Below are 69,100 nucleotides of genomic sequence, written 5' to 3'. Positions count from 1 at the left end.
TTCCAACCAGTCCGTTTCCCAGCCAGTCGACTCAACTTCCACTACCTCCCGTTTTTCTTTCGTTTCTCTGTGCTTCATTTCCCAATCTCCTCGTCGCCCCTAGTCGTCTTCTGTCCGTCCGTCCATCCGTCCCAGTCGTACCCTGTCCTCCGTCTCAGTCAGTCCGTCCGTCTCCATCTTCCTGTCCTCTCCTCCTTCTTCCTGAAACCCCCACCGCTAAATACAATCCTAGTCCAATCAGCTTAAAGGTCACCGATGCACGCGGCAGGCACGCCAATCATAGCTCTGATCACGCGTAGCACACGTGCCAAGCATGCAGCTACGGGCCAATCAGAAGACACTTCCTGAAACCTGTGTACCGCCAAGCTCCGGGGGGAGGAGAGGTCTCAGCGCCATCTTAGGGCACACGTGCAGTGCTCCCGACAAGTAACAGATTCCTACTACAATCCTCATTCTACAACTTAGTCTTGAATCAGTTAAGAGAGGAAAGACATCACAGGAGGAAGGACCTAAACATCAAAGAAGGAGGGAAAGAATAGATGCCCTCTACACCTGGAGACAGAACACCCTTGATTGGCATATGGTCAATGGGGGCAGCAATAAAAGGCCCTTTTACTAAAACGGTATCAGCAACATCAACTTCCAAGCTCATATTGGTAGTAAACATTAACTCCACAGAGTCAGACAATGCCTAACTAAATTACAGAGATCTCAGTGGGGTTGTCTGGTGTCCATGCAAAGGGAGGCAGAGCTGCATTCAGGTGGTCATAGAGATACCCACCACGGCCCTGCCAAACAGCGGGAAGTTCCTTGTGGCCTTGCCTGCAATGGAACAATACTCTTTACACCTTCCTCTGTCTTCCACACCCATCACACGGACCCCAGCAGGGCCTCCCACATGCATAGCAGGGGTCTGAACATGCTGGCAAGCTTCTGCTGCCTTCCAAGCCCCATTAGCAGGGAGCTGCATCGGAGGTGGAGCAGCCAGAATTTGAACCAGTGTTCATATGAGATGTCGGTGTCACGGGCTGCAGCTTACCTTGCTATGCCATAACATGAACCAGCCCCCAAGACTAGATACGGATGTGCCTGGGTTCAGCACCTGGTTCTGGCTCCTGATTCCATTTCTTGCTAAAGCAGACCCGTGATGGCTCCAGGATTTGGGCCCCTGGCATGCACCTGAGAGACCTGGAGTAAACTCCCACTCCTGGCTTCCTTGGACCGCCTGGGGAGTAAGCCAGTGACTGGAAGCCTCTTTGCTTTTCTGCCTTTCAAATACATAATTAATTTAAAAACATGTAGCAGAAAATTATAACTTAAGGAAAACTGGAGAAAAACTGTTACAAACATGTGAGTTTAACAATGCTCTTAAAATGTACCAAGTAACAGCTATTTGAACAGCAAGAAGTAAGTGTAATAACAATTACAGTCAGAAATTTTTTTTTAAAGATTTATTTATTTTTACTGCAAAGTCAGATACACAGAGAGGAGGAGAGACGGAGAGGAAGATCTTCCGTCTGATGATTCACTCTCCAAGTGGGCCGCAACGGGCCGGTGCGTGCCAATCCGATGCCGGGAAACAGGAACCTCTTCCAGGTCTCCCACGTGGGTGCAGGGTCCCAAGGCTTTGGGCCGTCCTCCACTGCTTTCCCAGGCCACAAGCAGGGAGCTGGATGGGAAGTGGAGCTGCCGGGATTAGAACCGACGCCCATATGGGATCCCGGGGCTTTCAAGGCGAGGACTTTAGCCGCTAGGCCACGCCGCCGGGCCCAACAGTCAGAAATTTTTAAACATTTATTTGAAAGACAGAATTTACAGCCAGAGAGAGAGAGAGAGAGAAAGAAGGAGAGAGATATCTTCCATCCACTAGTTCACTTCCCAAATGTCAACAGCCACTGTCAGGCACTAAGCCAGTGTGAAGCCAGGAGTCAGGTGTTTCTTCTGAGTCTCCCACACAGATACATGGGCACAAGCACCTAGGTTATTTTCTATTGCTTTCCCAGGCTTACTAACAGGGAACTGGATTGGAAATGGAGCAGCTGGGACTCAAGCTGCCCACCACATGGATTGCCAGCATTGCAGCCTGCAGCTTTCCGTGCTATGCCACAGTGCCAGCCTACAGTTAGAGATTTTAACATTCTATTTGTAAACTGAAAGATGGAAAAATACATACATAAGGAAAATAGAAGACCTAAAATACACGCTAAGAATAGATGCATTTTCTCATTTACATTCACAAAGATCTCTTTGCCAGGACATTTCTAAGCGCTTCACAAATATTAGCTTTTCCATCTCTGTGTAACTCCGAGGGTAGCTACTGTTGCTAGTTTCCCATCCATACTCTGAGAGGTAAGGATGTGCAGCACATGAAGCTGCTGCTAACGCTGGCCTTCCCTCTCAGAACACTGTCTTGAGTCCTGGCAGCTCTCCTTCTGATCCAGCTCCCTGCTCTCACTCCTAGGAAAGCAGCTGAGGAGGTGCAAGTGTTCAGGCCCTGCCACCCATGTGGGAGACCAGGATGGAGCTCCTGGCTCCTGGGTTTTACCTAAATTTATGTGATCATTTGGGGAGTGAGCTAGTGGATGGAAGATTTCTTTTTCCCTCTCCTCTCCTCCCTTCCTTTTCCCTGTTGTTCAACCTTTCAAAAAATCAATCTTAAAGAAAAAGAAAAGGAAAAGGGGAATTTGAGGCAAGGAAGCTAAGTTTGTCTGAAGTCCTGCTGTTAACAACCTTAGAACAGGATTTGAAACCAGACAGGCTGACAGCAAAACCTGTACCCCAGACCCCCAGCTGCACTGCATTCTGTCTGCAGGGAGCCTATTATGATAGATGCTCAAAAGCATCCAGTCACTCGGAAGGCCCAAAGCGCGTTCCAGTGGATCACCCGATGTAGACCAAGTAGACCACACTCCCTAGGTACATTCCCATTAACAGAACGTTACTCACAAAGAGAAAACGTTTTTTTTTTTTTTAAAGATTTATTTATTTGTATTAAAAAAGCAGATTTACAGAGAGGAAAGACAGAAAAAGATCTTCCAATCATTGGTTTACTCCTGAAGTGGCCACAGTAGCCAGAGCTGAGCTGATCTGAAGCCAGGAGCTTCTTCCAGGTCTTTCATGTGGGTGCAAGATCCCAAGGCTTTGGGCCATCCACCATTGCTTTCCCAGGCCACAGGGAGGGAGTTGGAAGGGAAGTGGAGAAGCCAGGACATGAACTGGTGCCCCATATAGAATCCTGCCACTTGCAAGGAGAGGCTTAGCCAACTGAGCAATTGTATCAGGACCACAGACAGAAAACTTATTTTTAAAATTTTGTTAAAGATTTATTTAATTTTTATTGGAAAGTCAGATATACAGAAAGAAGAGAGACAGACAAGAAGATTTTCCATCCATTGATTCACTCCCCAAACTGCTGCAACAGCCATAGCTGCACTCGATCCAATGCCAGGAGCCAGGAGCCTCAACTCCCTTCTTTGTCTCCTACATGGATGTAGGGTCCCAAAGCCCTGGGTCGTCCTTGACTGCCTGTCTAGGCCACAAGCAGCGAGCTGGATGGGAAGCGAGGCTGCCTGGTTTAGAACCAGTGCCCATATGGGATTCCAGCATGTGCAAGGCGAGGACTTTAGCAACTAGGCCCAGAAAACTTATTTAAAATGCCATAAATAGAGATTTTCTCTCATGTAGCATTCCTTCCTAATGTCATGACATCTATCTTTAATAAATTTTATTTGGCTCACTGGAAAAAAAGAATGCCATAAAAACCACCACACACACACACAAACACCACACACTTAAAAAAAAAGGCTTATTTGTATTTTTTAGTTTAAGCAGCAGAGCAATAAAAACAACAGAGAGAAAGGAGAAATGGAGAGAAAGAGATATTGCATCTGCTGGTTCATTTCCAAAATGGCCAGGGCTGAGCCAGGCCTGAGCCAGGAGCTGGGAGCTTCATCTGGGTCTTCCCACAGCTGCAGGGATCCAGGCACTTGGGTTAACTTCCACTGCATTAGCAGAGAGCTGCATGGGAAGCAAAGCAATCAGAGCTTAAACCAGCATTCAGACATGGGTACTGAGATTGCAAGTGGCAGCTTAATCCACTGCACCACAGTGTCTCTTAGAAAGGTTAAAACCCAGGGGCACACAGCAGTTCAAGTCCCTCCTGTTCCATGTCTTATCCAGCTAATATGCCTGGGAAAGCAGAGGAAGGTGGCGCAAGTGCTTGGTCCTCTGTCCCTCTTTAGGGAAACCTGAATGGCATTCCACATCTCTTGCTTTGGCATGGCTCAGCCATGGTTATTGTGGTCTTCTGGGGAGTGAATCAGAGCACAAAATATTTTTTCTCTCTCACTCACTCTTTTTCTTCTCTCTGTAACTGCTTTTCAAATAACTCAATCTTTAAAAAAAAAACACTGGCCCCAAAATTAATTAATTAAAAAATCATTCAGCAGATTTAGAAAATGCTTAATAGAATCAAGACTCTGAATAAAGAGTCTCGACATTTTGTAAATGCATGAAGCAGCCTCACTGAGGAGGAGATGGGTGCTGACCCAAGTTCCTCTGGAGATGTGTGGCGTCCCTAAGGAACTGTGCCAAAGTACTGCACTGCAGCTGAGAAAACTGCCATGGGGAAGTGGGTTAACAACTTACAAAGTGATTTTTGCAATCCTGAAAATCAATGATTTGGTCAATGAATGGCAGCACCAGGTTTCTCACTGTTGGAATGGGGGATGTTAGGAAAAGAAGAAAAGGTTGGAATGATCACATGGGTGGGAGATGGAGCCATCAGTATAATCTCAGGCGCAGCATGCCGCAGTTGCACATGGCTACATACAGAAATAAGTATGGACTGTGTGTGTGTATACATAAGTGATACAAGAATCTATCTCAAAGCAGCAATAGACTCACATGCTAAAAAATGGATGAACTTTGAGAATATTATGATAATGGAAAAAGTCCATCACGAAAGAGGGGAAGAGATAAAAATGAGCTATAATTCCACTGCTTAGAAGTAGCCTCGTTGTGTATTTAGTTTCATCTTCTTATGGCTTTAATTATGTGATAAGTTATCTTTATACAAACATTTCCTTGTTACTTCTTATAACAAATTTTGTTCTTTGTTTGTTGTTTCTGCCCACAGCCAAATGTCCACTTTAGTTACACATTCAGATGTCGCCTGGGGTCTTGCTTATACTGGCATAAAAAATCAGTTACTGTCTTGTTCAGCAGATGGCACTGTTAGATTAAAAAAAAAAAAAAGCCTTGTATTTGCACTTACGATGGAGACCAGCAGCATGGAATCCCTACTTCTGTTCACTGTTCACTGTTATAGGCTGTGGTCCAGCTCATATGGTGACCTCTTTCAACACTGGTAGTGCAGTAATTTGTGATTGAGTCACAATCACAGTCACTGGTGATGCTTTCATCACAAGTAGATTCTGGTTTACAATCTACTAATCACATTAAGCCATCCCATACTTCCTGTAACAATACCTGCTCATGAGGACAGACACATCAAATTTTTTGACAATAAAACAGGTAAAATGATCCATTCTGTGGTAGCTCATTTGGATGCTGTTACAAATCTAGCAGTAGACCCTAATGGAATCTATCTGATGTCTGGAAGTCATGACTGTTCTGTTAGATTGAGGAACTTAGACAGCAACATTTGTGTGCAAGAAATAACAGCTCATTGGAAGAAATTAGATGAATCAACTTATGATGTTGCTTTTCATCTCTCAAAAGCATATATTGACAGTGCAGGAGCTGATGCCCTTGCCAATGTATTTGTGTGAATCAGCGAAAACTGACTTCATAGCAAAAGATTTGCTTGGACAGAAAAAGGGTCTGCATCACTGCCATCAAAAAAGGTTATTGATTCGGCACTACATGCAATCCACCTGCTGAAGGCTATCTGGGGCAGGTGTCAGTTGGTGGGAATCACAGCTTACTGTCTGACTCATTAATTTAACTGTAATTACTATATTTCATGGGAGAAAAGGAAAAAAGAACTCCAGTATTTGTGGCCCGTATTGGATATGAACTGAGCATATGTTTTCATTGTGTGTGTGTGTGTGTTAGTTTAGTTTTGTTTTGTTTTTGAAGGTGTCTTTAAACCAATGTGGAGTCTGATCTTACAAAAAGACTTTATTATTATTATTATTATTATTATTGTGTGTTGCCTTAGGGTTACAAAGGTGGTGCTCTAGTAGGGGGAAGTGAGCTTTAAGAGTAGCTGAGTAGCTGTTTCTTTTTCCTTTTTTTTTTTTTTAATATTTCTTTATTTTTATTGGAAAGTCAGATATACAGAGAGGAGGACAGACAGAGTGGAAGATCTTCTGGCCAATGGTTCACTCTCCAAGTGGCCACAACAGCTGTAGCTGAGCCAATCCAAAGCCAGGAGCCAGGAGCCTCTTCCGGGCCTCCCACGCGGGTTCAGGGTCCCGAGGCTTTGGGCTGATTTTGGCTGCTTTCCCAGGTCACAAGCAGGGAGCTGGATGGGAAGTGGGGCTGCCAATATTAGAACTGGCGCCCACATGGGATGTTGGAGCATTCAAGGCGAGGACTTCAGTCGCTGGGCTATGGCGCTGGGCCCAAGTAGCTGTCACAGTCCCTTTTAAACTTATTTTGCTTCTTTTTAAAAAATCTTTCATGTATTTATTATTATTATCATTTTATGATACAGTTCCATAGGACTTGGGATTTCCCTTATCTCCTCCTCAATTCCCCCCCCCCCCAGTTCCCTTGTATTATTACTAAAGTATAATTCTTCATACACAGTCATATGTCCATTTTTGTGGGCATGGACAATGGCAGAGAGTCCATCATCCCATTGTCATATCGTTATCAGTAATCAGTAATCTGGAATTAGAGATGCATACTGCATTGTATCCTCACATCTGGATATGCTAGTCTCCATTTCACAGTTACTGTACATATTCTTAAATGAAAAGCCACAATACAAAATCAACAATAGGAAGAAAAACAGAAATTTACAATGCCATGAAGTTAAATAACATGTTACTAGATATGACAGTCTCCATTACACAGCTACTATAAATTCCCTTAAATGAAAAACCACAAAACCAAGTCAACAACAGGAAGAAAAAAATTAACAATACCATGAAGTTAAATAACATGCTACCGAATGACTGATGTGTCGCTGAAGAAATGAAAAAGAAAATCAAGAACCTTCTTGAAGAAAATGATGCTAGGGGCTGGTGCAATAGCGTTCAGTTAAAGTCCTTGCCCTGAACACGCCAGGATCCCATATGGGTGCCACTTCGTCTCTCGGCAGCTCTGCTGCCCATCCAGCTCCCTGCCTGTGGCCTGAGAATGCAGTCGAGGACCGCCTAAAGCCTTGGGACCCTGCACCTATGTGGGAGACCCAGAAGAGCTCCTGGCTCCTGGCTTCAGATTGGCTCAGCTCCAGCTGTTGCGGCCGCTTGGGTAGTGAACCATTGGCTGGAAGATCTTTCTCTCTGTCTCTCCTCTTCTCTGTATATCCACCTATCCAATAAAAATAAATAAATCTTTTTCAAAAAATTTGAAAATTTGAAAATTTGTATGATCATTGAGTCATTGAAGAATTCAATCAGAAAAAATGTTTTAAAGAGATGAACTAACAACAAAAGTCAAAATCCATGTTATTTTGCTTTGAAAAATAAAAAAGAAAGTTTAACTTAAAATATTTTAGTATTAGTTGCACAAAATGTTTGGATAAAATTCTTTTTATAAAGATTTATTTATTTTTATTGCAAAGTCTGATATACAGAGAGGAGGAGAGATAGAGAGGAAGATCTTCCGTCCGATGATTCACTCCCCAAGTGAATGCAACGGCCAGAGCTGTGCCGATCCGAAGCCGGGAAACAGGGACCTCTTCCGGGTCTCCCACGTGGGTGCAAGGTCCCAAATCCTTGGTCCATCCTCCACTGCTTTCCCAGGCCACAAGCAGGGAGCTGGATGGGAAGTGGAGCTGCCGGGATCAGAACCGGCGCCCATATGGGATCCCGGGGCGTTCAAGGCGAGGACTTTAGCTGCTAGGCCACGCCGCCGGGCCCGAAAATAAATCTTTTAAAAAAAATAAGTCTTTCTGTATATTTAGCTGTCACTAAGTGCTCGAGATCGTATTGACGCTTTCTGCATTCTACCCCTCAGAACAGAGAACTCGCTGACCACTGCCCTGTCACCACTCACTTTCCTCCGTTTGCCTGATACAGCTCAGCTAAGTCCTTCCATGAAGATGCTGAATCACCTTCAACCTCATATAAAGATCTTCATAAACCAAGGACTATTGAGTGCATTCATATGAAACAGTAGAGTTTCATACTCCAAAGGAACTCTTTAAAAGAAAAAAAACCCTAATCTTGGCATCCTATCATTATGTGACATTTTGTACATCTTATTGTATTTACAAATTTATTTATCAAGGATTATTTATCTTGCTAATGGCCTATTATTTATTTCACTTTCTGTTGGTCTTTATTTTCTTATATTAATGTGCTAAAGGAACCTGTATGTCTATTTTGGAACTCTTTGAATAGTCTAAAATAGACTAAAAATGGAGTGTTTTGTAGTTTAAGTTACAAACCAAGATGATTCTCCCCAAGATATGTATCTTGATTCACCATGATTCCAGACAAAACTATCTTGTTTAAAAATATTTGGAGTAAAATTTTATTTGCATTACAAATAGGGTACAAAAAAAGTTGAACCAGGATGCAGAAATCTATTTAGACTAGTTTTTCCTTGTTTTTTTTTTTTTTTTTTTTTTTGGATGTGCTTAATTTTATGGTGTAACTAAGGATTTTGTTTGTGTAATGCATGATTAAGACAATAAAGTTTTTTTTTTCTAGTCTTCCCCCCTCCCCCCGAAAAAAAAGAAAGAAAAAAGAAAAACCCAGCAACAGATTCAATCCTAGTAGAAAATGTAAAATCAACCTGCAAAAATCAATAGCTCCTCTCTGCACCACTTGTGGCCAACTGGAAAAGGTAACACAAAAGGTACCCTTTGTGACAATGATAAAAATATAGTGTCTAGGAAGTTACTTAAATAAGAATGTTTTTAAATAAGACCCTTGTGGGGAAAAAAGTAAACTCAAAAATCACAGTCTAAATAAAGTATAATTCTATTCCACTGGCTTTTTTTTTTAGGATTTATTTATTTTACTTGAAATACAGAGTTATAACGAGAAGGAAAGACAGAGAGAGAAAGAGAGAATCTTCCACCTCCTGGTTCTTTCCTCAAGTGGCTGCAAAGGCTGGAGCTGGCCCAGTTTGGAGCTAAGAACTTCAGGAATTTCCTTTGGGTCTCATACATGGGTGCAGGGACCCAGGGACCCGGGTCAGGCCAATGCTCCCCAAGGTACACCAGCAGGGAGTTGGACCGGAAATGGAGCAGTTGGAACTCCAACCAGTATTCACACGGGATGCTGGCTGTGTAGGCAACAGCTTTACCTACTACACCACAGTGCCAACCCCTGTATTCCACTACTTTGGATGAACTGGTTTAATAGCTAGTGATATTAGTTCTTTTCTTTTCTTTCTCTTTTTAAAAAAATATTTCTTTACGTATTTTTTAAATTCGGAATTTGAAAGATATAGATATAGATATAGATATAGATATAGATATAGATATAGATATAGATATAGATATAGATATAGATATAGATATGGAGAGAGAATGACAGACAGAGAAAAATCTTCCACCCACTGTTTCATTCCCCAGCTGGCTGCCATGGCCAGGGCTTGAATACACCAAAGACAGAGGACAGAAGCTTCATCTAGGTCTCACATATGGGTGGCAGTGCACAAGCACTTAGGCCATCTCATGGCTTTCCCCAGGCACATTAGCAGCAGGGAGCTGGATTGGAGTGGAGCAGCTAAGACTCGAACTCATGGTTATTTGGTCTGCAGTATTGCAGGCAGTGGCTTAACTTGCCACACAACTCCAGTTCCCACAAGTATATTCTAAAACATGTAAGAACTTTACACCAGCATGTCTGTGTGGAAGTAAATTGCCCAAATTAACAATAATAATAATAAAAAAGAATAAAGGGCGATACTCATCCTACCAACTATCAACATGTGCTAAAGGGTTAGTCAAGTCACTTTGGTACTGGCTAAAGCAGAGGTGAGCTGAGAGCTGGTCCTTGCACATAACATGACCACATGGGAACATAATGTGCAATAAATGTGTTGAGGCCAGCATGGTGGCTCAACAGGCTAATTCTCTACCTGCAAGCACCAGCATTCCCACATGGGCAATGGTTTGTGTCCCAGATGCTCCACTTCCCATCCAGCTCCCTGCTTATGGCCTGGGAAAGCAACAGTGGGTGGTAAAAGCCTTGGAACTCTGTACCTGTATGGGAGACCCAAAGAAGCTCTCAGCAACTGCCTTCAGATCGTCTCAACTCAGGCCACTGTGGCCATTTGGGGAGAAAACCAGCAGAGGGAAGAGCTCTCTCTCTCTCTCTCTTTCTCTCTCTGTCTCCTCTCTGAAAAAGCTTCCTTTCAAATAAAAATAAATAAATATTTTTTCATGTACCTCCATCATCACTGAAATACAATGCTTTGCCTAGCAGATAATGACAGAAAAATGGTTTCAATTTACGGAGAAAGCTGAATATCATGTCACACACGCAGAGATTCTGGAGGCATTAAAGATCTAAATAGAAAAAAATGAAACTATGCAACTAATAGAAAAAAAAATACTGCAGAGAATTCTGTCACCAGAAGGTGGGGTGGAGATGGGGGAGAAAGTGAAAAACAACTCAAAAAGGACAAATTATCTTTGCAAAACACTGATGACTTTGATTAAATTTAAGTATTTCTTCTCCACAGGATACTTCTTAATCTTTCTGTCTCTCCGATCAAAAGGAAAGATGCTTGTTTATTAGCAACCCGGCAGACACCACTTCAAACAAGCAATCAAGGTCGCCATCAGCAGTGAAGGGAGGAGCTGGTCTCGCAGCCTCTGATAAGACACAGCCTCGCTTCCAGGATGCTCCTGCTAGAAGCCCATCGCCTGATTCTGACCATCAGGTTGCTTCAGACCAACCCAGATGCATGCATGTCTGTACTCTCCCAAGACATCAAGGTTATGAAAAACAAATAAGAGGAAGCTAAAACACGTAACAACCCCACGCAATGTGGGATCTTGAGTCCTGCCATTCATTTTCTATAAAGGAAGTGGGTGGCACAATTGGTGAAATATAAACAAATTTAAATAAGAATTTTTAAAATCCACCAAAAACAAAAAATAAAAGAAAAAAGAAATGTAAACAAATTTTATAGACTAGATACCAGTGCTGTATCAAAAAAAAAACTTTTTCTTAAACTATTTATTTTTTCATTTTTATTGCAAAGTCAGATATACAGACAGGAGGAGAGACAGAGAGGAAGATCTTTTGTCCAATGATTCACTCCCCAAGTGACTGCAACAGCCAGAGCTGTGCCGATTTGAAGCCAGGAGCTTTTCTAGGTCTCCCACGCGGGTGCAGGGTCCCAAGGTTTTGGGCCATCCTTGACTGCATTCCTAGGCCACAAGCAGGAAGCTGGATGGGAAGTGGGGCTGCTGGGATTAGAACCGGCGCCCATATGGAATGCCAGTGTGTTCAAGGCGAGGACTTCAGCTGCTAGGCCACTGTACCAGGCCCTCAAAAAAAAAAAAAACTTATAAGAAATTTATTTTATTTTCCATCATATTTACATAGTTGAGAAGGATGTATGCCCAAGTGGACCACTGATTAGGGTGGGAAGGATCTAGGAATAGGGAAAGTGAATGAGACCATTGTTTCCAATTTTTTCTTCTTCCTATATCTGGGGAAATAGAGGAGAGAAAAGGAAAAGCCACACCCAGCATCCTAACTGCATCAGTACCCAGGGAAGGGTGACAGCCACTGATGTCATCTCAGGGTCCCTGATGTGGAACACGTCCCAAGGGCACTGCTGAAGTAGTTTTGATAGTTCTGAAATGCTGTTGATTTAGTTGCTCCAAGGATGAGGAACTCTTTCCAAGGTCCATTGGCTGACACAGTCCACCTTGACCTTCATTCGCCCAGGTACTTGCTGTTAAAGCTTGGCAGGGAGAGTATCCAATTTGTTCTGTCCTCCCTCCTCTGCCACAGTACTAGATGGATGTCTTCTGCAGGCCTCAATGAACTGCCATATCCCCCATGTGCATCTGGACATGCCATCCACTACACAGGCTTCAGTGACTTAGGAGGCGCAGTTATGACACATGCTTTCCATGATCAGACCACAGATCCTGCAATTCTCCCTGTGGTTGGTGTTCTGAGTCCAGGGGTTCAGATGGGAGGGCCCCCAAAGAAACCTCACCAGAGGTGATCCCATTCTGACTCCTGTGTGTTCCAGCCAGCCAGTATGGGGTCTGGCTCAGTCTGTCACCCACATCAGCCTACACACGCACACACACACACACACACACACACACACACACACACACTGGTGGCTGCAGTCATATGGTCAGTTCTGTCCCCAGCCCCACCTCTTATGTAAACCAATGGATGCTGGCCCAGCCCAACCCTACCCACCACATACACGGTCCTCACATACATCATCAGGAACTATAGCCTAGTCAGAGCGATCCTGAATAACTCCCACCACGCCTGCCCCCAGCCATGGTTTCTACACATGCCTTTATGTGCGACAGACTGCTACGGTCGACCCATCCACATCCCATTTGGCTTTTGTACATACCAATTATTGTTGGAGCCTAGCCCAACTGACTATCCAGCCCACATTTATGCTGGTGGGTGCTACTGCTTGCATAGCCATCCACACCCCCAGCCCTGGTTCTTATGCTCACCAGTGAGAGCTGCAGCCCATCAGAGAGGTGCCTGCAATTTCCCTTCTAAGCCCACTCCATACCCTCTTCCTTAAGCAATCCATAGTTTGCGCCTAGGAGCACATGGGTTCCCCATCCCAGTCTTGCCAAGCCTAGTGTTCTGGTGGAGGGGCATGCTGGCCTGGAGCCCGCCCAAGTTCATAACGGGTCCCCAGACCCGGCCCTCTGGCACGCATGCTGGCCTGGGACCTTACCCCTCCACCTGCCTGGGACATAAGCATGTGTGCAAGAGCCCAGGCCCAGCCCAACAGCACACCTCACACCAGCATGGGCCCTTTCCCTCTCCTTTCCCCATCTGCCCTTGGGATGGGAACATGTGTGCAAGTCCCCAGGCCCGCTCTGAAAAGCCCCTGGTGCAAGCCCCCAGACCTCAGAGCTCATGGACAAGGGTGAAGCTGTCAGTAGCTCCATCTCCGCAAGGTAGAAGGAGATACTAACTTTCCTTGGAGGGGAGGGATACTAACTCTCTAGAAGGATACTGACTATTTTTGGAGTGATATTAACTTTCTTTTTTTTTTTAAGATTTATTACAAAATCAGATATACAGAGAGGAGGAGAGACAGAGAGGAAGATCTGTCCAATAATTCACTCCCCAAGTGAGTGCAACGGCTGGTGCTGCGCCAATCCGAAGCCGGGAACCTGAAACCTCTTCCAGGGTCTCCCACGCGGGTGCAGGGTGCCAAATCCTTGGGCTGTCCTCCACTGCTTTCCCAGGTCACAAACAGGGAGCTGGATGGGAAGTGGAGCTGCTGGGATTAGAACCGGCGCCCATATGGGATTCCGGCTTGTTCAAGGCGAGGACTTTAGCCACTAGGCCACACCGCCAGGCCCCAAGGAGTGATATTAACTTTCTTTGGATGCATTTTTCAACTTGTTAAAAAAATCCATTCATTACTTTCACATTTTGGAAATATTTTTATAAATAAAACCACCTCAGACCCGCTGTGGTAGCCTAGTGGCTAAAGTCCTCGCCTTGCAAGCACTAGGATCCCATAGGGGCATTGGTTCATGTCCCAGCTGCTCCACTTTCCATCCAGCTCCCTGCTTATGGCCTGGGAAAGCAGTCAAGGATGGCCCAAAGCCTTGGGACCCTGTACCCAAGTGGGAGACCCAGCGGAGGCTCCTGTCTTCAGATTGGCTCAGCTCTGGCCATTGTGGCTACTTGGGGAGTGAACCAGCGGGTGGAAGACCTTTGTATCTCCTTCTCTCTGTAAAATCTGCTTCTCCAATAAAAATGAATGAATCTTTTTAAAAGAATGAAACCACCTTAAGCACACAGGAAATGTACAAGGGCCAAAAACATTTTCCCCAGGATCCACAGGTGGCCAACTTGATATCAATATCTTCCAGGAATACCTTAGTGTTTATTTTCTAAAAACCAGGTCCTTTGCTATACAATCACAGCACAAGCACCCAAATTAGGAAGTCAGCATCCATTTGTCTCTACTTACTAATACTTTTCAAAAAAAATATTTTAGGTGGCATGGCAGGCTTATCCTTTGCCTGTGGGGACAGCATCTAATATGGGCACTGGATTCTGTCCCAGAGGCTCCACTTTCAATTCAACATCCTCCTTATGGCCTGGAAAAGCAGTAGAGGATGGCCCAACTTCTTGAGACCCTACATCTGGGGAGACCCAGAAAAAGCTTCTGGCTCCAGGGCAGCTAATAGCTAGTGTATAACCTGGGCCTAGTTAATGCCAAACCTGTGTTAACTATACCAGTGTCCCAGCATAATTGCCTATTCTATTTTTTTAAGATATGTGGGGGCAAATGCTGGCACACCAACAGACAGGATCTAGGGACCAGCACCCAAGACTATGTGGGCTCTGGGTAGGCAGGCAGGGCCCCAGGATGGCACAGCATACCACCAGAGGACCATGCAAGGTAAACTGTGGATTGCTTAAGGGAAGTGGGTCTGGAAATGTGTGGGAGGAAGGACTGCTGAGGGACAACATGACAGGTGAGGAGTGACTTCTGGGAGACTTCCACCAACCTGGCTACTGCATTCACAGGTAAATGAGGGGGTTGAGACTGGATGGTTTAGGGGAGGGAAACCGGAGGACCTTTTGAGACCACACCAATATGCCTGCCCATATGGGAAACCTGAGCTAAGATTGATGGTATCAACCACCAACTACTGACATACACAAAACTAAAGCTAGGGGGCCTGCCTGGTAGGGCTCAACCTCAGTACCTACCAGTGAGTGTTGGGGTAGGAGTGGACCATGTTAGGCTGGGCCATGACACTAAGCAGAATGCAATAGAACAGGGTCTTGGGAACAAATGCTGTGGGGAATGTTAGGCTCACCCGTGTGGAACTTCCACGCCAGCTGGTTTGCTCAAGGGCTAGGGTAGTGATGGGCTGAGCTAGGCATCGCAATGGAACCCTCTGATACTCATGAGTACTGGAGTTGAGAAAAGGCTGGGCTATTCCAGATTGCAGCACCTTCAGGTGCACCCAAGAATTGGATGTGGGTGGGGTCAGGCCACAAAATCCACAAGCACACATAAAGACTGACACTGGAGGACAGAAAATGCCAGATAAGGCCTAACATCTGCTGGTACAGGCTGGGGCGGCTTTGCTTGTTGGCAGGGGTATGGGTTCTCTGTAGGGGGCAGGCCACATGGGGTCAAGTCATCCCATAGTACATTGGCATATGCAGGAGTCAGGATGGAGTGTGGGCCATGCTGGTTTAGGCTAGGTCATCACATCTACTGGTTTGTATGAAGGCCAGGGACAGGGTTAGGCTCCTCTATCAGGAGCACCTCCCCCCACCCCCAATGAAAGTTGGGACCTGGACAGGCCAGGCCAGGTCAGGCCAGGCCAGACTGCAGCATCTGATGGCAAAGGCCAAGCTGGGTAATGGGTTATGCCGGGCTGGGTCTGAGCAACCACTGGCATGCGCAAGATCTGTGGCTGGGAGCAAGCTTGGTTGGGGAGCCAAGGGGATGCCTCAGCTAGGCTACAGTTCCCACTAGGGAGCAAGAGAGCCAGAATGGGGCAGTGAACTAGGCAGGACATGGCTGTAGTATCCCTTGGCATCGGTATGGAATGGGTCTGGGGTATGCCACACTGGGCTAGACTCCAGCACCTGCTGGTGCTTGTGAGAGCCTGGGTGAGTGTACGATGGGCTGGGCTAGGTATCTGCACCTGCTGAACTACACCAGACTGGATCCGGGCATGGACCAGGCGTGGTTGGGATGTAGCACCCAACAGTAAGAGCCAGAATGGGTGTGGGCTGGTCAGGCAAAGCCACTGTGCCAGGACAAGAGGTGGACAAAGTCAGTCCTGACCAAGGACCCACCAGTGTGCACAAGATTTGCCACTGGGAGGAGACCTGGTAGAGGAGCTTGGGGAACTCTTCTATGAGGATGTAATCCTTGCAGATGAGTGCAAGAACCAAGGCTGGGAGCAGCCCAGACCAGGCTGGGTTATAGTACCCGCTGGCACATATGTAGATTAGGTCTGAGGATGTGCCAGGCTGTGCCAATTCATAGTACTTACTGGCAGATGTGAGAATCAGGATGGAGTGCAGGACATGCCAGGTTGGGCTGCAACACCTGCCAGTTCTCATTCGGGCTGGGACTAGGGGCAGTCTGGGCCAAACCAGGCTGCAATACTCACCAAGAAATACTCCCCTACTGGGCCACTGCTCCTGCTCGTGAGTGTGAGAGCTGGAACTGGGGCAGACCAGTCTGGGCATGGCTACAACACCTATTAGCCTACTTGTGAACTGGGTAAGGGAAGAGCCTGGCTGGGCTAACCAATTGTACCCACTGGTATATGCATGGGCCAGAGTAAGTGCAGGCTGGTTGGGCTTTACCATAGCATCAGCTGGCAAGTGCTGGGACCAAGGACAAATCCTGTCAAACTAGACTGCAGAACCACCTAGAAAGTGCAAGGTCTGGGGATGGGAGTACACCTAGTAGGGAAACTGTGGGCACCTCTTTGATGGGTTGTAGCCCCCACTGGTGAGCATGAGAACGAGAGTTGGGGGCAGACCTGGCTGGACAGGTGCTGGCTCATGCCAGCACGAAACTGGGCCAGATAGTGGGGTCAGTTAGGTTAAGGGAGGCTCCAACACCCATTGACATCTATGAGAGCTGAATGGGATGTGGGACAGACTGGATCAGTCTGCAGCATACTGGCCAGTGCAGGAACTAGTGTTGGGGTGGGTCTAGTGGGAGTTATTAGGGGTCGTTCTGACTGGGCTGCAGTTCTTGCTGGTGTGTGTGAGTGATCAGTGTGTGGTGGGTAGGATTGGGCTGGGCTGCAGTATCTATTTCTTTATGTAAGAGATGGACCTGGGGACAGAATTAACCCAGCAATTGCAGCTACCAATGCGTGCACACACTGATGTAAGTGATGAAAAGAGCCGGACTGGCAAACACACACAAAGTCAAGTCTGGTATCACGTCAGACAAGGTTTCTTTGGGGACCCTCCTAACTGAACCGCTGGACTCAGAATTCCAACCATGGGGAAAATCGCATGATCTGTGGTCTGACCGTGGAGTGCATATGTTAGAACTAGGTCTCCTAGGTGGCTTAGATAGAGCAGTGGACAGCATACCCAAAAGCACATGGGGAATATAGCAGTCCATTGAGGCCTGCAGAGGACATCTGATACCATAGCAGAGGAAGGAGGGCAGAATAAATTGGTCAACTATCCCAGCCAAGTGTTGACAGCAAATATCTGAACAAATGGAGACTTTAAGGTAGATTACATCAGCCAATAGACATTGAAAGGATTCCTTCATTCTTGGATTCGTGGGATCGACAGCATTTCAGAACTATCAAAACTATTTAAGCAGAACCATTGGAGCATGCCCCACACTGGGGACCCTGGGATGATGTAAAGTGGCTTTTCCCCGTCCCTGGGAACCGAGGCAGTTGGGAGGCTGTGTGAGGCCTCTCTCCTTATCTCCTCCCTTCCCCTGGATACAGGAAAAAGAAAAAGGAAATTTGGAAACAATCGTCTCACTCACTTTCCCCTAATCCTTGACCCTTCCCACACCAACCGTGTAAACATTAACAAAAATTAAAAAAAAAAATGGAATTGTAAATTGTGCAAAAGCTTGCTTTAATTTTATTCAGCAGTTATGATCTATTACTATTATTACTTATAATTATCCTCAAATTGTCCCTGATTTGTACAGTGGGAGTACGGTAATTTTATATTTGTTCTTTTTATAGTTCTTTAAAAATTATTTACTGGGGGGCCCGGCGGTGTGGCCTAGCGGCTAAAGTCCTCGCCTTGAAAGCACCGGGATCCCATATGGGCGCCGGTTCTAGTCCCGGCAGCTCCACTTCCCATCCAGCTCCCTGCCTGTGGCCCGGGAAAGCAGTCGAGGACGGCCCATTGCATTGGGACCCTGCACCCGCATGGGAGACCTGGAGGAGGTTCCTGGTTCCCGGCTTCGGATCGGCGTGCATTGGCCCGTTGCATTCACTTGGGGAGTGAATCATCGGACGGAAGATCTTCCTCTCTGTCTCTCCTCCTCTCTGTATATCTGACTTTGTAATAAAATAAATAAATCTTTAAAAAAAATTATTTACTGGGGTCGGCACGACAGCTCAATTGTATAATTCTCTGCCTGCAGGTACGGGCATCCCATATGGGTGCCGGTTCATGTCCCAGCTGTTCTACTTCTCATCCAGCTTCTTGCTTGTGGCCTGGGAAAGCAATGTAAAGCCTTGGGACCCTGCACCTGTATGAGAGACCAGGAGGAAGCTCTGGCTTTTAGCTTCAGATCAGCTTAAGTAAGGCTACATCCTAATTACTGGCTTCAGCCCTGATTAACCTGCTCCTGTGACCATGACACACACGCACCCAGCTCCTCTGCCTTCCCCCTTGGCGGTGGCCCAGACCCTGAGACCAAGAGTAACATCTCAGTGAGATCTGTTCCCAGGCTCCGGCACTGTTGGTCCTGAACAAGCAGGCCAGAGTTCCAGCAGAGAGGATTTGGGTGCGGGGTGTGTTTTGGGCACACTCTCCCTCCATGGACATTTCTCTGGCTTAGATCTCTGGGCAGCCCTTAGGTCATCACACTGAATAAATCAGGGCTGGTAAACCCATTTACCAAATGGGAAAATCTCAGCCTCCAGGACAAACATCCAACTAGATGGAGCTCTCTCTCCCCAGATGCCCAAACATCTTGGGCCAACCTTGCCTGCTGTGTCCACGGGTGTGGAAACCTAACACATTTGTGCTTGGGCAGTTCAGGCTTGGGCACTGCTAATGGCTGCAGAGGCAGTAAGTGAGGCAGCAGGCAGTGGTCTCCAACTCCCTAGGGCTAGCCTGGGGTCCGAGAAAGCAGCTGCTGTCTTCAGAGTGCAGGACATGGCTGCTGCTGGAGGAAGACCGGCCCAGGGCTAGCATCAGCCAAAGCTCAGCTCCTTGGTAGTAGTGAGTAGCTCAGTCCGGCGACAGACTACAGTCAAGTTACACCTGATGCAGTTCTCATGGGAAATCATCTAATGCAGATCAGTTTCCAATGGGACCTTTCTTTCTTTTTTTTTTTTAAGGTACAATTACTTTCCTGAGAAAGTTTCTTCTCTCTTCTTTTAAGGATTTATTTATTTTTATGTGAAAGGCAGATTTTACACAGAGAGAAGAAAGAAAAACAGATCTTCTCTTTTTTGATTCACTCCCCAAACAGCTGCAACAGCTGGAACTGAGTTGATCCAAAGCTAGGAGCCGAGAACTTCTTCGGGGTCTCCCATGAGGAAGCAGGGAGCTGAAGACTTGCGTCATTCTCTGCTGCAGGGAACTGGATCAGGGTAGAGCAGTCACAACACAAGCTGATCCTTTTATGAAATGTTGGCGCTGCAGATGAAGGATTAACTTGCCATATGATTACACCGGCCCCCAAGACGGAATCTTTTGAAACATAGTGGTGTGGGGCCTGGCGGCATGGCCTAGCGGCTAAGTCCTCGCCTTGAAAGCCCCGGGATCCCATATGGGCGCCGGTTCTAATCCCGGCAGCTCCACTTCCCATCCAGCTCCCTGCTTGTGGCCTGGGAAAGCAGTTGAGGACGGCCCAATGCATTGGGACCCTGTACCCGTGTGGGAGACCCGGAAGAGGTTCCAGGTTCCCGGCTTCGGATCGGCGCGCACTGGCCCGTTGCGGCTCACTTGGAGAGTGAATCATTGGACGGAAGATCTTCCTCTCTGTCTCTCCTCCTCTGTGTATATCTGGCTGTAATAAAATGAATAAATCTTTAAAAAAAAAAAAAAAGAAAGAAACATAGTGGTGTGCCCCAGCCAGGCTGCTCAGGGGTGACCTCCAGGGGAAAGCCAATGCTGAGATCTCCATAGCATAGCGGGGCTTCCCATGGCTTCACCAGGGTGTCAACACCAATGTCAGGTGTGAAGGGGTACTCTTGGCTTCAGTTTAAGCCTCCGTTCATAGTCCCATGTGCTGGGGGACAACCAGGCAGGGTTTTTTTCATTTTTATTTTTAAGATGTATGTATTTATTTAAAAAGCCCCTCTCAGCCCCTCCCTCCACTGCAGGCTTCTGCATTATGAATCTGGGCCCTGTGCCCATTGTCCTTCCAGCCCCTTCTTTTTCTGTAGTGTGTGACAGCTCTTGTCTTTCCTTTTTCCTTCCCTCCCTCACTCATTCTTTCCTTCCCTGCCTCCCTCCCTCCTTCCCACCTTCCTTCTCTTTTCTTTCTCTCCTTCCTTCCTTTTTTGAAACAAATTATTTTTATTGAAAAGTCAGATTTACAGAGAAGAGGAGAGGCAGAGAGAAAGATCTTCCAGCTGACGATTCACTCCCCAAGTGGCTGCAGCAGCCGGAGCTGAGCCAATCTGAAGCCAGGAACCAGGAGCTTTTTCCAGGTCTCCCATACTGCTGCAGGGTCCCAAGGCTTTGGGCCATCTTCAAATGCTTTTCCAAGGCCATAAGCAGGGAGCTGGAGAAGCAGGGCTGCCGGGACACAAACCAGTGCCCATATGGGATCCCTGCATGTGCAAGACAAGGACTTTAGTCACTAGCCCACCACACCGGGGCCTCTTCTTTCCTTTTGTTCTTTCATTCTTTCTTTCTGTTTCAGATTTTATTTATTTGAAAGGTAGAAGGACAGAGAATGAGAAGGACCTTGTATTCATTGGTTCAGTCGCCAAATGGCTATAGTGGCCAAGGTTTGGGCCAGGCTGAAGTCAGGAGCCAGCAGCTAGGAACTTCATCGGGGACTCCATATGGGGCCCAAGCACTTGGGGCATTTTTTTCTTCTTTCCTAGGTGCATTAACAGGGAGCTGGATCAGAAGCAGGATAAACAGGACTTAAACTGGCACTCCGATATGGGATGCTGATATTGCAAGCAACAGCTTCACTCGCTGGGCTTCAGCATCAGCCCTAACATGGTTCGTAAGTACCCCCAGTCCTGACAGACACACATGCACCACCAGGACCAGACTTCGCCTTGAACAGCTTGTGCATCTCACCCATTGTTCACTGGCTCAGCCCAGCTTTCTTCTAACAAGACTACTTCAAAGTTCCAGCTATAACATGTCTTGCTTCTGACTGCAGAGTTCACTAGCAAAGGAGAGAGACTCTGAGGGAGAGAGTTTCCAGGTGGCTGTGCTCAAAGCCTTCTTGTGGGGAGGGCTGCAAAACTGAAACAAAGTACTGGGAACACACTGGATGTGTGGGAGTCCAGATGTGTGTAGGACTGGAAGAAAACACCTTTGCAGGGGAAATTCTCTTCCAGGTGGGAGGCACTGACACCTGCTCTACTTCCTCTACCCTGCACTGTTTGAGCAGTGATGATCAAAAGGATTGGCTCCCGACCACAGAGCATCATCAATTTCTTTTAAGATTTTATTTTTTGTTGCAAAGTCAGATACACAGAGAGTAAGATCCTCTGTCCAATATCCACTCCCCAAGTGACCCCGACAGCCGGAGCTATGCCGATCCAAAACCTGGAGCCTCACCCAGGTCTCTCACGCGGCTGCAGGGCCCCAAGCCCATGGCCTGGCCTTGACTGCTTTCCCAGGCCACAAGCTGGGAGCTGGATGGGAAATGGGGCTGCTGGGATTTGAACTGACGCCCATATGGGATCCTGATGCATTCAAGGCGAGGACTTTAGCCACTAGGCCACTGCACTGGGCCCACATCATCAATTTCTTTTTTTTTTTTTTAAAGATTTATTCATTTTATTACAGCCAGATATACACAGAGGAGGAGAGAGAGAGAGGAAAATCTTCCGTCCAATGATTTACTCCCCAAGTGAGTGCAACGGCCCGATGCGCGCCGATCCAAAGCCAGGAACCAGGAACCTCTTCCGGGTCTCCCACGCGGGTGCAGGGTCCCAGTGCATTGGGCCGTCCTCAACTGCTTTCCCAGGCCACAAGCAGGGAGCTGGATGGGAAGTGGAGCTGCCGGGATTAGAACCGGCGCCATATGGGATCCCGGTGCGTTCAAGGCGAGGACTTTAGCTGCTAGGCCACGCCGCCGGGCCCCACATCATCAATTTCTAATAAAAATCAACCAAGCAAATGCTGATCACTATCCCTGATGGCAAATTGCCAGAAGCCATCGAGAGAGCCTTGCAGACTTGATCTCCACCATGACCCTCCATCACAGGACCTTCATCATCCTCACTTGACACAATAGGAAATGGAGGTGCGGCCAGGCTGAATTTGCCAAGGCCATGCAGCTATTAGTTAACAGAATCCAGACCAAATACAGTTCTTTCTAATCCCAGGATGAACTGTCTTATTTGTAAGTGAAAACAAATCAGACTCACTGTCATGCTCCCTCACCCCTGATGAAAATCCTTTTCCAGGAGCAAGTACTTGGCACGGTGGTTCAGACCCTCTTGGGACACCCACAGCTCATAGCAGAGCGCCTGGATTCACGTCCTGGCACCACTCCTGATTCCAGTTTCCTGCCAGTGCACACCAGGGGAGCCAGGGGGTGATGGTTCCAGGTCCTGGGTCTTTGCCACCTACCTGGGAGATCCAGGCTCCTGGCTTCAGCATGGTACAGCTCCAGCTGATATGAGAATTTGGAGAGTGAAATAGTGGATGGAAAATTTGCCTCTCTGTATTTTAAGTGAATGGGAGAAAAAAAACTTTTCTGAAAGGACAGGGGGTGCATGCTCATGGGCACAGGTAACATGAGAATGTTACCTACAACAGGAACAGCTAATGAGCAAAGCTGAGAACAGCCAACCTGGGTGTCAGGAGCTTGGGGATTCAGGTAGCTGGGTTCTTACCCCATCTTTGCAGACATAAAGGTACTTGAGCCTAAGCAAAGCAACAGCTTTCTGCCCCCACCTTTTCTTCTATACAATGGGAATAACTCAGCAGAAGCCTCTTAACATAAGAGTACTGAGAAGGGGCTGAGGCTGTGGCATCCTGCATAAAGCTTTCGCCTGAGATGCTGGCATTCCGTTTAGGTATTGCTTCAAGTTCCAGCTGCTCTTTTGATCCGCTACCTGCTAACAGCCTGGGGAAGCAACAGAGAATGGCCCAGGTCCTTTGGCCCCTGCACCCATGTCGGAGACCCCAAAAAAGCTGCTGGTTTCAGACTAGCCCAAATCAGGCCAGTGCAGCTGTTTGGGGAGCAATCCAGTGGGAGATCTGTCTCTCCCTCTCTCTGCAACTCTGCATTTCAGATAGATAGATAGATAGATAGATAGATAGATAGATAGATAGATAGATAGATAGATAGATAAATTTAAAGCAAGACTACCGAGAAGACTAGACCACAAAAAAGCATTTGTGAAAGCACTCCTTGGTGTGGAAAAGCACCGTTGTTGGGGGCTTGTGTCATGGCACTGGGATCCCACAGGGGCACCAGTTCATGTCCCAGCTGTTCCACTTCCCTTTCAGCTCCCTGCTTTTGGCCTGGAAAAGCAGTAGAGGATGGCCCAAAGCCTTGGGACCTGCACCCATGTGGGAAACCTGGAAGAAGCTCCTGGCTCCTGGTTTCAGACTGGCTCAGTTCCGACCACTTCAGCCACTTGGTGAGAGAATCAGTGGATGGAAGACCATTTCTGTCTCTCCTTTCTCTAAAATCTGCCCTTCAAATGAAAATAAATAAGTCTGTTAAAAAAAACCCAACCTGTTGTGTGGATTTACATTCAGCATAACTTAAGGTTTCAAAGGTCTCTAACAGCACAGCAAAACTCACTTAAAAAAAAAAAAAAAGATTTGTTTTATTAGAAAGGCAAATTTACAGAGAGCAGGAGAAACAGAAAAGATTTTCCATCTATTAGTTTGCTCACCAAATGGCTGCGATGGTCAGACCTGAGCCAATCTGGAGGAAGCAGCCAGGAACTTCTTTAGGGTCTCCCAGGTGGATGCAGGGTCCCAAGGCTCTGGGCTGTCCCTGTTGCTTTCCCAGCACACAAGCAGGGAGCCAGACAGAAAGTGGAGCAGCTGGGGCATGGACCAGTGCCCACATGGGATCCCAGCACCTCAAAGCGAAGGATTGAGCTACTGCGCCAGATCTGCAAAAATCACTCCTAAACTACCCATTTTACATGAAGAAAGCAAAGGCTGAGACTCACTGACAAGCATGACCTCTATATGTTAGGAATGGACTTGAGCTGCGCGGCTTGTATCCCACCCCCTGCAGGTCCTGGGCAGAGCATGTGCATTTGCCTGCTGGAGGGTTGGAGGGTGGCCTGTTGGGCTCTTGTCTTGATTTCTGTGGGCTGAGCACAGGCGGGTCTGTGTGTATTCAGAGGGGCTTCAGCCTGCCCTGTTGATCCTCCCATGATGTAATACTTCCTAGAGCCAGGGTTCTACACAGCTCACAAAAATACTAGCTGAGTTTACACTGGCCTTTTCTCATTCAACCCTGCACAGCACCCGTGCGAAAAGGAGTAAAGGAATCCTTGCTGCCTCTGTGTGCTGAGCAACTCATTCATGAACCACTTTGCTTAAACCCAAAGTTCTGTATGTGTGTGTGTGACAGATGGGGGTGCATATGTGTGTGAAAGAACAGGTGAAACAAACATTGTATTTATATCTACACACACCTGTGTGTATATATATATATGTATATACACACACACACACAAACGCAATATTAAAGGTAGAGTTAGAGACAAAGGAATCTTCTATCTACTGGTTCACTCCCCAAATGACTGCAGTGGCTGGGGTGGGGCCAGTCCAAAGGCAGGAATCAGGAGCTTCTTTCAGGGATCCCAGGAGTTGAGTCATCTTTTACTGTTTTCTCAGGCCATTAGCAGGGATCTGGATTGGAAATACAGCATGCAGCAGATATGAACTGGCATAGGGGATGCTGGTGTTGCAGGCAAAGTTTAGCTTGCTATGCCACAATGCCCACACTGAGAAAAAAAAAAAACTCTCATTTTACTGATGTGGATAATGTGCCTGAGAGGCTGGCTTGACCAACGCCACCAGTGGGAGAGGTGAGTTAATCACAGCGCAAGATTTTCTTTCTATACGTGTCTTGGATCCTTTGTTCAGCAATTCACTACACCTAGCAGTGCTAGTAGCTGTGCCAGCAATTCTCATCGCCAGCTTGCTCTCTTGAGAAGGTCTTGTTCAAGATCCCTCCCGTGCAATTAATGAACTGTTTTAAGTGAGGGCATTAGCATGCCAGGCTAGCATAGTCACTAAGAGCTGTGCAGCATAGTCAAACTGGTTTTGAACCCTAGCCCTGACACCACCTGTCAGCACCCTGAATTTCCACTTCTCAAAAATAAGATTTATTTGCTAGTCAAAATGAGAGAAGGCAGGGGCAGGGTGGGGGGTGAGGAGACAGATCTCCCCTTCGCCCATTCACTCTCCAGTGGCTGGAACAGCTGGGGCTGGGCCAGGCCAAAGTCAGGAGCTAGGATCTCCATCTGGGCTTTGCACGTGCATACAGGGACTCACCTTCCACTGCTTTCCCAGGCACATTAGCAAGGGAGCAGTCAGGCTACAAATCAGTGCCCTTCTGAGATGCCACCATCACAAGTAGCAGCTTTGTCACAATGCCAGCCCCTTGAATTCCTCTTACATGTGACAGGAATAAAAATTGTGTGTTAACACCTTGTTTTTAAAAAATCTAAAGATCTTCCATCAACTGACTCACTCCCCAAATGGCCACAAAAGCCAGGTCTGGGCCCAGTGGAAGCTATGAGCCAGGAGCCACATTCAGGTCTCCCACATACACAAGCACTTGAGCCATCCTCGGCTGCTTTGCTGTGTGCATTAATGGTGAACTGGATCAAAAACGGAGCAGCTAGGACTTGAACTGGCACCTGTATAGGATGCTGGCATCACATGCACCAGTACCTGTAAGACACTGCCCACTGCACTGGGAAATGTGGTGGACACCACGTCCTGGCTGCTGAAGGCCAGCCCTCAGGGACACAAGTTCAGCCTTGGAAAACTTCCTTCCCCAAGGCCAAGCCTCCTCCTGGCAGCAGCAGGATTCCAAAGTCTGAAAATCCCAGGACATGGGGTTGTCTGAGGTACTCTCTGGGCCTGGCTGGCCACTTGCCCTCCTCCCTCCGCTCCCTGCAAAAGCTGTCTTGACCTGTCCACTCAGTCTCCTTCCTGGAGACCCAAGCCTATGCCAGGAACTGAAGATGCAAGCCTGAATAAGTCTTGGTGTGGCTTCAAGCATGTCCCCTAAGTGCAAGCTACAGTGTTAGATATGCACAGCTCCTAACGGGAAAGGCCAAATGCAACAGGAGCCCAACCAAAACAGGCAGAAGGCCTCCCCGCCCGACTTGGGTCACCAGTATAGGTGCCTAGGCCTGCCACAGGGTGGCACTGAAATCTGCTTGGAAACCTGTGATGCTTAACAAACCTCAAGATACTATCATTTTTGAGATAACAATTCTTTTTCCCCCACAAATCTCCAGGGGTTTCCTCTTTATTTACTTGAAAGGCAGAAAGACAGACAATATCCCATATACTAGTTTATTCCTAGAAGACTGAAATAGCTAGCACTTGGCCAAGCTGAAGCCAGGAGCCAGGAGCTTCACCCACGTCTCCCACATAGGTGCAGGGGTCCAAGGACTTGGGCCATCTTGTACAGTTTTCCCAAGCCATCAGCAAGGAGCTTGATCGAAGTAGTCTGGGCACAAATGGCTGCCACACAGGATGTTACTACCCCCCAGTACTTGCCCCTGAGTTAACAGTTCTGGCTGGTATCTTAGAGTATCTCATGGACTGACTTCAAGAACCCAAGGCCTGTCCGTGCCTCCTACTGGGTCCCAGCTAGGCTGCCTAAGGTGATCATAGCAAGAACCCAAATGCAGGTAGCAACCTAGGTTCCAAAGCAGCCACAGGCCTGCAGTCATGGAGAGCTGGCCAGGCAGCTCGCTGGGGGTTAGCCAGTGAAAGCGGTGGCTGGACTGGCCGATGGTGCCTTCCCACCCTCCCATGACAGATTCTTCCTTCTTGCTCTCTGCTTTCTGAAGAGAAGCTGGCTGCCGGCGGCACATTCCTGCCTCCCCCGTGCCACCACAGGCAGGGCACTTCTCAGCTCCTGCAGCACAGCTTCGGGTTCCCACACGTACAGCAACCTCACATTCCAGACCATGAAACCACATCATGAAACCACAAGGCCACTGGAAACCATCTGGTGCCCCCTCACAACACAGCGCTTCGTCCAGGCTGCCAGGGCCGTAGTCCAGGGCACAGACTTTCAGAAGGCAGTGAGGGTTGCTAGAAGCTGCTCATCTAACAGTGTGGGCTGTTATAAATTTGGCTGTGGTCTGTTTTTCTCTGCAGCCACTCAAGAAGTCTTCACTTCTTTTCCTGTGTAACAGTCCTTCAAGTCACACAGGAATTGCTGAGTGCTTATTAGCAAACTCTTTCCCGCAAGCCAAAAAACCAAAAAACCAAAAAAATAGGAGCCAGAGTTGTGGTGCAGCAGATAAGCTGCTACCTGGGATGCCCAAATCCCTGTAATATACCGCTGGCTCAAGTTCCAGCTACTCCCACTCTCCCCGACTTAGCTCCCTGCTTATGTGCCTTGAAACTAGCAGGTCAGAGCTGTGCTTTGCTCTTTGTCACCCCACAGGAGATACAGTTGCAATTTTTGGCTTTGGCCTGATCCAGCTCTGGCTGCCGATGGAAGATTTGCCTTTCAAATAAACTAAGCGTGCAACACCAGGGCTTTTTCTTATTGATATGCAGGCGGAGGGCTGAGCTTAGACCCACTTTGTCCACGCACAGAACCAGAGTCTGTGTCCTGGAAGCTATCTGCTGTATTTCTGGGGAGCCTGAGGAGGCAGAGCACTGCAGGGCTCGCAAGCAGTGGGGCCAGCAGCCCTCCCACCCTGGGAGCCACGCCGTGGGCACTCACCAGACTTGCTGCCCCCCACAACCACCTGACCCTCAGGGCCCGTGGCAGCGCTCAGAGCAGTCACCAGCTCCACAGAGTCAGCAAGTATCTGCTGCTGACCCTGGGTTCCCTGTTGTCACCAAGAGCACAGCGACACCTGCGTTTTAATATTCCATCTGTGGCAACCATTTATGAAGCACACTGCTTGGGCTACCACCTCCTCTCCCCTTACAGACTGCTCAATTCGAAAATAAAGCACACTGCTTTCTTTTTAGCAGATCCGGTTCTCAATCAGAAAAAACAAAAAAACAGGGAAACACTCCAGCAGAACGGGGACAGGGCTGGCTTTCCCTTAAGCCCCAGGGTCCGGAGCAGAGAAACAAGACGAGTCTGGGCCAGGGCCCACAGAAGGCAGGTGGCAGAGTGTGTTCAGGGCTCCAGAGGCAGTTCCAACTCCCCAGCAGCAGGGCCGGAGATAGTGAGCCCGATTCCTTCGGCAGAGGATGAGTGCAGGCGAGGGGGACAGCACATCAGCAATGCCTGCACGCTCCCCTTGGTTGCATGGGCTGGCTCAGACCACCCCAAGTCAGGGAAGGTGACCTCAACATCACCTCCTCCCAGGGACGCAGCTGGTGCTGCTGTGGCTTCCGCTGTGTGACCACAATGGGAGGCCTAGACTCATCTAGACTGCATCTTAGACTCATTTTAGACGTTCAGGCCCAGCAGCAGGCGACCATTGCGGCTCACCCCAGGAGCAGCAGACAGGTGGCCAAGGAGGTGCCAGGAGGGTTTAATTTACATAGCAACCACCTGGGTCCAGTCAGAACTGTGGCCAGGGGGTACCCCTAACTCTAGAAGGCAGTCCCAGCTCCTGCCTGGGCAGATTAGTCCTCCACACTGCACAGTGGAAAGAGGTGTCCAGGGCTAAGGCTGTCCCACGCTGGGGGAAGTCATGGCGATTCAGGGGCCTGGGGGATGAGTCCATGTCCTGGGCTCTAGAAGAAGCCCTCCCGGCGGAACTGTTCCTGCAGGAGGGCCCGGTACTGGTCAAAGCCCCCTTCAACCCGAGTGACACCGCCTCCTTCGCACACCCACAGTTCTCGGCACACCAGCCGTATGAAGCGCTCGTTGTGGGACACCAGAATCACGCCACCCTGAAAGACAGGGAAGTGGGAAGAATCAGGGTACACAGAGGCGCGCCACGGCCTGGGCCAGGGCTGATGCCAAGGCACACTCACCCTGAAGTTGTTGAGTGCGCGGCCTAGAGCTTCAATCGTCTCCATGTCCAGGTGGTTGGTGGGTTCGTCCAGAATGTAGAAGTTGGGACTGAAAGATAGAAGCCAGATGAATGGTTACAGTACTGAAGGGGTGGGAGAAAATAAACTGTCCTGGTACAAGGGGGAAGGACCATTTTCTACAGCACATGAAGAGGAAACAGGGGCAGGAGTGCTAGCAGATGAGGCCTCACCAGGGCATGGTCATCTGGGCAAAGGCCACCCGGCTCTTCTGGCCCCCAGATAAGCTTGCAACAGGACGCATGGCCAGTTCTCCAGAGATGCCATACCGGCCCAGCTGGTGCCGATACTCCTCCTCAGGCCGCCCTAGAAAAGGGGCATCAGGTGAATTCTTGGCCTGGCTCCCTCCCTCTCCTTCCAGCCTTGCCTCCAATATCCGTGTCTGCTGGTGGGCATTGTGGTGAGTTAGGCTGCTGCTTGGGACATCTGCGTCCCCTACTGTACCATCAGCTTGAGTCCTGGCTGCTGTTTCTGACCCAGTCTGTTGCTAATGCACCTGCGAAGGTAGCAGATAATAGCCCAAGTACTTGAGCCCTTGCTAGGCATGTGGAAAGCCTGGATGAATGGAGTCCCTGACTCCAAGCTTCAGCCTGGGACAGCCTTGGCTGACACAGGCATTTGGGGAGTGAAGCAGAAGACAGAAGATGCAGCTCTCTCTGTCTTTCCAGTAAATAAATGTATCTTTAAAAACAAATGCCCACATCCAGACACCTACTGTTCAGGGGCCGTTCTGCACCCATCCCAAGGCAGGTGGACCTATAGGGGCCAGCTCTGCCGTCTGGCCTCAACTCAGGTCCCTAACACACCGGGAAACTTGCGTGCCAGTAGTTCCACGGCGCTGACGTTCAGGTCCAGCTGCTCCACGTGGTGCTGGCTGAAATAACCAATCTTCAGGTTCCTATGGGCAGACGGGGAAGGTGAGAGCGCATGGAGGCAGCAACCAAGGAGGTTCATAAGCAGTTTCTGTATAGGGTCAGGAGATGAGGGCGAGGTGGCTGGGTCTTACCTGTGAGCATGCCTGACACCTCGGACGGGTGCTAGGTCCCCCATGAGCAGCTTCAGCATAGTCGATTTCCCAGCTCCATTCTCTCCAACCTACAGAAACATGACCCGCTAGAGTGCATGCGGAAGGGAAGGTCGCAAGGAGGGGTCCTAGCTGTACCCACGGCTGCTTCAACAACCAAAACCAGGGCCTGGAACAGTAGCCTAATAGCTAAAGTCCTCGCCTTACACATGCCGGGATCCCATATGAGTGCCAGTTCTAATCTCAGCAGCCTCACTTCCCATGCAGCTCCCTGGTTGTGGTCTGGGAAAGCAGTAAGCAGTTGAGGACGGCCCAAAGCCTTGGAACCCTGCACCCGCATAGGAGACCCAGAAGAGGCTCCTGACTCCTGGCTTTGGATCGGCTCAGCTCTGGCCTTTGTGGCCACTTGGGGAGTGAACCAGCAGACGGTAGTTCTTCCTCACTGTATATGTGACCTTCCAATGAAGAAAAGAAAAAAAAAAAAAGCAACCAAAACCAGATGTTTCAAGGATGTGTATAGAAATACAAAGTAAAACTAGAAAAGGAACTGATAACTGATACTTAGCATTCGCTAAGTGCTGGGGACTGACTGCTCCCAATAACCAAGGGAGCCAGATGTTATCTCCATTTTAAGGAGGAGGGAGTTGCCTGATAAGTGAGGCAGGAAATGACCTAGTCAGAATCTGCAGCCGGGCCCTTGGGGCCATGCCAAATCCTTAAGGCCCCATGGTTTAACGAAACTCAGATCAAGTGTGGCTCTAAGAAGTCAACAAGTACCCCACACCAGGCTCCCCACCTGCAGTGCGCCCTGACTAGGGGAGCATCAGTAACACAGTGTGCTGGCCCTCTGTGGAACCACCTTCCTCAGGTCACACCATCCCACGAGCCCTGGGCTCTAAGAGGGGTCGGTGCGTCGGGCGGGCAAACAGCAAACATACCACACAGATGCGGGACTCAAGGTCAGCAGAGACAGACAGACGACTAAAGATGACATGCTTAGGGTCGTAGTGGAAATCCACCTCGTCTAGCTGAAGGATTGGTGGGGAGAACTTCTCGAACCCATCAGGAAACCTATAGGAGGGGGGGATGAGGCCATGGTGGTGGCCGGGAACAACAGCTGCCCACCGGCACCCCACCCCCAGCCCCACACTCACTTCAGCACAACTTCCGATTCCTTGTCCACAGGTTTCAGTTCTGGTCTGCAGGGAGAGATGGACATATGAACCCTGGGGCCTGTGTGTGTTAAGTCACAGCTTGTAATATGGCATTCCATATTACAGCACTGATTTGAGGTCTGGCTGTTTCACTTCCAATCTAGGTCCCTGGGAAGGCTGCAGAGGGTGGCCAGAGTCCTTGGAACTCTGCCAGCTGGGATGGAGTTCCTGGCTCCTCAGTGGTCATGTAGAGAATGAGCCAGTGGTTAAAAGATGTCTCTCTCACTCTGCTTTTCTAATAACTATCTGTTTTTCCGGGTCTCTCACATGGGTGCAGGGTCCCAAGGCTTTGAGCCATCCTCCACTGCTTTCCCAGGCCACAGCAGGGAGCTGGATGGGAAGTGGAGCTGCCGGGACACGAACCGGTGCTCATATGGAGTGCCAGCTTTGCAGGCAAGGGATTAGCCAATTGAGCCATCACACCAGCCTCTTATCTGTTCTTGAACACGCAACATGTGCATGGATTAAAACTCAGAAAAGCCTTCTCTAAACACTACCCACATAACCCCATTCTTGTGGTTCACTGTGCTCTGAAACACAGCTGTCCCAGCAGGGTGTAGCACGTGTGGGCTGCCAAGTCACTGAGTTCCACTCCCCCACTGGCACTTCTAAGAAGGCTGCTTCAAGGATGATGACCAAGTCCGTTACTTATTAAGGAAAAGCACATCAAAACCACAACAAAGTATCCCTTTCACTAGGATGGCTGAAATGCCAAGAGCTGTTGGTATGCCTATGGAAAATAAACAGGCTTTCTTAGGCTGCAGGCAGGAATGTGAACTACTGCCTGCTGCGGCTCCCTCTGAAAACAGGCTAGCTTTCCTTAGAAAGCTACACATGGAATTATCTCATCATCCAGAAAACTCACTCCTAGGTATGCAAGGTAAAGACGCATGCCCACATGAAGACTTGTACACAAATATTCATAACGATATCATTCATAATAAGCAAAACGAAGGAAAACCAAATGTCAATTCCTCCAGAAACAAACAAAATGTGTTCTCTACATGGTTGTAATATTATTTAGCCATAAAAATAAATGAAGTATTAATCCATAGTACAACACAGGTGAACCTTGAAAAACATGATGCTAAGAAACCAGACACCAAAAGTCACATGGTTCTGACTCTACTCATGGGCAATCCCCGAGTGAGCAAACAGGGAAGTGGGTATGTCGTTGCCCAGGTAAGACAGACTTTGAAAGAGCAGTACAGAGCAGTCTGTTCTCCTGCAGAAGGAGGGAAGACACAGAGACAAGCCGGGGCCGGGGCCCAGCCAAGGACAAAGTACTCACAGCTTCTCCAGCATCTTGAGTTTACTCTGCACTTGAGAAGCTCTGTTGGCATTATAGCGAAATCGATCGATGAAAACCTGTGGAGGGAGGAAAGGCAGGCACGGTGTAGGCAGACCAGTCAAGCTTTCTCACTCCCACCAACTCCTGACACCCATGCATGCCCTGTGCATACTGCACACCTGGATGTGCTGGCGATACTGCTGCTGGGCCTCATATTCCCGCTGCTGGTTGAGCAGCCGCTCCTGCTTGCTCTTGATGAAGGTCTCAAAGTCACCGCGGTAACCATCTAACCGCTGGCTGTGCAAGTGGATGATGTCGGTGGCAATGGCATTCAGGAAGTTGCGGTCGTGGGAGACGACTAGGATGGTGGAGGGCCATGTCTGAGGAAGGGGCACAGGACGGCAAGGCCCAGTTTGGGAGGGCAGTCAGTTTCCAGGCCCCCAGGTGTTTCTCCAAAGCAGCATATCCTCCCTTCTCCCCACTGCCCCCCAAATTCCCTGTAGTTGTTGGCACTAACCTGCAGGTAGTTCTCCAGCCACAGGATGGCCCTCACGTCCAACATGTTTGTAGGTTCTGGAGAAGTCGGGGAGTACACACAAGTGATTGAAGGGCTACAGAACTAGGAGCTTAGGCACTACCTACCCTTCTCATCCCAAAGTCAGGAGAATCCATGTCAAACTCACCATCTAGCAGCAGGAGATCTGGCCTGTGGAAGAGAACACATGGCGTCAGGGTGTAAGTAAATCACTGACTCCACTGAGATCCCTCAGGAGTCAGGGCCCATCTTCCATGGGGCTCTAGATATGGGGCCCAGGACGCTTACCTAGCAAACAGGGCCCGGGCTAGGGCCAGTCTCATTCTCCAGCCGCCCGAGAACTCCCTAAGCAAACAGCAACATGTCAGGGGTGGCGGTTCACCAGAGCAGGGCCAACAGTGTTCAGCAGCAGCAATGGTGAGGGTACTCACCGGGTGGGCTGCTGCTGCATCTTAGGAGTAAAGCCAAGCCCAGCGAGGATGACAGAGGCCCTAGGAGTGAAGACATTCAAGAACCTAGCTACAACAACTCATAGGAGACAAAAAGGGAACTAGAAGAAAGGAGGACTTTTACTTACCGGGCAGGTGCCTTGTCTGCTTCAATCTCCTCCAGTTTCGCATAGATTTCTGCCAGCTGTGCAGCCTCAGTGCCTTCGGCCCTGGAGAGAAAGGGACAAAGCAAGCAGCCTTAGCCCAGGCAGCCCAGCAGCATGTCCTCCAGCATCCTGTACAGCTGCAAAGTGGGCCCCTAGCCAATGAGCTGCTGGGACAAGAAAAGACTGTAAGAAGAACCTTCCCAAGTAGTAGGGGTAGGAGCATTGTGGAAGGAACAGAGCACTGAGGGAAGAGAGGGGGGCCAGGGGCTGCCGCTGTGGTATAGAGGGTTAAGCCTCTACCTACAATACCAGCATCTCATATGAGCATAGGTTCCAGTCCCAGCTGCCCTATTTCTGATCCAGCTCCTTACTAATGTGCCTGGGAAAGCAGTCAAGGATAGCCCAGGACTTTACCACTCACATGGGAGACCCGGATGGAGTTTCAGGCTCCTGGCTTCAGCATGGCCCACTCAGCCCAGGCTCTTGTGGCCATCTGGGTAGCAAACTAGCTGATGGAAGATTCCCCCCCTCTGTAATTGCTATGCCTTTCTAACAAATGGAATAATCCTAATAATTTTTTTTTTAAAGATTTATTCATTTTATTACAGCCAGATATACACAGAGGAGGAGAGACAGAGAGGAAGATCTTCCGTCCGATGATTCACTCCCCAAGTGAGCCGCAACGGGCCGATGCGCGCCGATCCAATGCCGGGAACCTGGAACCTCCTCCGGGTCTCCCATGCGGGTGCAGGGTCCCAATGCATTGGACTGTCCTCAACTGCTTTCCCAGGCCACAAGCAGGGAGCTGGATGGGAAGTGGAGCTGCCGGGATTAGAACCGGCGCCCATATGGGATCCCGGGGCTTTCAAGGCGAGGACTTTAGCCGCTAGGCCACATCGCCGGGCCCCAATCCTAACAATTTAAACAAATTTAAAAGAGATAGAGAGAGATGGAGACAGCAGAGCATTGGTGTCCCATGGTGCCTCATCCCAGGCTCTGGCCGGCTCCAGGCATTTTGGGCTGTGACAAAGAAGAACCTCACCTGCCCGCAGCAATCTGGCTGCTGAGCTCCCGTTCCCTCCGCAGCAGGTCCTCCCGCACACTGTCACTCTCCAGCACACTCTGGAGGGCAGGAGTGTCGTCTCCCGCCACCTCCTGCTCCACGTGCAGCAGGGAAATGTGAGACGGTACCCGCAGGCTCCGGGTGGCCAGCATCTTCAGCAGCGTCGTCTTTCCCAGGCCATTTCGCCCCACCAGCCCATAGCGGCGGCCCCACGCCAGGTTCACGTCAGCTCCGGCCAGCAGTACCCTGCGAGGGGTAGCAGATGGGAGACCTGCTTAGTTTCCCCAACAGAAAGGTGAGGCAGGATTTGGCTCCATTCTCCAGACGATCCTTTCATTGGAAAAATAAACAGAGTGCCACCCTGTTGGCAAATCCCTCACCGATCGCCAAAAGACACGTCGAAGTTCTCGATGCGCACATCATAGGACTTGTTCTTGCCAGAAGATTCCAGCCGACTCTCTTTCCTGCTCCCTGCCTGGCTTGCAGATGCCTCTTCCAAGACTCTGAACAGAGAACCAAGGCTGTTAGTGCCTCTGGGTGCCCGGAATCCCCTGCCCTGCTCCCAGCAGAGCCCTTCTTCCTAAACGCACGGAGGGCCGCTGGTCTTGAGGCTATCCTTCTCTGAGCGTTTTTCCTGCTTGGCCTTCAGGCGCGCTTCGGCCTTCTCTAGCTTCTTGGCGTTCACCGTCTGAGGTTGCAAAGGAAACCACTTCACCCTAGGGCGCAGGCTCAGAAAGGAATCCCCAGAGAAAGTGCCTCAAGGATACCCTCTCCACTTACTCATGCCCATCAAAGACTGGGGAAGGGCCAGCACCAGAAATTCCCATGAGACCCTCCCTGGGATAGTTACACACAACTCCCGCCTCCCACCTCCGCCTTGCACACACACACACCCTCCCTTTCTTCCCCCTGCTCACCGAGGACTGTTCTCTCTTTAGCAATCCTGGAAGTCTGGGGTCACAGTCTGTAAGTGATAAGAAAAGCAGTCACCTTCTCCCTGAAGGGAAAGGAAGCTAAGGTTTAAAATGACTAAAAAAAAAAGTCTCAGCATCCTGAGATGCTCCCCTCCCCTGAAGCCAAAACACTAACTCCCACGGAAACAGGAGCTGAGGTTGGGCCACACCACCTCCTTCTCTGAGGAGTCGGGCAATTGATTAGTAAGTTGCCCAGCTCAAGGGCTTCACTGCACCCTGGGGTTTTTGGTCCTCACTACAGAAACGCGGGGCACCCAGTCCTGTGGGGGCAGGCAGCTGGGGAAGGGCAGGGCGCAGCCTCCCCTTGGCTCACCGTAGCTCTCCGTTATCTTTGACAGCTGGATGGGGGCGTCCAGCAGCACCTGGCTGTTTCCTTGACTTGGTGGCTCGGCGCTAAGGGGGCAGGGCAGACAGCTGAGTTAGGAGCAGCCCTCCTGTGGTGGTCCGGCTTTCTTCCCCTCCTCCCGCTGCTCTCCGTACGTCCTCCCGCTTCCCGGCCCCGGCCTCCCAACACCTACAGGCGCAGAGTGTTGTACATGCGCTGGCACACGGCTCTGATGCCCGCGTCATCCTTGCTGTCCCCGGACACCTCCTGCAACAGTTCCCCCACGGCTTCCACCAGATCATCCACAGACTCGAAATCCGCGCTGCCGCTGTGCAACACACCTAGGCCGGCCGTGGCAGGATAACGACAACATGGGAAGGGGCGGACACACAAGCACTTTCACTCCCTGAACCCGCGGCCCCCAATTGGGGCTGCAGACCCTACCGGCGTCCGGGACGAGAGGTCACGCGGAGGAGAGGCCTGGCAGCGGTCCCCGGCCCTGCCCTCCCGCAGTCTTTCCTACTCTGAGCTCCTCTTCAGCTTCCCCAGCTCCTTGATTCGGTTCAGCTCACCAGTCACGTAGTCGAAGACCTGTCCGTCAATTTCCGGGAACTCGCTCCGTAGGATCTCGGCGCAGGTCGCCATCTTCCAGGAGGCATCCCGTCTGCGCAGTCGCGTTGAGACCTCGGCCTGGACCCGCCCTCTACCCTCCCCGGAAAGCGCGCTCCTCCATTCCCAAAGCGCAAGTGTAACGGTGACGTAAGCCCGGAGCGGCAGGCGCGGAATCCGCTGGTGGGGTGCACCGACGCCGGAAGGCCGTGCGCAAGCGCAGCTCAGCTTGTGCCGGAGGGGCTCTCTGCGCCTGCGCCATGCCTGCTCTGAGAGATTAGCCACACGTGTGGTTCCCGCTACGTAGTGGGTGGTGGAACTCCGCAGGCCAGGTTTGGGGCGGGGCGGGACCTGCGAGCTTGAGGCTTATCAGGGTGCGGAGAAGCGCTTCTCCCACTGGTGGGAGCCGCCCGACAGACAGGCGGCTGATAAAGCACATTGGTTTTGCTAGGTTTTATGCGCTCCCGTCCTGAGCTTTGCTGACTCACGCTGTTCCCTGAACTCTCAGAAATCCCCCGCTCTGTTCTGTGCCTCAGCCTTTCCCGCAGCCTCAGTGTTCAGCGGATCCTATCGGAGTCTTGCCTTTGAGTTCTTCACCCTCCCCTCCTCCTCCAGGACACTTCTTCATCCACTGCCAAAGGGGCAAGAAAATCTGGTGGACAAGGTGGCCCGTGTAAATTCACTGGTGCTTCTTCCCTACCTGCATCCCAGAGCTGACTTCTGTCCCCAAGTCTCAGTTATAGTAAAAGGTCACTTGCTTTGATGGATTCCGTAGATGAGGCCACTGCCTTATATTTAACGTGAATATTGTGACCCGACTCTAAATGAACCTAACATTGTACAATCTTTTTGGATTACGCATTGCCCAAATCTCAAATTTTCAAATGACTGAAGAAAAACATGCCCGGAATGTCTAGATCTATTTTATAGGAGATAAAAGTAGAGAGGAATGCAGGGCCATGTGGTGGCCTAGTGGCTTACGTCCTCACCTTGCATGCGCCAGGATCTCATATGGGCGCCAGTTCTAATCTCGGCGCCCCGCTTCCCATCCAGCTGCCTGCTAGTGGCCTGGGAAAGCAGCTGGGGATGGCCCGAGGCCTTGAAACCCTTCAACCGCATGGGAGATCTGGAAGAGGCTCCTGGCTTTGGGTAAAAGTACAGCACCTCCCTTTGCGGCCGCTTGGGGAGTGAATCAACAGATGGAAGATCTTCCTGTCTCTTCTCTCTGTATATCTGCCTTTCCAATAAAAATAAATAAATCTTATAAAAAAGGAATACAGGGACACAACAAGCAAATTCTGATGGGGAACTACAGAGCTCCTGTTTGTTCAACAAAATAGCAAGAGCTAGGGAGAAAGACTGTTGAGTTTTTAGACAGGTTAACCAACCACAATGGATCTCTGCTGGGATCCAGATGGAACCTTTGAAAAGTTTTTGTAAGATAGCTGGAGTAAATGAATAGACTGGATGCGAGACAGGGGATCAGCCATGAGTTAATCATTGTTGAAGTTGGATTGGTTTGTGGGGGATTCACTTTGTTACTCTTGGACTTGTTCCAACCATGGGCAACTGCTGAGGGAAAATCTACTCTTCTTTTTCTCAGCAGGTGGACCCGGGATGCAATCTCTTCAGAACTTGCTTACCACGTGGTCTCTGGTGTGGTGATAGTATCCAAGGGAGTTCTCTAAACCTAGAGGGTGGGGCAATCCAATCTTTCCCTCCCACCCCCTGAGGTGTGAGAGGCCAAGGGAGACTGCAGGGTTAAGTAGACCTGGTTATCTATGTTAACTAGGTAATACCAGAGTGAGGTGGGAGAAGAATCTCTTCAAAGACTGGTGGGGCAGTGTGACCTTGAGGCTGTTTTCTTGGGCCTGGCCATGCAGGGCAGAGCTTTGAAAGCATACAGAGGAGAGAATTCACACCCTGTACTCACAGCCTGCAGGGAGAGAAATCCCACCAGCTCCCCTTCCCATGCAGCAACACCCAGCCAACAACTCCGTTCTACAGTTTATTGGGTTTATAACTGGACGAAGTCACATGTGTACAAAATGAAGCTCACACTATCCCAAAGCAGAGTAGGAACTGGGGGCTGGGGATCCGTTACTGGCCTTTGGGGGAGCTCCGAGGTGAGGGGCAGCCAACCCTCCCACTCCAGAAGTTGCGGCCACAGGGTTTGGGAGGATAGAGGGCCCACCTGGCTTTGGTCACAGAACTCGGGGCCTGGCACATAGGCCAACACAGACAGGTGGAAGAGCAAGAGCCCCAGAAACTACCCTGAGCAGGGAGCCCGAGGGCTGCTCCGCCAGTCCAGCTCGCAACGCAGTTGGTCCAGACCTAGACTCAGGGGCTGGTGCAGAGGGAAGGCAGCAAAGCAGAAGGGAGGAGGAGACACTGATGTGCGGTGGCCGGGGGCATCCAGACCCATGGAAGAGGGTTACTGAGGAAGTGGGCTAGCTGCTGCAAGACAGCTAGCAGCGGGTCTCATAAATGCCGCTGCGGCCAATGTAGCGCACCCATTTGATGACATCATGATCGCTGTAGTTCAGCTTCGGTTCAAACACCTTCAAGTAGCGCACCTTGAGGCCAGAGGGTGCGAATGGCACCTGCACAAGGAAGTTCCAGTTCAGGAATGCGGCCTTCTTGGCACAGCTCCTCTCCTCTGGGAAGCTCTGTAGTTCTTCCCTCCCTCCTTCCTTCCCCCCATCTCTACTGCAAGCATGTAAATGACTACACTGAAAGTTGAGAAACTACGGTGGGAGAAGCCCTCATAAGGGTACTATGGAAAGGGTACTATGAAAGCATATCCAAGAGTAACCAGCAATCATTTTGGATTGAAGTCAGGCCCAGCCTATGGTAACCTGAATCGGCTCCTCCAGTCAGCAGGGAACAGACAGCTTTAAAATTCACTTCCCTGGGGCCCGGCGGCATGGCCTAGCGGCTAAAGTCCTCGCCTTGAACGCACTGGGATCCCATGTGGGCGCAGGTTCTAGTCCCCGCAGCTCCACTTCCCATCCAGCTCCCTGCTTGTGGCCTGGGAAAGCAGTGGAGGACGGCCCAAAGCCTTGGGACCCTGCACCCGCGTGGGAGACCTGGAAGAGGTTCCTGGTTCCCGGCATCGGATCGGCACGCACCGGCCGTTGCGGCTCACTTGGGGAGTGAATCATCGGATGGAAGACCTTCCTCTCTGTCTCTCCTCCTCTCTGTATATCCGGCTTTCCAATAATAATAAAATCTTAAAAAAAAAAAAAATTCACTTCCCTGCTCAGTAATAATGACTTCAAAATAGAGTCAATTGGCTGTCCTGTATGAAACTAAACTTGGTGTCATTTCCGGCATTTGGATGATCTGAATCTTCCCCAAATAAGTGTTTTACAAGCTAAGAGAAGTCAAAGATTTGAATAGTGTTCTCTATTAAGAGGCTTGAAGGCAGAAAAAACAGGTCTATCAGTAAGTCAGTTTTTCCTCCTAAGCCTCATTTTGCTTATCTTTAGCTGGCATTGTGGCATGACTGGTTGAAGTTACCCCCTGTGATGCCAGCACCCTATATATGCCAGTTCAAGTCTCAGCTGTTCTACTTCCAACCCAGCTTCCTGCTAATGTACAGGATGGAGTTCTGGGCTCCTGGCTTTGGCCTGGCCCAGACTTGGCTGTTGTCTGGCACCAATCTGGAAGTGAACCAGCAGCTGGCAGGCACCTCTCTCTCGATCCACCCCTTGCTTCCTCACCTTTCTCTGGCACCTCTATCTTTCAAATAATGAATCAAAGAAAACCACCTTTCCGAGCACACCTTGCCACGGCTGTAGGCCCACCCTCTGCCATACCTCGAAATTCATGGAAATAGGAGGCCGAGCCCATTTCTTCTTGTCGTTGGTGGGCAGAAGCTCAATCTCTGCGCTGATCTGCGATTCCTTCATGCCTGCCATGCGCTTGATCCTGGGAATGCAGGGGCAATGGGCAGCAAGTGCCCAAAATAGGTTGGAAGAATTTCAAGGGGGAATCACTTATTTCACACAGGAAAAATGCCTGGGAGTTTGTCGAAGCTGTTGGGACTGACAGCCACTGGCTGGGGAACCCTACATTTGCTCCTCATATAGCACCAGGGGCTGCAGTTTCTACCTCAACCCAAGTACATGATGCCCTCTGCTCCGTTTCACGGATATTATAGGGACAAGTGGAGAAATGCTAAAGCATCTTGAAAAGCTCATACCCAAACCCAAGCACAGGCTACCCACATGATCAGAAGCTCCTGGGAAGCAAACAGGCACACTTCTCAGCCCCTGTCCCCCCACAATCAAGATGAAAGGGGAAACTAACAAGAGGACACACTACGGCATCTTGATCCCTGCTATGACCTGGCCAAGACTCACTTCCACACGATGGCATTCTCGCTGGCCTTGTACTTGGCCTTCCCCTTCATGCAGATCACCTGCACACCACTTGTGTTCAGTGGGGTCGGAATCCTCACCTAAAAAGAACCAAGCTGTCAGGGAGCTGGATCAAGCCCTGACAGTAATGGCCGTTATTTCTGGAGACAAGTACCTCCTTGCCCTCACCTCAATCTTCTGAGCCAGCAGTGAGGGCTTGAAGTTGGACTTGATGACAACCTTTACCTCCAGCTTGGTGCGGCCTACTTCCCGCACCAGTGGGATCACCCGGAAAGGCAGGATGATGTCCTTGGTGGTGCGATACCTTTGAGGAGGGGGATCAAGGTTAGAACCATAGAGTTGCTCCCCTCCCTCCCTATCCCTGCTCTCTGCCAGCAGCACCCCAGTGGCACCTCATGAGTTCAAACTCTCCATCTGGTGGGATGAAGCTGATACTGCGTTCAGAGTCAAACTTGCTGAGTCGCACACACTGGTGGAAGGTGCAGTCATCAATGGCAATTGATTGCTTCCCGCTGCAGTCAGGGGCAAAGAAATCTTGCTGGTCCAAAGGCTGGCAGGTAGCATGCCAGGGAATCGCCCAAGACTGACTCCACGCACTAGAGAAAGCTGCCCAAATGCAGCTTTCGGATGTGGGAGCCTGAGTGCGGTGTGCTTCTCATCTTGGGATGCTGCTGCTCAGGCTGCAGGTGCTGAAACACCAGGCAGAGGCCAGCGGCACATATAACTTGGTCCTGGGGACCCACCCAAGGGCATGTTTTCCAAGGAAAATGGACTTAGCACATCAGGACTATGGACAACCAGCCAGCCAAGCACACCCTTGAGAAGAGAGTTTGAAGACAGCAAATGAAGTTCAGAAAGAACTTGGACCCCACGGAGCCCTCGGAGGCCCATCCCTTCCCACCAGCTCCCCTGACTCGGATACCTCTTGCTTGTTTCATCAGCTGTGCCTTTGCCCTGTTTTTCGATCACAATCTTGTCATTCATCCCAAACTTGCACTCCGGCATGCCACTCAGGTAACTCTTCATCACCACCCGGCCAGACACGTGGGCACTCAGCACCTGCCCTGGGGACCAAATGGAGACATGGGAGAAACAGAGTCAGGCCAGGAAGAGGGGCTCCACATCCTGCCCTGGCCCTGCTGCGGCTTTCCTACAGAGGACTCTCACCCTGTGGGGACATGAGCAGGTTCACACTCTCCAGCACATCCAAGAAGAGCTCGTTCCGGCGATACTTGATGCCCTCTCGCCGCCAGCCAATCTGCCCAGTCACCTGGCTGGTGATCTGCGACTGCTCTTCTTTTGTCTGTATGTGGGTGGAGACACGGCAGAGGCCTCACTCCTGTGCCCTGTCACTCTTCCTGTCTCAGTCCCTACTCTGGTCTCCTCTCTCCTTTCTAGTCTCCACCCTGTAATCCATCTTCCTCTTCAGGCTCTACAGGGTGCAGGGCCTAGACCAACAGAGCAAAGCTGCAAGGGCTGAGGCTGACAGGACAGCTTACCTGATGCTGTAGACCACAGCACCAACACGGTGTCCACAGGAAGCCATAGGGGAAGCAGAAAAGAAGGACAAGGCTGTGAGGCCTGGGTCCTAGAGGCAGGCCCAAGCACTCTCTTCCAGAAGAACAGCAGGAGCGTAGAGCAGCGCTCCCTCACCGCCCCCCCCCCCCCGCCCAACAGTGCAACAGGAAACTGCTCAAGCTGTATTCCCGGCAACAGAGATGCTGATTCGGCTGCTCCTGAGGTGGGAGGGCCACGTGGGGTAGAACAGACTGCAGTCATGGCAGGAGGCTTAGGCCAGCACTTCCTGAGTAACTTGGACAAGGCTGGGGTCAGCTGGCCCAAGAGGGCTGGGCTCCTCCCCAACACTGGTTGGACAGTTTGAGTACCTGACTCTTGATGCCCTGCTGGGTGATGAAGGTTTTCAGAGCGCCTGTCTCAGAGTTCTGTGGGTAGCCAAAGTCCAAGATCTCTGCAAAGGGAAGGGAACTGTAAGGCCCTGGACCAAGCTGAAGGCTCTTTCCTTCCAGCCCCTCCCCTGGCTTGGACATGTCTGTCAGTATTGTTGCAAAGACTGTACAGAATCATCCATAGCAGTCACCCTTCAGCTTTGTAGAATTTACCATGTGATTTGTGCTTTGTAAGAAAACATGACAATGTTTTGGCTTTTCTTCAAGTAAAGATGTCAGCAGAAGTGTCACATGCCCAGTGAGTCAGAGGTCAAGAAGTAAGACTGTGTTTTCTCTAGAAAACAGCCCCTGGGAAGGTGGGAGGACTCGCACAGCACATGCCAAGGGGCCTGCAACACCTCACCCCTCTCAGGCTCTGAAGCAGCTGCTAAGATGGAAAGCTGGGAGGACAGTGGACAAAGGTGCAAAGCACAAAGGTAGGAGGAGAACGCAGGAGGTCCAGCTGCATCAGTCCAATCATGTTCTATCCCTCAAGAAACAACAAAACTTCCCCAACCCCCACCTGCTGGCCTATTTCTGTGTTCTACTTCACAGCAGCCTTTAGGCCTGGATTTGAACTGGCCTGATCCCAGCCCCAGAGGTTACATACTCAGGAAAGTTCAGACAGCAGGTTGGGCCCAGACAGGTCTATCCCCACCCTCGGCCTGCAGCCCTGCTGGCCTTACCATCCAGCAGCTCATATATGAGCACAAAATTGTTCTTGATGTTTTCTTCACTGATCTTGCCAAAGTAAGCAGCCATTACGTCACACATCTTATACAGGAATTCGAAGACCATGGCAGCGTTGACATTCTGCTTGGTGACAGCTGCCAGCCAGATGTTGGATCGCTTAACATGGAAGAAGCTGGTGCGAGCGATGTTGGTGACGGGGCTGCGCACCTGCTGCCGGGCGTGGATAACATTGACCCGAAAAGCGTCCACTGCATTCCTCCTGAGGGAAAAAGGATGCACAGGGACTGCTCGGCACCCAGACCTCAGCCTGCTGGGCCCAACTACAGCTGCCACAAGTCCCCCTCTGCTTACAGCTGAAGTCTATCATGCATTCCATAGACAACGCCTACACCATCAAGAAACCAGTGGGAACCTGAGCTGGGCCAAAGACCATGAGAAATAGGGAAGTCGAGAGGCAGTGCCGGGAGGACAAATGTGAGCATATAAAGTGAGGCTCATCCGGTGTGGGGAAGTATGCTCCTGGACTGCCAGGCCTGCCTCCATTTTCCCAGCTCTAACCCAGACACCACCTCTCCAGCGTCCTGGTAATTCCAGGCCTGGAGAGAATGAGACCCTGTTTCTTTAGTCCTTCCACTAGCTGCCCCTGCAGTGGGCAAGACTGACTCCTTTAGAAGGCAAAGCCAGCAGGATTTTGGAGAAGGCTCTGGTCTAGTGGAGGAGAAGTACCATGGGAACATGGAGCTGGGCCATCCATTCTTGTCTGGGATCTAACTCCAGGGCAAATTCAAGGAACAAAAAAAGGCTGAAGGAATACAGTGACTCAGGAGATGGGGGGTGGAGGTGGGCAAGGTCCCCCACCCACCTGTACCCTGTACCGGGGCAGCAGCTTGACAGGCCGCTTACCTATTGCTACGGCAGCCAATGAGATGGGATGAGAGAAATGACGCCAGCAAGAAGAGGAGAGTGACAGCAACGAGAGAGAGGGTTAGACACATGACACACCAGGGGGACAGCACACACCATGAGGTGGGAGCAGACAAGACAGGCAGAGGATTAAAGCACAGCGAGGCACTACATGGGAGTGTGGCCTCACCTCAACTTACCCAGGTCCGGGCAGCCAGTGCCAGATGGGCCAGGTATTGCCCAGAGCCTAGCTCATGCTGTTCCCAGCAGCTGAGAGGCAAACAGCCACGAAGGCCAGGCTAGCCCATCAGCCAGGGAGGAGCCAAAGAGCTAGGGACATTGCAACAGGTCCATTCAGTGACTTTGATCTCAGGCTCCTTGAGGAAGCAAAACAGGGTAGCAGGAACAAGAGGGGCATAATCTCCTCAGAGCTACTGAGGCGGGGACAGGCCCCCTCAGCCACGACAGAACAATGATGTGCAGGATGCAGCAGAAGTAAGGCCGTGGCGCTGTAGGATCTAAGGGTTCCAGGATATGGCGCTGTGCTGGGTATCCTCTGAGGGGCCAGAAAGGACAGCGTGGCCTCCCTGCCCTTCCCTCAAAGACCTGGAAGTGCCTCAAGCCCACAACCTGTCTTCCTGGAATGGCCTATCTTCCAGAGGAACTGAAAACAGCTGAGTTGGCAGCCTCCTAAGAAAGGCAGCAGAAGGGGCTTTTCAAGAGAATCCAGTGCAGGCACTCAGCATGAGAAAGGCTTTGGAGAGCAAGTTAGATGGATTAGCACCTGCAGCCTGGTCACTAACTCTACTTCCTCGGTATGGGGGAGGAATTCCCCTGCCCCATCTGTCTGGGCAAAGGCACTCATCTCTGGCAGCCAGGCTTGTAACTAAGGGAAACGGGGATGGGGAGGTGTAGGAGTCTCTAGGGCTAAGGGAGCCATGCCATTTCTCAGGTCCCACCCAGAGGCTGGCAAGCTGGATGCGAGGCCACCACCACCAGACCTACTCAGAACTGGGGTACACTAGCTGAGCTTCCAGGATGCAGCGAGGGGTGGGAGTGGCCCAGGTCAAGACTCCAGTTGGCACACACTTTGTCCTGCATGCTGTAGCAGTAGGCACATGGCTGGCTCAGTCAGGGGACTCACCCGATGTCATCTCGATAGACCCTGGAGATGAGCACCTCCCCCTTGTGATTATAGATGAACAGGCCTCCAATCATGGCGGCAGCTCAGTCTCGGTGGCCCATCGCTCTGAGAACAGACCTAGGACAGGCAGGGGTGGGGCAGGCAAAGACTTCAGAAGGCCAGCCAACAGCCCCGCTGGGGCTGCACAGATCACTGCTTGTTTTTTTTTTTTTTCCCCTGACTCAACCCTCCAGCAAGTGACCCTATGGCCCTCCCAGGCATGCCCCTCCCCTCAGCTAGGCTCCAGTTCCTGTTTATTCCAAACTGGATGGAGGAAAAGAAATAGCAAAGACTTGGTACCAGGGTCACTAAGGCCATTTTGAGCCTTCTTTCTCCCAGGCTGAGCCAGAGGAGCTCCTGCCTCCTGTGCAAGCAGAGAAGCTGAGCTGAGCTGAGCTGAGCAAGGGTCCTTTCCAACCCCTCCTGAGAGCCTCTGAGACCAACGCCAGTGAGCTGTAGGGGGAAGGAAGACTGCCTGCTGCTGCAGTGCTGGCGGTAGCAATCACTCTAGCCTGGTACCCAGCCTGAGGCACCCTGTCTCTGAGCCTCCTCTAGCACTCCGGGGAGGCAGCAAGGCCTGAAGCCCCAGGAGCCTAAACATTCCAGGAAAGGGTGTGCAGGGGAGGAGGAGAGAAAGGAGGCCTTAGGACCTGCCAAGGATTCAACTTCTCCCAGGCAATCAGATAAGCAGGCTAAAGAACAGAGGAGAAAGGTCCCAGGTACTGGTCAATGACCCACACTGTAAATTACAGTTATTTTGCACACCCCTCTTTGAAAAAATGCCAGAGTGCAAGAAAAACAAGGATGGGGTGGAGGGTGGGGTCACAGATCCTTCCAGCTGGAACAGTGATTCTAGGTGCCCTAAGGAACTCCCTTCTGTTCAGAGCACCTATAAGCCAGAGGCTGGGGAGCCAGAACGCCTGATTCATCCAATTGATTTATTAGGCCAAACTAATATAAAAAGGCATTAATTTGGTTCTAGATTTCCTAGATAGCCCTGGCATTCATCTCACAGGGAATTGTTCAGCAGGATTTCAAAAACTGAAAAATATAGCCTTCTACTACAGGCTCAAGGCCACCCAGACCTGTGAGTGGTCTCCAAGGGTAGGGACACCCCATCCCTCAGCCCCACACAGGCCGAGGGGAGAAGTGTAAAATGGAGGTACAGCCCAGGGCAAAGAACCAAGGCCGTGGGGTATCAAGTTGTAGATAGCTCAGGGCGCCAGAGAACCAGAGGTGAGGCCCTGGATGGGGATGGCAGCTATCTCACTGAAGGAAAAACGGCCGGTGGGGGCAGCGGACAGCGGATCCTTGGGCGAGTCTGCAGCCAGGGCCGCTGTGTGGGCATCTCAAGGAAGGGGTTTCCAGTATGGAAAAAGTCAGGGTGACGGTGTCAGGGAGGAAAAACCTGGCAGGAGAGATGGACAATGGTAAAGCGAGAAATCTGGGGAGACGCAGCCTGTTTTGGGGTTCGCGTGCCGAAGCCTGGAGCAGGGACTTTTGGCCCCGAGGAGGAGACATCGCAGGAAGAGACGGCGCCACGGAGTGCCATGGAGCTTGGAGCACGGGTTGCTGCATGGAGTTAGCCCTGTCACAGTCCAAGCAGGCGACACCAGCGGGTGTCACTGCCCCGGGAGACGGGTGGAGCTGTCCTTGTGCTCAAAGCTTGGGGGAGGGGGACTGTCACGATCCCAGGGAGAAGGTCCGCGTGGCGGCCCAGCTCCGGGAGGGTTCCAGCGAGGCTCCCCGTCACGGGAGGCGCCGTTCCTCACCCGTCCTGCAACCGCGCCCCGGGCACCCCCGCCCCGCCGTCAGCTCCCTCCCGGGTCTGAAGGCTGAGGCCACTCCCGGGTGTGGGTAGCCTTGTAGCCCGCGCAAGGAACAGCATCGCGGGGCTGCAGAGTAAGCGACCCGCGTCGTCGTCCCTCTACCCCGAAAGGCTAGATCCCCAGCTCACCTGGTGCCCCGCGGCCCCAGCGCTCGGCCTGCCGGGCCACTCTCCGGATCCCAAGATGTCCGCCCGCCCCCTGCTCGCCTGGCCGCTGCCTCGGCTTTCACCGCAGTGCCGCGGCCCCGCCCCGGCCCCGGCTGCGCGTGCGCGCCCGCCTCCCGAATAAACTACAAATCCCGTCAGGCCCCTCGCCTGCTTTTTTTAAACACTAACAGGTCTAGCAAGACTACAACTACCGATTGCCTTTGAGAAGCCGCCCCCGCCTTCCGGAAATGGGGTATGGGCGAGCGTGGCCTTACCCTCCCGAGCAGAAGTCTAGCATTCCGGCATACGCCGCCCCACCCACTTCATTTTCCTCTCTGAGCGTTCTGGGGTTTGTAGTCCCAGGTTCCTATTTCAATGTTGGGAAGATCCTTAGAGGAAGTTTTTTGTTGGATCCCGTTTGTTAAGCCTTGGGTTGCTTCAGGCGTTTTCTGCGTGGAGTCCAAGGACTGGCTGTCCTCACCCTGCACACAAACATGCACCGTGGCAGTAATGCCTGTGCTGAATTTGTTTTCTAATACCACCTCTGGTTCCCCCAAGCTCTTCTATCTGTCCCAGACATGAGCCTTATTCTCCACGGACCAGAAAGCCAGAACCTGAAACTAGCTGAAGCTTTTCATGAGTGTGCTGTGTTCTCTGTGTGCACCTTCTATGTTTCCTAGAAAACACTTGCAAGTTGAACTTCACTGGCCAAATGACTGGCAATGCCTTCTTGGTGAACAGAATTAATCTTCACATCCAAGGTGAGAAGAAACAGAGCCAGCCCTCAAACATGAAAGGCCTGCCTGGGTCTTACAGGACTGGAATGAAAAATCTTGTGCTTCTTTTCTCTCTGTGGGCAGATTCCCTAAAAATCTGGTTTAGTAAACCTTACTTATTGTCCCTAGCAGTCTTCAGCTAGAAGACGGAATGTAGCAGGATGAAGATGTGTTCTTCAAATCATGACCACGACCGGAAGCCCTTGAATGACCAGCATTGAAACCTTCGTGCGTACCTCTGCAAAAGCTTCATCTTGCAAACATACTCCTACCAAGCTGGAATAAACAGTAATGATGATCGTTGTAATAATAGCTACCATTTATTGAGCACCTACTCTAGTCTGTGCCAGGCACTGTGCTAGGCACTTTTCGTACAATTCTAATTTCAATCCTCACAACAACCCTGTGAGGTAGGTATTATTATCATTTTACATAGGAGGGAGCCAAGGCTCAGAGAGGTTAGATAACTCTCCTATCACAAAATCGGAAAGGATCAGAGCTAGAATTCAGACTCAGAACAACCCAAGCCCAAATCCCACACTCTAGTGAACTAAAGTAGAGGCAGAGGGGAAAGAAAAGCCAAATTCCAGAAAGGCTGTTGGATGCAGTGGATATGGTATGATGACTTGTAAGATATGAAAAAAAAAAAAAAGGGAATTTAGGCCTATAAATGTTCCTAGTCGGTGAACCTATGCAGGTCACGATGCAGGTGATCACTAGAATGCAGGAGGAACACATTTGATCGGCGCGGAGCGGGTGGGAAAGGAGGGAGGCATGAGTTGAGTTCATGTAGACAGGTCCATGGGACTGTCCAGGGGCTTCATAAAAAATACTCTGCCGAGACTGGGGAAAAGTTGGAGTTGGAGCAACATAGGTGGTAAATTCCCAGCATGTCAGCAGCAACTGGAGATGTCAGAATGGAGGACACCGTTTGGGGAGTAATAGACAGAGAGAAGTGCACCAAAGGATGGAGTCATGGAAGCATTGACACTGACGTCATGAGCAAGAGTGGAAGCAAGTAGAGCAAACAGCTCTGTGGCAATGGCTAGAGGAAGCCATGGTCTAATGTGGGAGCAAACCCAGAACTCCCAGGGAGCAGGCAAGACTGAGTCACACTTCAACAAAGACAGCCTTTGCCCAGCAGAACTCCAGGAAGTGTTTGTTGGAGAAATCAATGCCAAAAAGCCCTACCTTGGTTAGCTCCAAAGCTTAGAGCTAATGATTTCATCTTACTCTTGACACCCCAGCCCTGAAAATATGGAACTTGAAGGAGCCAGCATTTATCACAGAGGCTTAAAGAGAGAAGGCCTGATCTGTATAGACAATGAGGTAAAAAGTAAGAAAACCTGTCTGCAAGTCCCCAAAGACCCCTGTCTAACCACAGCTGGCCTCTAGGCCCTTGCGGCTGTACTCTGGGGTGTTATGAATGTAGTGTTTTGTGGGCCCACAAATGGCTTATCAGTCGTGGGGAGTCCTTTGATGAGCTCAGCTTGAGACTCAGCTTGCAGGCTTTATCCAGGTGGCAGGATGCTGGCCGTGTGTGTGTGCATGTGTGTGTGTGTGAGAGACTAAAAGTGTTCAAAGGAAGAGGAGAGGGAAGACAGGGGACCAGCCCCACAACCTGGGAAATGACTAAGGGTAAGGGAGAGGGTCCAGCCCTTTCTGCAGGGACCAGCCCTGAGGTGTAAGCAAACTTGCATAGGTGCGTGTGTGTGCGCGCGTGTGTGTGTGTGTGCGCGCGTGTGTGTGTGTGTGTGTGTGTGTGTGTAGAGATACAGTGTGTTCTCTGGAGAGGGGCCAGTCTGACCTGTGTGGGGCAAGCCTGGGGCCCTCCCCAGAAGCCCAGGAACCTGATGTGGTGTGGGTGTGGGGGCTGAACATCCTTGGGAAGCCCTGAGGTGCTGCTGAAGCAGGGCTCCTGGTCTCCTCAGAGGCTGGGCCTCCCCTCGGGGCTCACAGAAAGTCAAAGAGCCCGAAATTCTTGGCTGCTCCGGGCCCAGGAAAAAGTGGGGGAAGGAAAAAAAAGAGAGAAAAGAAATATTTCAGGCCCATGAGTGAGAAGAGCCTGCCGGTTAGTGGGGTTAGGCTCTGGAGGAACTAGCACACGGGCAGGCGTGGTCCCAGTTGGGTACAGGCAGGGATGGCACAAATGGCTCCTGCAGACAACAGGGTGCAGGACTGAGGTTGCAGGCAGGGGAAGTTACGGCAGGCGAGGGCAGCGGATTTTGGTGTCAGTATCATGAGACACCCTCAAGAGACCTGCACACATGCAGCGAGTGGGAGGTAGGGTGCCAACAAGGTGAAGCTGAATGAATGGTTAAGTGGAAACTGACAGGACACCCCAGGGTCAGCTCCTGGCCTGTATGGGGGGTAGAGCAGGACAGCACGGGCAAGCCCAGACCCTGGGACAAGGAGGAACCTGCACAGTGGTTAGTGGGCAAAGGGGCAAGCTGGAGCTGGAGGCAGGTTAGGGGCTGAGGAGTGGGTGGAAAAGGGGGCCCTCCTCACTTCGGCCAGCTAGCTAGCAGTTAGTGCGCCTCGGTTTAGTTTTGTTTATTTCCCTTTCAGGTACCAGACACAGTAAAAAAGACTGACGGACGGATGAGGGGGACTGACCGGCTCGGGAATGGGGTGGGACAGAACGGGGGATGGGGGGCCTGCTCACATCACATCCACGAAGAACTCACTGGGGTTTCCCATGGCCATGCGGAAGGACTGTCTGCTGGCGGTCAGTTCAGGGGGCACCGAAGCAAGGTCACGGCCTGGGGGGGCTCCAGGGGGCCCCAATGCTGCAGGCGGTGGAGGCATCATCAGCATGGGAGGCCCATAGAGCGGTGGCACTCCAGGAGGGCCATAGCTCGGGTGCGTGTGGTGGCTGCGCAGGCTGCTGGCCAGTGAGTGGTGGCTCCGGTGGCTGTGTTCGCTGGCCGCCGGGCCTGAGCGCTCACTGGGGGCCCTCTCTCGTGCCCCACGAAGGCTGCTGCGGGTCGTGTGGTCTGACTCGCTGCCGCTGCCGCCCGATTTGGAGTCCCCGGCCTTCGGGTCCTTTTCCTTCCTCCGATCGCTGCCACTGCGGTTGGAGCCACTGCTCCGACTGCCTGCAAGGGGACAGGGTAGGCACAAGGGACGTTCAGAGCCAGAGAAGAGTCCTGGGGCTCACAGGGCCCCCCACCGTAGCCTCGGCTCCTCACCTTCACTGTGCTGACTGCTGGCACTGCCCCCGCCGTAGCTGTAGCCCAGTTCTGGGAAGCCAGGGTGCGGGTTATAGGGGTGCGGAGGTGGTGGGTACTGGTAAGGGAAAGCCATGGGCCAAGGGGCGGCCCCAGGGTGTGGCAGGGGGGCCAGTGTGTCCTGATCCGAAGCACCGCTGGAGCCATCGTGGTCGTGGAGGGATAGGTTGGCCATGTCTGGGGAAAGAGGGCTGGGTAAGCAGGGCCTGCCCCAGACACCCTATACCCCTTTACCAGGAGAGGCCCCCAGCACCAGTTGGGGTAAGGCAGCAGTTGTAGTTGGTGGCCAGAGAAGCTCACCCCTTGTTGTTCCCCTCTGCCTATTCCAACTCAGCCTTGGAGGAGTGGGGAAACCCTTTCCAAAGGCACTGAGCTACAGCCACCATTTCAGATTCTCAGCCAAACAGCCTGACAGCCCCTGCCTCCATAGCCAGTTGGGAGAAGGCACAAAACTCTTAGTGGACTACTTCCTCTTTCCTTTAACCAGAGATGAGGCTGGGAAAAGTGGAAGGCTGAAAGAACAGGGCCACGAGGTACTACACACCTATAATTGAGGTGTCTCCCGAAAATGCTGCCACTACCCTAGAAAGAAGGCCTCACACTTCCTTCAGATGAGGAAAATGAGGTAGGTCCAAAGGTTCAGACAACAGACAGCCTGAGGGCAGCCTGCACTGTGGCTGGAGCAGGAGCTGGGGAACGCTGTTTACCTGACCTTTCTAAATGAAGTCATTACTGAAGAGTCAGAAGGGGACAGTGGTTAAGCTGCTGCCTACAATGCCAGCATCCAATATGAGCACAGGCCTGCCACCCATGTGGAAGACCCAGATGAAGCTTCTAGTGTAGGCCTGGCCATTTCAGCCTTTTGGGCAGTGAAGTAGCAAGTGGACGCTCTTTTTGTAATTCCTTTAAATAAAGGAATCTCAAAAAAAAAAAAAAAAATTGGGGGAAATATTGCACTCTTTATCACCTAGAATTTAAAAGTCCCAAGAAAAGCCCAGAGTGGCCACTAGCCTTTCAGGGCCTCCACATAAAGAAGGTCCTCCCTCAAGATCAAGAACACCTTCCCTGAGCTCCGACAGCCTCTGGGTTTCATCCCAGGGTGCAATCCTTAGGGCTCTGGTAGAGCCTTCTTGGGCAGGAACTGTGCTTAACCTTGCTGCACATATTGGGGTAACCCCGGGGGGTTCGGGGCCACAGAAAAGCTCCATGCATCTAGTTGTGAGACCCAGAATAGACCACCTGCTAGAGAACAGGGGCCCCTCCTCTGGAACAGAAATAGCAACTGGACAGCAATGGCAGGGGCCCCTGGAAGGCTTGAGACAGATGCTGCTTTAGAAGTAACCAGTTCAGTGGCCAGCCAAGCTAAGCAGGCACATAAGGAATGTGAGGAGGGAGAGGTAGGGCTGGGCCTGGCCTGGACCTCTTAGGCCTGGAGCTGGATCCCCAGCTCTGTTCCCCTCCTCACTCTATCCAGATCCCCAGAGTCTGCTGACATATCCCTGGGTACTTCCCCACTCCCCACCAGGAAAACAAGGCAAGTGGGAGGCACATACTGCCACAGAGGTCTCCGAAGATATAGTAGCACTGCTCAGAGAAGGTGATCTTGTTGACAGTGTGGCGAATGAAACCGGCTTTCAGCAGGTTGCTGGCGTACTTGCGGGCCTCCCGCCGGTCAGTGAAGCCTTCCACGTTGTGGTACAGCCAGTCTACCACATCTGAGCCTGGAGACGTGGATGTTGGTCACTGGGAGGCCTACCAGATTTGGGCCCTGGGCCTTCCCTGCCCCTAGCTTCTCACCCTCATCCTTCCTCCAACCACAGGACTTTCTCACCGATAAAAGCATTGGGGATGGTAATCTTGAGCCACATGCGGTCACGGACCTCCAACCCTGACTCAGGAGAGGCCATAGCTTTTACGATGGCAGCCATGTCACTGTGGATGGACAGGTGGAAGTCATCTAGGCCTGTTCAGGAAGGCAGAAGGGAACTTCAGGGTTAGGCAGATAGGACTTGGCATGCCAGCCCTACCATCTGATAGTTATGGGACCACTGGGGGGCAAATGACTGATTTCTTGGACACTCAGTTTCCCCTTCTGTAAAGAATGGGGATTTCAATATTTCCTTCACAAGGATGGTTGAAGGACTAAATAACGTCCATGTGAGGCTTAGCACAGTGTATAACGCACACTATGATCATCAGCAAGGCACACCGAGTGCTTCCTTACGCACACAGTGTGATGGGGCTTCACATACGTCCCTTCAGTAACCCCATAGGAACCTGGGATGAGGCATGCATTGTGAGTCCCATTTTACAAAAGGAAACTGAGGTCCCCAGGATGCTCAGTTCGGGTTCAGAAGCAGACGTGTTCAGTGAGGGCTGGAGTGCTCCCTGGGGAAGCTGCAACATGAGGTGAGTCCCCCTCTCTGACCCTCTCCAGTGCTCAGGCAAGAGATACCCAGTGACCCTTACCAGTCCCTCCCACCTAGCCCAGTCTGCTGGCTCAGGGCACAGGGCTGGGCACTCACGCTCTGTGTCAGGGATAGAGCTGGTGATGGAGGAGCTGGTGGAGGTGATGGTGCTCAGGGAGGGGCTCATGCCGTAGGCGGGGAAGGTGCCGGTCATGGCTGCAGTGTGGGAGACCCAGGCTGCAGGGTCAATGGGCCGGATGGGTTCGCCTGCAGGGAGGATGAGGAGTCATGGCCTGCCCACCCTGCCAAGCCCAACATGGTAGGTTTCAGGGGGTTAGGACTATAGGGAAGAGAGGAGAGACAGGCCTCAGACAGGTCAACAACCACCTGTGGGATTAAGTCCCCCCTGCACTTACTCCTGGGCAACGTGAAGCAACCACGTGGACTTGGGTCCCAGCACTTGGCTACGGTCAGGGTGATAGGTCTGAAAACAAGGTGGTCCTACTGAGGGCAGGTTGTGTGGAAGCCACTGAACCCATTTCAACAGCTGGAAATGCCTCCCCATCCTCCCCAATGCCATCTCGAGCCATACCCTGGTTTGTGCACAATCTCCCGCAGCACCCGGACTGCATCGTCATTACTCATGTTCTCAAAGTTGATCTCATTTACCTGGGAAAAGGACCAGCAAAGTGGGCCAAGAAGCTGTGCTAGGGGGTGGGGGCTGGGGGACTCAGCTGGGTGGGTCAGAGGGTCCTCCTCTCACTGAGCAGAAGGGTACAAAGGGCAGGTACAGCGCCCTGCCCCCTACTCTTTTTTTTTTTTTTGCATTTTTAAAAATTTTTTATTGCATTTCATTTTATAACATCGTTTTATAGGCTCTGATGTTCCCCCATCCCCTCCCCATCCCCACCCCCCATGGTGGATTGCTCCACCTTATTGCAGTATTACAGTTCAAATTCAATCTTGTTTCTTTCATTGCAAGCATGTGCCATGCATAGAGTCCAGCATCTTGGAGAGACCAACTCTGGTCTAAAGGCATAGCTGATAGAATATCGTTCTGACCAATTAAAAGCCATAACATAACATCAACAACAGTTTCCAACATTATGGGGTTAATTGACATTGTATTGAGTGACATATGTTAGAAAATGCAGGTTCTTAACCACATCCTGTGACTACTTCATTAACATTTCAATTTTAGTTTGTATACAACTGGCTTTTATCTACCTTAAACTGGCTATAGTACACTATTCAGCTGTCTCGTGTCTATTTTAATTTTAGTATTATCAGTTTATTTTGTTTAAGCATAATTTTTACTGAACTTCCTGCCCCCTACTCTTACAGCCACTCCAGAAGGCTGATGGTACCTGTAACAGCATATCTCCAGGCTCAATGCGTCCATCAGCAGCCACGGCTCCGCCCTTCATGATGGAGCCAATGTAGATGCCTCCATCGCCACGTTCATTGCTTTGGCCCACAATGGAAATGCCCAGGAAGTTGTACTTTTCTACAGGGAGCAATTGAAGAGCTTGAGAGAGAAACACGGTTCCTAGCCCAATCATCAACCCCTTATTAGGAAAGGATGAAAAGGTGCAAGCACTGATATTCAGAGAACCTGACTCAGGCCCTGTGTTCAGCATGTTTAACACGCATGCTCACTCCACCTCCCCAGCTGTGAGGAGCCCAGCTCACAGAGCAGGCAACTGGCATTCACAGAATTGGAATAACTTCCTAAGGCACTAAGTGACAAAGCCAGAATGCAAACTCAGCACTACATTCCAAAGTTGGGCTGTTTTTACTGCATCCAGTTATCTCCTAAAGTCAGTACCCAGACAGCAGACAGAGACTACACAGCAAGGAGGCAGAAGCTGAAAGTTGGAAGGGGAAGGGTTCCAGGAAGCCTCTTCCTCCAGTAAGCCCTCCTTGATGCCATTTGCTCCACCCACAAGCTGCCCGAGCTCATCTCCAAGACAGCCAAAATTACAGATGCTGAAAAGATCAGTTCAGGCATCAGTGGATGGTGATGAAATAAAGTTCAGGGAATGCAGGGATCATGTTCTGTCCCCATAGGTGCTCGAGTGTGCCTGGGGTCTGGCAGGTGTCAGGTGCTAGAGCAGGCTGATCCCACACTCACCCATGTTGAGGGTGACAGTGATGATGTTCAGCGACATGGTGGAATCAGTGATGCTGCTGAAGGAGGAAGACTAGAAGAAACAGAGGCCTTGAGTACGGGGCCGCGGGACCTCCTCCCAAGGCTAGCCCTCAGCCCCACAGCCCCAAGGGTTGGAGCCATAGAGACTCAGGGCTAGGTTGCTGAAGAAGCCCCAGCCTTGCTTGCCCCCAACCCCAGCCACCCCACCCCATGCTGCCTACCCGCTCAATCCGGGAGACCTTCTGCTTCCGCCGTCGGCGCTTGTGTCTTCTCATTAGGCGCGAGGCACTGCTCTGCTCTGTGGAGCTGCTGAACCTGGGGGGCCCACAGCCGTTCCCCACCAGGCTCCCAGCCCTGCCCCACATGAGGCACTGCAGGGCCTAGCCCTCCGACACAAAGCCCATGTCCCACCCTGGTGACCAAGTATCCTCAGGGTTCCCTGCCCAAGGTTCCCAGGGGACCAAAGCCCCACCTGCTAGTGGAATCATCCTCATCTGAGTCAAAGAAGCTGGTGGTCTCCAACTCGCTGCTCATGAGGGTAGAGGAGCTATCATAACCCCCGGCCTCCCGCCGCCGCTCCCCCTTGGCAGTTCCATTCAGCCGGGCTGCTGCAGGAGATGAAGCAGCTGGGCTCACACAGCGCCCAAGGTAGCACAAGAGTGAAAAGAGAGGGCCGGAAAGTGGGGCGAGGGGGCAGGGAGCATGTTCCTGCTCCAGAAAGACACACACCATGCTCTGGGCCATCCCTCCGGCGTGGCCGTTCCCGCTGGGCGGACACCAAAGAGTCCGTCTCGGTGTCATTGTCCAGGTTCTCCTGGCTGCCCCCACCTGCATGAGGGCTGTGGGAAAGAGAGGCCTGGGCAGGGGCTGGGTGGGCTGAGGGCTTCCTGCCCCAATCCTGGGTTGAGCTAAGGCAGCCACCCTCGCCCACAGCCCTCCCCGCCCTCCCTCAAGTCATACTCACTGGAAGGATGGAGGTCGCGAGTCCCCGATGCCTCCGGTGCGCTCCATAGGTGGTGGCAGTTCTGCTGGGTTGTCAGCACAGAAGGGGGCTGGTTCTGGGTGTGAGCCCTCAGCTGACACCAGCTGATGGGGAGAAAATGAGGGGAACTATGTTACAGAGTAACAGGAACAAGGGGCTTCAGATAGGGCATGAAGGACTTGAAGGACGGGGAACAAAGTCAGACACTAAGGGAAAAGGAATAGAGCTACATGAGGATAGTCCCCTGCCCTGGGGGGTGATGGGGAGGCAGGGGGGCTGGGAGGTATGGGTTGGTGAAGCAGAGTGGGTATATTGGTCCAAGGCAGGGATCAGCAGGTGACAGCAGCTGGCCTAATGGGCCCAGAAGACATTTTTGTTCCCATTCTGCTCCCATCTTTTTTTTTCCTTGCTTTCTACCACTCTCATCCTTCTTGAAGAGGCTAAGATTGTGAGGTAAAAAATAATTTCATTAGAAACTAAAGGAGAGGGCCCAGCATGGCAGCCTAATGGCTAAAGTCCTCATCATGCAACTGCCAGGATCCCATATCGGCTCTGGTTCATGTCCTGGCTGATCTACTTCCCATCCAGCTCCCTCCTCCTGGCCTGGGAAAGCAGTTGAGGACAGCCCAAAGACTTGGGCACCTGCACACAGGTGCAGGGACCCTGTACCTGTGTGGGAGACCCGGCAGAGGCTCCTGGCTTTTGGCCTCAATACAGCTCAGTTCTGGCCATTGTGGCCACTTAGGGAGTGAATCAGTGGATGGAAGATCTTCCTCTCTGTGTCTCCTCCTCTATATATATCTGACTTTACAATAAAGACAAATAAATCTTAAAACAACAACAACAACACACACACTAGAGGAGATGGTAATATTAAAGCAGCTACCACTAGCTACAAGTGCAATAATGCCTCCTCTCCCTGTGGCCCTGCACAGGGATGCAGGTGGATGCAACACTCCTCACCCAGGACACCACGCGGCCATTGAAACAGGGTAGCTTGGCATTGTCGTCTGAGATCTCTTCCTTCACCACCCTGCAGGAAAATGGGGATGTCAGAGAGAACATTCTAGCATCAAAACGGAGGGTCCTCACAACCCCAGCTTTCAGAGGGTCCTGAACCCTGAGCCAGGAATTCGAGCAACAGCACAAGCCTGTTCAGATGGGCACAGCAAGGGGTCACCCCAGGGCAGCTTTCTGTCACCACCTGGAAGATGCCAGCCCCACAGGGACCAGCTGCCTTCTGGGGCAGCTTCTCCGTCAGGTGACTGCCACTTACAAAAGGCTCATGGCTGCCCCAGGCCACCCCTGAGAATATCAGTGCTGTGTCCAACTCCCACATGGCCCTCCTCTTTCCTTCTGACCCCAAAGTAGGCAGAAAGCACATAATCACCACTGTCCTTCTCTTCTCACCTAGGAATCCTGACATTGTTCTGGGAGGTGTGGGCTTGGAATTTTAGGAAACTAGTAAGGACCAGATGCCCTTAAGACAACTGAAGAGTTATAAGTGATCTCACTTAATGCCAGGATGCCACTATAAAGTAGGTACAACATGGGGAAAGCTAGGTTTGGTAAATTTGGTAATTCACCTAAACTCATACCACCTAAGTAAGTGAGGAGCTAGAACTTGAATCCTGGCCAGACTGCCTTAAAGTCTATATAATCTTACCTATTTTCACTAGCTTATCCTCCTTAAGTGTTTCTACAGTTAGAATATAGCCTTCATGGCAGCCTCATTAGGTAGACAATACAACCTTCGTTTTCTGAAAAAGGATACTGAGCAACATTCAGCAACCTGGCCAAGGCCACAGAGTCTGAATTCATCCTAGGCTTGTTGAACTCCTAAACCCAAACTTTTTGCATTGTATTTCAGTCTTTCCTGTATGAAGGCAGAGCTAATGTGGGTCTCTGTGGAGGGTGGGTGGTGAAAGGCAGTGACGTGGGGCCTGAGGGATGTGGATGTGGTTACGGCCATGTAGTCTGGCTTGGAGAATGTGGTGAGGCAGTCAGACATGGACTTGGGGTGGAGTCAGGGAAGGGAACAGAAAAGGTAAGGACATCAGATTGTCAAACACCCAGGAGTACAGGGCCAGGAAGCTGAGAGCAGAGCTGACAATGAAACATGCCTAGAGTTCATGGCAAAGAGGGATGACAGCAATGAAAGACATTGGCCCTGTCTCCCCTTATTCTTCAAGCAGCTTCTGCCCAGTGCTGGGAACACATTTGGTTCCTTGTGATGCTTACATTCTTGGACTCACAGCCAAGTTTGCCAGCCGAACTTGCCCATCTCCCTCCCATTCAGCTCTGGATCCCCTACCATTTCCAACCCTACAGTGACCCTAAAAAAAGCAGCCCAAATCATCCTGCTCCAGGTCAAAGTCCAGAGACAGAGGAGACTGGAAAGAAGGGACAGAAGTAGCTCAGACTCACCGCCAGACTGCCCACGGGGTACCCCAAGCTTGCAGCCCTGCATCGAGCTGGGGCTCAAAGGAAGAGGGGTGGGGAGGGGGTGCACAGCGTGTTCTCTATGGCCTGCCTTGCAGGGAGTGGTAGCCCCATGGTGGGAATCTGTCTACACAGTCCCCACTCCCTCCCTTAGCAGGCCCCACAGCATCACAGATGTTTTCTCTCTTCTGGGGGTCACTGACAGGTCGCCCAGACTCTGCTGACTCACAACCATCAGCTGATTTTTAGCAGCCATGGGGGACCTCAGCCAGGCCCTCCTCCACCACTACAGAGCCAAATGGCTCAGGCTTCCACAGCACGCATCACACATATACACACACACACACACACACACACACACTCTCTCTCTCTCTCTCTCTCTCACTCTCTCTCTCTCTCTCCTCACCATCCAAGCACAGTATGACAAATGGGGGTTCAGATCGCAATTCTACCACTTATTATCTTTCCCATCTTTGTCTCATCAGGGCAAATGAGATTTTTAAATTCTTGCTATGGCCTACACTGTCTAGACATGCAATAAAAACTTGGTCAATAGTCATTATTTATTTTTTTTACTTGCAAGACAGAGATGGGTTTGGTGGGGGTGGGGTAGGGAGAGTAAGTTGGCTATGCTCCCATCCAGTAGTTCATCCCCCACAATGTGCACAATGGCTAGGACTAGACTAGGCTAATGCTGGGAGCTAGAAATTCCATCTTCAGGTCTGTCATGTGGGTGGCAGGGATCAACTGCTAGAGTCATCACTTGTGGCCTTCCAGAGACTGCATTAGTAAGAAGCTGAACTTGGGAGCTGGAGCTGACTTAAACCCAGGCATCCCAAAAGGCAGCTTCACTGCTAGGTCAATTTTTACCGGAATCTACAACTTCTTTCTAACTAGGTATAAGTTTTTAAGGGCAGGGACCAAATATCTGTTCAACATTCATTGTTCATCCAGCTAAAAAGTGGGGGTGCTGAGAGCCCAATGTACTTGAGCGCATGTGTACGTAGCACCTGTGTACATAAGGCCTGGAATCTGCCTTGTTCTGAGAGGAGTTGCCTTGCCTTCCAGCAGACAGTTCATGTAAATGCATGGTAAGTGGGAAGCAGGCAGAGCTGGAGAAGCAGCAGATGTGTGCAGAGAAGAGACATCTGCCGAGCATTACCCTCCAGGGTCAGGTCCTGGCCGGGCACTGGCTAGGAATATGGAGAGAAAGAGGATAAGGTACCATGATGTTCTCAAAGAAAGCTCACCCTGGAGGATGGGAGAACACGGAGCTGAGAAGGCAAGGTAGGCGCACCGATTTAGAAGGCCCAGAGATGGGCCTGTGTGTGACACAGAGTGGGAAGCAACAAAAAGTGAGCTCCAGCCTGTACTTACTGGTCAGGCTCCCTATTTGCTTCTCCTGGACTTTACTAGGTAAGATGTAGAGTTAAATTCTTTTTTTTTTTTTAAAGATTTATTTATTTTATTGCAAAGTCAGATATACAGAGAGGAGGAGAGAGAGAGAGGAAGATCTTCCGTCTGATGATTCACTCCCCAAGTGAGCGCAACAGCCGTGCTGCGCCGATCCGAAGCCGGGAACCAGGAACCTCTTCCAGGTCTCCCACACGGGTGCAGGGTCCCAAGGCTTTGGGCCATCCTCGACTGCTTTCCCAGGCCACAAGCAGGGAGCTGGATGGGAAGTGGAGCTGCCGGGACTAGAACCTGTGCCCATATGGGATCCCAGGGCGTTCAAGGTGAGGACTTTAGCCACTAGGCCACGCCGCTGGGCCCTAGAGTTAAATTCTTCCTTACTCATTGGGTTGTTGGGGATTTCCCTGTTCATCTGCCTAAAACTTTTCTATTCTTCATTTGTTAAAATGTAAAGTTCTGTAAAACCATGCTTAATCACTATATACTGCATAGTTTAAATTGTGGCTTAACTTTCTCCCCCCCAAAAAACTTTATCAATTTATGACTGTTAATGCTGAACAAGATGTAACTGCATAAAAACTTTGATGTTAAGTTTGTACTCAACTGTTATATATATGATGGATGTTCATATTGATCCTTCCACTGTTTTTGTGCCACTCTGATTTAGGTTAAACTCAAAAACATGTTAGCTTGGAAGGAAAAAAAAAAAGGTTTATAGTAGCTGGTTGTGTATATACTAAAATTGAGATGCCAAAGAAGTAGTTACAGGATGTGGTTAAGAACTTGCATTTTCGGGCCCAGAGGCATGGTTTAATGGCTGGGGTCCTTGCCTTGAACGCACCGGGATCCCATATGGGCACCAGTTCTAATCCCGGCAGCTCCACTTCCCATCCAGCTTCCTGCGTATGGCCTGGGAAGGCAGTCGAGGACGGCCCAATGCCTTGGGACCCTGCACCCATGAGGGAGACCTGGAAGAGGTTCCTGGTTCCTGGCATCGGATTGGCGCAGCACCAGCCATTGCACTCACTTGGGGAGTGAATCATCGGACAGAAGATCTTCCTCTCCGTCTCTCCTCCTCTCAGTATATCTGACTTTATAATAAATCTTTAAAAAAAAAGAACTTGCATTTTCTAACATATTGGTCACTCTATACCATGTTAATTAACTCTATGATGTTGTTAATTTTGATGTTTCTTCCTGTTGTTGAAGTTGTGTAGTGTCATCTCATTGGAGGAGATGATATTCTACCAGCTCTACTTTCAGACCAAGGATGGTCTCCCAATGAAACTGTTGAATTTATCTGGACAATAAGACGCTGGACTCTCCATATGGTCCATACCCACAATGAAGGAATCATGACTGGATATGATCTGTACTATTGTAACAATATGGAGGAATTCAATACAGGAGGAGGGCTTGGGGAGGGGCTGGGGGAATCCCAGAGCCTATGGAACTGTGTCATAAAATGATATTTTTTTTTTAAAAAAGTGAGTTCATCTGCCCTCTTGATGCATTTCCCCAGCTCAAGTCTAGCAACGGGTACCTAGCCCTTCTATCCATCAGCTATCTCCTCAGTGCTGAAATGTTTGTCCTTCTTCCACTTCTCAAATAGTTTAGGAGGGCTGGGATTACTCTGAGCTTGAAAATACTTATAGAGACCAGATGGCACCTGGGCCTCCTCAGGACTAACACCCAGAACCTCAGGGGTGAGCTGGTATGGAGAGAGAGCAACCCTCCTCCTCTGACTTACTTTCCCTTCTACCAGCAAGAGTCACTGGCCTGGAACCAGGATGAATGGCAGCCCAAGGGCCTCTACATCTCTCTCCCAGAGGACACATCTCTATCACAGGGACAATATTCTCATTTGGGAGTGTGGGGGCGGCAAAGTGGCACCATATGGGCAACGGTTTGAGTCCCGGTTGTCCCACTTCTGATCTAACTCCCTATTTATGTGCTTAGAAGAGCAGTAGAGGATGTCCCAAGTGTTTGGGCCCCTGCCACCCACTTGCGAGACAGGGTAAAGCTCCTGGATTCAGCCAGGCCTAGCACCATAGGGAAATCATACCAGCTGATGGAAGATTTCTCCTCTGTCTCTCCTTCTCTATTAACAACGGCTTTCAAATATATAATTTTGGAATTGTGTGAGTAAGGCTTTAGATTTTGGAGGAAAATTTCTGATGGTGAATCAAGACATGCTATTTACTTGCTGTGTGACCTTGAGCAAGTTCCTTGAGCTCTGAACCTTCTGCATTCTCCTTTCCTCATTTACAGACTGGGGATATATGGCCTATTTCACAGGGCTGTTATGAGGATTCAGTGAATGAAGATTTGAACAGCATTAGGTCAATGCTTGGCACATTGGAAGCATCACAAAAAGTTTACCAAATAGATGAAAAAATATATATATAACAGATATAAATAGATAAAACCTATATATAATAACTCCTCAGCTATTAGTTCTCTGTGATAAAACAGCCCAACCAGGTCTTTTGCTCAATTATCCCTGTGGGATAAAGGGGAAACCAATCTTGCCCACTTCATTTGTAGCACTGTTCTCAATCCTACTACAGTGGCAGGTTCTGAGAGCTCACGAAGCCACAGCTCATGCATGCAAGATGACTAAAGCACTAGAAGAAATATTGCTCAGATGAGTATCTATTTTTAATGTGTTTCAGAAGGAAATGTACAGAGGACAATCAGACCCGTGATTTCATATTATTGGTTGGATCAGGCTAAGAAAAATAAAGAGGAGGGGCCAGCACAGTGGCACAGATTAAGCCAGCACCCACAATGCTGGCATACTCTATGGATGCTGGTTCCAGTCCCAGCTGCTCTACTTCTGATCCAGCTCGCTCGTGATGCACCTAGGAAAGCACTGGAGCATGGCTCCAGTCCTTGGACCCTTGCACCTATGTGGGAGACCCAGAAGAAGTTCCTGGATCCTGGCTTTGGTCTGGTCCAGCCCCGCTGTTGCAGCGGGTGAACCAGCAGAAGTAAGATCTATCTGTCTTTCCCTCTCTCTCTTTCTGTAATAGTGCCTTTCAAGCAAAATAATAATAATTATTATAAAATAAATAAATATAATAATAATAAATGTTAAAAAGAGAGAAAGAAGAAACAGAAAAGAGTGGAATGACAGTGGATTTAAAGAAAACTATTAAGGAAAGAGTGAGCAGGGTCTAGGGCTTGGCTGCAGTTAGGCCTGGGAAAAGGGAAGACAGCCCCAAGAGATGTAAGCTTAGTGGGCACTGGCCAGCGGAGGGTACAGAACAGCATCCTCTGGCTGGTTCTTCCCAATCTCATTTCTGTCCACACACACCATCTGCCTCCCCACCCAGGTTGCATCCTGGTCCCTTCTGTTACCAAGTCAAGGCCCCTACTCCTTCAAGATTAATTCATTCTTCAAGAATCTTCTCAGCTGGAGTGTCCAGGCAGTCATCATCACACTAGCAGCCCTCCAGCCAACCCCAGGGGAGGTGTAGCAACCACACCGACACCCACATTCCCACGGAACTACACACTGACACACACGGGCTTCTGGGGCCTTCCCACACCCCGAGTTCCAGGGCAGAAGGCCACAGCCAAACAGGCCAGATGGACACAGAAGGGGCTTGCTTCATGGGGCTCCTGAGGGCCAGGGTCCTGGGAAGGCAGCCAGTTAGTGTGGGGGCCTCCCCTCCCCCAGTCCCCAGGGAGCTGGGAGGGTGTGTGTGTGTGTGTGTGTGTGTGTGTGTGTGTGAGAAAGAGAGAGAGAGAGAGAGAGAGAGAGAGAGAGAGGATCAGCCAGGCTCTCCCTCCCAAGCCAGCTGCTAAGAACCTTCCTCCAACATTCCATCCCCTCTTAAAGGGGAAGTCGTTACATGCAAACTCTGTGGGTCCCAGAGCCCCTGCAGCCGAAGGAGAGACCCCACTGGGGAGAGGACAAACACCCAGAGCTCTTCCAGGCCCTTCCCCAGCCCCCTGGTCCCAGGATCGGCCTTGGCCCCAACTCCAGGAGAAAGGCCCCAGCTGGTAGGGGTCAGCACCTGGATTAGGGGAAGGCTGCTCCCCCAGGTTCGGGCACCCGTTCCCCCTAGACAATCTCCAAGCAGCCTTCAGGGGCCGGAGGGGAGACGGCTAAATAAACACCAGGTCTGCACCGGCCTGGCGCCACCGGAGCATCCCCCAACGCCCCCTCCCCCAGTTCAAAGTTCCGCGGACGGGCCCTCAGATGCTGGAGATCTAAATATGGGGAAGGCGAAGGAAGGCCCAACGCCCCCAAGTCTACTGGAGAACACTGAAGGGGGGATCGGGTGGAGGGGGGGTGTGTCCCTCCGTGTGGTCTCTGAGGAGGTTTGGGGCGGGGAGCGGGGGGACTTGACGGTCTGGGGAGTTGGACGCTCCCCTAGCCCCCAAACTAGGAGGCCCAGATTCCACCCTCCACCCTCGAGAGAAGAACGGGGAGTCCCTGGAGGGGCCAGAATCCCGGCCTCGGCAAAAGCTGCGGCTGGGGGAGGGGGAGCGCAGGGCTAGGGGCCAGGGTGGCCCCGAGAAGGCCAGGGAGTTGTGGCCAGCCCCCCACCGCGCCCGGAGGCAGGGCGGAGGCCGCGCTCACCCGAAATCGTCGTCCATAGACTTGAAGAAGAACTTATAGCTGGGCCGCTGCAGGACGCCCTTAAAGTCCGCCAAGGTGACGCGCTCGGCGGGCAGGGGCAGCTTCACCAGGTACGGTGTTTCCTGCCCATCCAGGTGGTAGATGATCTTGGTCTCGCCCATGGCCCCGGCTCGGGCCCGGCGGCCCGCGCGCTGCCTGCTCGGGCGGCCGGGCCGGGCCTCTCCGTCGGCGGCGGCGCTCGCGCTCGGCGCGGCCCAGCGGTTCAGCCCAGCTCAGCGGCCGGCCGCGGCGCCAGCTCCCTTGTTCTCCCGGCGCTCCCGGGTCCCAGCGCCGCCCGCCGCGGCCGCGGCCGCCGCTTCCGCCCTGCACTCCCCGGCGCGGGGCTGGCGACCGCGACTCTTCCGGTGGCCGCAGCCCGCCCGGCTCAGCGCGGCGGCTCGGCCCGCTCCCCTCCCCCGGCCCCGCCCTTGGCCGCTGCCGAGCGGCGCGGGCCTTGCAACAGATGGCCGGCCCCGGCGGGCCGCGCAGCGACGCTGGGAGCCTCGGGCCCGGGTGGATGGCCTCGCGGTGGGGTGAGTGGGTGGCGGGATCCCGCCAGACCCCAAAGCGGACCCGGCGAGAGCTGGAGTGCAGGGGCCGCCTAGGACTCCCGGAGGTGGTCTGGGAGAGAGGGTGGACCTGACTGGATCGCCGGAGGACGTCGTCTCCCCAACCAAGGGCCCTTTGAAGTGGTGGAGTTTGCTAATCAGCTCCTTGAGGGCAAGACTAGCTGCAAAGTTCTGCTGTCTCCTCAGAACCCCAGCAGCTAGGTGTAAGGTGTTGGATTTAGTGAATGGACTTAGCCAAGAATAAGCCTATGGGTGCATAACTGGGGGACAGTCAAGCTCAAATGGAGATAGGTTTAATACCTCCCTGACAGGCCCCTTCATCTCTTAACTTAAAAAATGAAACAAAACAAAACAAAAAACTTATAGAGCTGACTTTGCTAGTGAGGAATGCCACATCTCCTATGACACTGGTTCATATTCTGGCTGATCCACTTCTGATCCAGTTACCTGCTAATTGCCTAGGAAAGCAGCAGAAACTGGCCCAAGTGTTTGGGCGCCTGCACAAGTGCGGAAGATGCAACAAAAGCTCCTGGCTTTGGAGGTATTGGGGCCATTTGAACCAGTATATGGAGCACCTCTGTCGCTGTCCCTCACTCTGTCTCTGTAACTCTGCCTTTCAAACAAAGAAATAGATATATCTTTGGAGAAAAAAACAATAAAGATGGGCTGGGCATGATGACTCAGTGACCAAATCTTCACCTTGCAAGTGCCAGCATCCCATATGGATACCAGTTAGTGTTCCAGCAACTCCACTTCCCTTCCAGCTCCCTGCTTGTGGCCTGAGAAAGCAGTAGAGGATGACCTTGGGACCCTGCAACCATCTGAGAGATTCAGAGTAAACTCTTGGCTTCAGATCAACTAGGCACCAGCCGTTGTGGCCATATAGGGATTAAACCAGCAGATGGAAGATCTTTCTGTTCCTCCTTCTCTCTGTAATATCTGCCTTTCCAATAAAAACAAATCCTTAAAAATACAAAAAGAAATATTGATTTTTATTTATTTGAAAGAGGTACTGTGAGAGAAGGAGAGACAAATTTTCTATCCCATGCCTCACTTCTCAAATGTTGCTATTGCCTGGAACTGTGCCAGTCCAAAACCAGGAGCCAGAAGCTTCTTTCAGGTCTCCCACACAGGTGCAGGGGTTCAAGAATTTGGGCCATCCTCCACTGCTTTCTCAAGCACATTAGCAGGAAGCTGTATCAGAAGTGGGACTCCTATGGGATGTCCACATGGCAGGGGGCTTAACCCACCACACCAAAGTGCTGGTCCCCCACACAGGGCCTTTTGGATGACAGTAACAAGTGTAGACATTTTGTTCACTGTTGCCAAGTTAGCAAGTAGCACTTTTACACACCTTTTCTCAGAATTCTCTCCATATTGTAATGCTTTCTGAATATCCTTAACAGCACATTCAGGGACTTCCACAATTTAACCTCTATTGGCCTTTTGTGTTTTTTGTTTCATTTTGTCATGGTCAAATCTATATATTTGAAAGGTGGGGCAGAGGCACGGAGGGTACAGGGTGAAGGAGGAGACAGGAGAGAAATCTTCCATCTGCTGATTTTACGGATGCCAACAACAGCCAGGACTGAGCAAAGCCAGAGACCAGAGCCCTGTCTGGGTCTCTCACCTCGGTGACATGGATCCAAATACTTGAGCCATCATTTGCTACCTTCCAGTGCATTAGAGAGAAACTGGAGTGCAAAGTGAAAGAAGCTGGTATCTGAACTAGACACTCCAATATTAGATGCGGGCATCCAGGTGGCAACTTACCTACTGTGTCAAATGTCTGCCACTATACTGGCCAACTTTTTGACTAGACAAATGGGCTGACTTGTTAATCCCTTGCACACACATCTTATATTTTAGTGTCATATCTTTCATTTTCCTTAAAATTTTAATTTTTTTAAAAAGATTTATTCATTTTATTACAAAGCCAGATAGACAGAGGAGGAGAGACAGAGAGGAAGATCTTCCGTCTGATGATTCACTCCCCAAGTGAGTGCAATGGCCCGATGCGCCGATCCCATGCCGGGAACCAGGAACCTCTTCCGGGTCTCCCACGCGGGTGCAGGGTCCCAAAGCTTTGGGCCATCCTCGACTGCCTTCCCAGGCCACAAGCAGGGAGCTGGATGGGAAGTGGAGCTGCCGGGATTAGAACCGGCGCCCACATGGGATCCCGGTGCGTTCAAGGCGAGGACTTTAGCCGCTAGGCCACACCGCCGGGCCCGATTTTCCTTAAAATTTTAAAGTTGGTCCCAGCACAGTGGCCTGTCGCTGTCCTGCAGCGATGGACTTGGTGCATGGAGCCGATAATAACACACGTGGACCCTGACTGATGGTCA

The 69,100-nt window shown here is 50.9% G+C and overlaps 3 protein-coding genes across 6 annotated transcripts; all 3 read right to left on the bottom strand.

Moving 5' to 3' along the window:
* Positions 1 to 28,908: 28,908 nt before the first annotated feature.
* Positions 28,909 to 37,207, bottom strand: ABCF3 (ATP binding cassette subfamily F member 3). The gene is made up of 21 exons (XM_004577755.4): positions 37,029 to 37,207; positions 36,650 to 36,797; positions 36,445 to 36,524; positions 36,075 to 36,121; positions 35,748 to 35,845; positions 35,538 to 35,660; positions 35,137 to 35,403; positions 34,077 to 34,157; positions 33,931 to 33,990; positions 33,788 to 33,844; positions 33,648 to 33,670; positions 33,482 to 33,537; positions 33,144 to 33,344; positions 32,965 to 33,041; positions 31,614 to 31,658; positions 31,398 to 31,530; positions 30,442 to 30,530; positions 30,242 to 30,333; positions 29,609 to 29,741; positions 29,379 to 29,466; positions 28,909 to 29,294 (listed from the first exon to the last, which is right to left on the bottom strand). Exons 1-21 carry the CDS (start codon positions 37,099 to 37,101, stop codon positions 29,136 to 29,138), a joined length of 2,130 nt encoding a protein of 709 aa, XP_004577812.2. The 5' UTR covers positions 37,102 to 37,207; the 3' UTR covers positions 28,909 to 29,135.
* Positions 37,208 to 39,060: 1,853 nt separating this feature from the next.
* Positions 39,061 to 48,288, bottom strand: AP2M1 (adaptor related protein complex 2 subunit mu 1). The gene is made up of 11 exons (XM_004577757.3): positions 48,133 to 48,288; positions 46,137 to 46,253; positions 44,083 to 44,348; positions 43,337 to 43,419; positions 42,618 to 42,753; positions 42,373 to 42,514; positions 41,843 to 41,962; positions 41,619 to 41,754; positions 41,433 to 41,530; positions 40,887 to 40,998; positions 39,061 to 39,668 (listed from the first exon to the last, which is right to left on the bottom strand). The coding sequence occupies exons 2-11, from the start codon at positions 46,208 to 46,210 to the stop codon at positions 39,534 to 39,536; spliced, it is 1,302 nt and encodes a 433-aa protein (XP_004577814.1). The 5' UTR covers positions 46,211 to 46,253; positions 48,133 to 48,288; the 3' UTR covers positions 39,061 to 39,533.
* Positions 48,289 to 50,684: 2,396 nt separating this feature from the next.
* On the bottom strand, positions 50,685 to 66,545 carry DVL3 (dishevelled segment polarity protein 3). 4 transcript variants are annotated; one of them, XM_058662164.1, is made up of 16 exons: positions 66,148 to 66,545; positions 58,662 to 58,731; positions 57,681 to 57,802; positions 57,446 to 57,555; positions 57,189 to 57,321; positions 56,938 to 57,031; positions 56,699 to 56,768; positions 55,932 to 56,071; positions 55,157 to 55,233; positions 54,981 to 55,048; positions 54,682 to 54,831; positions 53,988 to 54,119; positions 53,710 to 53,877; positions 52,118 to 52,333; positions 51,614 to 52,024; positions 50,685 to 50,911 (listed from the first exon to the last, which is right to left on the bottom strand). In XM_058662164.1, the coding sequence occupies exons 1-16, from the start codon at positions 66,306 to 66,308 to the stop codon at positions 50,880 to 50,882; spliced, it is 2,154 nt and encodes a 717-aa protein (XP_058518147.1). In that variant the 5' UTR covers positions 66,309 to 66,545; the 3' UTR covers positions 50,685 to 50,879. The 4 variants fall into 4 exon arrangements, with proteins under 4 accessions (XP_058518147.1, XP_004577816.1, XP_036350659.1 ...); XM_004577759.2 differs by having other exon boundaries at positions 57,189 to 57,324; positions 66,148 to 66,544; XM_036494766.2 differs by lacking the exon at positions 50,685 to 50,911 and having other exon boundaries at positions 51,397 to 52,024.
* Between the last annotated feature and the right edge of the window lie 2,555 nt (positions 66,546 to 69,100).

Source organism: Ochotona princeps, chromosome 3 (genome assembly GCF_030435755.1).
Source record: "Ochotona princeps isolate mOchPri1 chromosome 3, mOchPri1.hap1, whole genome shotgun sequence".
In the NCBI taxonomy this organism is placed as follows: Eukaryota; Metazoa; Chordata; class Mammalia; order Lagomorpha; family Ochotonidae; genus Ochotona; species Ochotona princeps.
The sequence above is the reverse complement of the archived record's forward strand: the minus strand, read 5'-3'. Positions and strand labels throughout refer to the sequence as shown.

Excerpts from the sequence above, each read along its gene's own strand:
- DVL3 (XM_004577759.2), bottom strand. The coding sequence starts at position 66,308 with ATGGGCGAGACCAAGATCATCTACCACCTGGATGGGCAGGAAACACCG. Across the intron at positions 55,049-55,156 it reads GAGATTGTGCACAAACCAGG|ACCTATCACCCTGACCGTAG; the intron begins GTATGGCTCGAG and ends CCTTGTTTTCAG. Across the intron at positions 52,334-53,709 it reads CTTCGGAGACCTCTGTGGCA|ACATGGCCAACCTATCCCTC; the intron begins GTATGTGCCTCC and ends CTCTTTCCCCAG.
- ABCF3 (XM_004577755.4), bottom strand. The coding sequence starts at position 37,101 with ATGGCGACCTGCGCCGAGATCCTACGGAGCGAGTTCCCGGAAATTGAC. Across the intron at positions 33,042-33,143 it reads AGTATCGCCAGCACATCCAG|GTTTTCATCGATCGATTTCG; the intron begins GTGTGCAGTATG and ends CTCCCTCCACAG. Across the intron at positions 30,334-30,441 it reads GGTGTCAGGCATGCTCACAG|GAACCTGAAGATTGGTTATT; the intron begins GTAAGACCCAGC and ends GTCTGCCCATAG.
- AP2M1 (XM_004577757.3), bottom strand. The coding sequence starts at position 46,210 with ATGATTGGAGGCCTGTTCATCTATAATCACAAGGGGGAGGTGCTCATC. Across the intron at positions 41,963-42,372 it reads GCTGATGAAACAAGCAAGAG|CGGGAAGCAATCAATTGCCA; the intron begins GTATCCGAGTCA and ends CCCTGACTGCAG. Across the intron at positions 41,531-41,618 it reads TGCTGGCTCAGAAGATTGAG|GTGAGGATTCCGACCCCACT; the intron begins GTGAGGGCAAGG and ends GGTTCTTTTTAG.